A 72089-nucleotide genomic window follows, 5' to 3' on the forward strand; every position below is an offset into this window, starting at 1 on the left:
ATTTTTCCTACTCAAATTTCAATTTAATTACATAATCATATACAAATAAGTTTTGAATAAATATTCTTTTATATTAGAGATTGAATAAAGACTATCAGTTATTTCTTTATCTCTTTATACTTGCCCCCTTTGTCTCTCTTCGTCTCTCTACTCTCCTTCTCTGTTTTTTTTAATTGTCGATTAATAAATTTTGAAGGTATTTGACTCTCTACCATTGACATCCATTAAAAAGCTTTGAAGCTTTGAAATCGAATTTGGGTTTTCAAAAATCACTATTTGTTTGGATTGGGTGTTGTTGTAAACAATTGAGAATATTGTTTGGAGATTATATCTCAATTTTGAGGGTGTTTTGGTGAAGATTAAACTTGATTTTGGCTGAATTTCAAATTGAAACTCGAAGAAGAAGAAGAAGAAGAAGAAGAAGAAGAAGAAGAAGAACACATGACATACAATATGCATACAAAATTATATTAAAGTTGTATAATAGTTGTATGAAATTTGTATAAAAACTGTATTTGATTGTATTTTATTTGTAATTGTATTTTTTTATTTGAATGTTGTATAAAAGTTAAAAATTAGTTATATAATGTATGAGTCGTTGTATGAAATTTGTATGTAAGTTATAAATACTATCTTTTTACATAAAATTTATATTTAAGTTATCAATACTATCTTTTTACATAAAGTTGTTGATATGTATCAAAATTGTATTAAGAGAGTAAGTTTTGATTGGAATTTTAGAGAGGACGAAGCACACACCACAGACAAAATATATTTAAATCAGATACAAAATATATACAAAAGAGATATTGTATAAAAATTGTATTTAAGTTGTATGATATTATAGTTATATTTAACTGAGTAGAAATAATGTATGAAAGTTGTAGATAAGTTGTATAATATATAATTAGTTGTATGAAATTTATTTTTACTATGTATGTTGTTGTAGATATTTAAATTTGCATTAAATTTGTATGAAATTTATTTTTAATTTGTATGTTGATGTACCATATATTGTTCTTAGAGATAGAAATTTTATGTGTTTAGTTTGAATATAAATATGCAATGAAATTTAGATTCAATAGTGTCACGACCCAAACTAACCATTGTCGTGATGGCGCCTATCGTGGAAATAGGCAAGCCAACTCATTTCCAAAACAAACTGATATTTTCATTTCAAAGATAATTTCAACGTTATTTAACATAAAAACCTTCGTAAAGGAGTTCAAATCAAAATAAAAGTAAGGAAGGAAAAGCCCGACATCGGGGTGTCACTAGTCATGAGCATCTACTACAATCTGTCTAACAATATCAAGGCCAACTCAGCTTGAAAAATAGCTAAATACAACTAGAGGAAGATAAGAGGGAGAAGAGCAGGGGCTGCGATCGCCAAACAGCTACCTTACTATCTCCAAGAAAATCTGCAACCAGAACACTCAATAACCGCTACTGTGTCCAGCTACACCTGAATCTGCACACAAGGTGCAGGGAGTAAGGTGAGTACGCCAACTCAGTAAGTAACAACAATAAATAAAGACTGAGCAGTAGTGACGAGCAATAAAGCATATAACATTCATATCATGAAAACTCAGTAAAGTACAACATGCTTTAAAAATCAGTGTTTGATTCAAATCAACTCGTTTAAACCCGGTTCCAGTAAAAATTATTTAAAGATAATTTTCCAACAGTTTTTCAAATAAAGGCTCAATGCAAAAGTGAGCAAAAAATGATGAAATCATAAACAGCCCCTCGGGCAAAACATCACTCATATACAACCCCTCGGGCAAACCTCACAGTCACTTGTGCCACTCGAGCATACCTCACAATCACTCTTGCCACCCAGCCACTCAACACTCGCACTCAGTAGGTACCTGCGCTCACTCGGGGTGTGTACAGACTCCGGAGGGGCTCCTTCAGTCCAAGCGCTATAATCTGCACGGACAACTCACGTGCTATAATAATAAAGTATGCTGCAGGCGGGAAGCCCCGATCCACACTCATCCTCACAAATCAGGCCCTCGGCCTCACTAAGTCATAAACCTCTCAAGCCACTCGGGCATTTCAGTAAAACACGACATTCGGCCTAAAATATTTATATGCATCAAAATAGAGTCATAAAACTGAGTTATGCGGTAAACAAATATAACATGACTGAGTATAGATTTTCAATCAAAAACAAGGAGAAGATGGTAAGAAGCAGCCCCTAAGGGTCCAAACAGCATTGGCGCAAGACCCAAACGTGGCATTCAGTCCAATTTACAGAAATTCTTTCTAAAACATATAAGTATCATATGGTTTCAACAAAATATGCAACTTTACAGTTGCTACGGGACAGACCAAGTCATAAATCCCCAACGATGCACGCCCATACGCCCGTCACCTAGCATGTACGTCACCTCAAAATAGTAGAATGATATAAAATTCGGGGTTTCGTACCCTCAGGACTAGATTTACAATCGTTACTTACCTCAAACCGGTCAAATCTCTACCCCGCAATGCTCTTGCCTCTGGACTCGCCTCCAAATACTCCAAATCTATTCACAATTAGTACAATACCATCAAATATACGCTAATGGAATGAATTCCACAAGAAAAGCTTCAAAATAGACCAAAACCCGAAATTGGCTCAAACCCGGCCCCCGAGCCCACGTCTCGAAATCCAACAAAATTCACAAAACTAGAAAGCTCATTCACTCATGAGTCTAACCATACCAAATTCATCAAAATCCGACATCGTTCCTTCAAATCCTTAAATTACTCTCCAAAAATTCAAGCCATAACCCCTCATTTTCACTAATTACAATGATTAAACAATGGAAAAATCACCATATATATACGAGTATTAGGCTCAAGTAACTTACCTCAATGAAATCCCCTTGATTCCCTCTTCAAAACCCTCCAAAAGCTCCAAAAACTGAGTTGAAATTGTGAAGAATGACCAAAAATTCGCGAAGGGTTCAATTTATGCCTTTTTGCCCAGCAAAACCGCATATGCAGTCCAGATAGTGCACTTGCGGCCTCCGCTTCTGCGCCCAAAAGCCTGCATCTTCAGAAGTCACTTAAGGTCCTAAAACCCGCACCTGCAATCACCTCTTCGCACTTGCGGTCTCGCAGGTGCGACCCCTCATCCGCTTCTGTGATAAAACCCCAGGCTTCCAGACCCCGCACCTGCGACTAAATTTCGCACATGCGAAACGCGCACCTGCGGTTCCCAACCCGCAGGTGCGGCCACACCAGAACAGCAGCACCAGCTGTATTTTTTCAACTTCAAACTTCCCGTTAACCTTCCAAAATCATCCCGAGACCCTCGAGACCTCAACCAAAAATACCAACAAGTCCTATATCAACATACAAACTTAGTCGAACCATCGAATCACTCAAAACAACATCCAAACACCAAATTACCCTCGGATTCAAGCCTAAGAACTTATAAATTTTCAAATTCGGCAATCGATGCCGAAACCAACCAAACCATGTCCGAAAGACCTCAAATTTTGCACACACATCACAAATGACACTACGAACCTACTCCAACTTCCGGAATTTCATTCCGACCCCGATATCAAATTTCCCCTGCCGACCGAAATCGCTAAATTTTCAATTTCGCCAATTCAAGCCTAATTCTACCACGGACCTCCAAATCACAATCTGGACGCACTCTTAAGTCCAAAATCACCTAACGGAGCTAGCGGAACCATCAAAATTCCAATCCGAGGTCAAATGCTAAAGAGTCATTTTGGTCAACTCTCCCAATTTAAAGCTTCAACAATAAAATTCCTTCTTCCAATTCGATTCCGAAATACCTGCGACCCAAAATCGACGATTCACACAAATCAAAGTACATCATACGGAGCTACTCATGCCCTCAAACAACAGAGCGAAGTGCAAATGTTCAAAACGACCGATCGGGTCGTTACATCCTCCCCCACTTAAACATACGTTCGTCCTCGAACGTGCTCAGAGTTGTTCCAAAAGCCATCAAATTGTTGTGTAGCTTTCAAATGCACATGCCCGGGGGTGATCCCACGTCACCCATCCCATACAGGTCCGATAGCATAGCATAACTGAAATTTCTCAATTCAACCTAGCCCACAAGCCTTCGAATAAAATTTCCAACATCCGAAATTTCCTATAAGATGAGAAGTTTGCATCTACATACCGTATAAGTCTAAACAATCTGTATCAAAAGCTGTAACCATAACTCAAATACTCAAATTCAAATACCGCATAGCTCGAATGCTTGAAGCAATGATTTAAAATCACAGTATCGACTCAAATTAATCTAGTGCCAGTAGTAAACCTCATACCAGGCAAACCCTCGTTCTAAAACCTTCGTACAATGCCGATGATGAAAGAAACATACCGAATTCATAACCATTCATTAGACCATCAGGTCATGGAGCTCTCGTTCCTTCTACAAGAACTATAGCCAATTTCAAAGCTGACTTCCGATATTATCCTCCTAATTATACCACAATCAAATCTGATAGCATCCATTCTAGTCATAATGACCTCGTCTCCTTCAACACGACCACTCTAGTGACATGACACATCAATACAATTTAAAGCCACAACCCGTACAATCCGTGCACCAGATAGCAATATTCCAAATATACCCAATCGTAACAATGACCCAAACAGGAGAACCGCTCCACAAGCTCGATGAGTATCACCCCGACGCAATGCTAAGAACCCATCACACACCGCAAAACCATAACATACGAATCTTACATAAGGGAACATATTTCCACATAACTCTGCTGTAATACGCGACCCTATCCAAATACTGGTCCATATGAAACACCTCAAGCCACCCTGCTAAAATCAATAACCATGCGCAATTCGACATCAAGTACCCAAAGTGCATTACCATAACCACAGAGAAGCAAACGACACCATGCCACATAAAACCCGAAAGAACATGACCAATATGTCATCAACCAAGCAATATCCAATATTATTCTCGCTCAAATTCTGCTATAAGGCCACAATAGAACCGCACCATATATGCATATAACCACGAATCATAACTCCTCGTAGCATAGAAGAGTAACTCACCGATCATTTCAGAGCACGAATAAGCTTCACATCAACCGAATGGCATATCCTTCAACAATAGCAATATGGAGCCAATCAATCCGGCTCGGTGTAGAATACACATCCTAATTGGGCCTACCAATGGGCCCCGAATCAACTATGGTCAGCCACCAATAGATAAACAACCTCCGATAGTCCACAATGACGGAATCATAACACCTTCTATCATCTGGCTAGCTCCGGCCACAACTTCACAGTCCACCACCATGAAACAATCTGCTCATGAGAACTCCCAATCTTCAATTCCATAGAACACATGAATCACCCTATTTGATTTCACCTCCACCGCCCGAATGCCTAACACCTCTCTCATACACAATCCTCCCATGAGAAATACTTTGAAACTTCTCCCGTGCCACCTAGCAAAAATTTGAATATCAACAGTCAATCAACCAAGAGAGTGCCGCAATTCCAGCGAAGTACCCATAAATTAAAACACACTGCCCCTTCTGAAATGTACACTCTCATCAAGCTATACCAGATAGTAATATCATTTACCTAGTCATCAGAAACTGTTCATGCTGCCTAAGAATTTATGTCCTTCCCTTCAAAACTGAATTGTGACCTGGTACATGTAAATCCTATTCGTGCACAACACACCACATCTATTATGCCATCATGTGTCAAGCATAAGAATTCTATTATCAACTCTGAGTCACTAGCAAATTACATACCTTATTAGTCAGAAACCTCTTTCTTGCTTCTTTCTTGGAGGAAATCATAACACACAACACGCTCCGTACATCAGTAGAAATTATCCGGTTTAAACCATGGTAGAACCCATCATGAACACTTTTAAATCCATTTGCACATAACCAAGCTATCTGAACCGAATTCCTCTAACTTCACCAAGCCACACAGGTTGCCAAATACGGGAGCATTGCCACGAAACACATGTAGATACTAGCCACATCATAAGTACATAAATAACCGATCATACCCATTACTGTGCTACCCCAACCTACTTCCAAACTGTCCTATTTTCCCAAGTCCTTTCCAAATTGCCTTCAAATTGCTATTTTATTTCCTTGTTAGAACACTACTATCCTTAACTAAAACTTTCTCCACGAACTCTAGCATAGAATCACACCGCCCTAAGGCTTATAAGCCTTCGAATTCCCTTTTTATGTATTCCAAAGGTTCCACAACCAAAAATGCTTACTCCGAAGAGACTTTATGTGAATCTAAAACTGTTTCCTTCACCTTCTTGATACTGAAATGCATAATTCACAATGATATAAGATGCAATGAGTCTTAACACCGTTCAATGCAACTCCCAGTTTTCTAGCCATATTTATAAATCTTGTATCCATTGTAACCATTCTCGAATTAACCGACCAAACGGACCGAAACGACATGTTCCCCATTAGCACACCAACACCCAAGGGAATAAAGAGTAACCCTCACTCCTACGCAACCGAGCAAATTCCCGCTCCATGTACACTACATTCTCTGTGAATAACCACTCAATTATTTTTATGGTCCTCCTATAACCATAGAGTGTAATACAACTTGTGTCCAGAAATTCCTTTACCCGAGTCATCCTCGATCTCGACCTTTGCAAATCATAACTGATTCACTGGTATACCCCGAACTGAAACTAATATGACCCATAACCGTGCAATCAACTTGTCGATAGCAGACTCCCCCACTTAGCCTTAAGCTGCAATTATATAAAATTAGAACCCGTAAGGATTTCTCCTTCTCAATTATCAAGGTCTCGCACCGTTAACCTGCCAGACTTCTCGAAGTCTTTTATTTAGCCTTTCATGAACATTCTGAATCTCCAGCCAAAATTACATACGCGACCTCCTACTGGGTAGCTAGTAATATTCCTCGCAAAAGCTTCATCAACATCACGCTACCGTTAGCTGTACACAGGAGATAACCTACCTGTGAAATTCCTTACCGACATCTCCCAATGACACTGCACTGAGTGTAACGACCACGAAATTCGTAAATTCTCCTGAGTTCATGCTCACCCACTATTTATATAAGTCTGCACTTTCCCTATTGACATCAACTATATGTCAACAATACCTTCCGAACTCAAGTCATATTGCACCTGACACGATAATCAGATCTTCACGCCTCTATTCATTTCAAACACACCCCTTTCTGCCATATTCAATTTTTCCTTTGTACACTAGCCATCACTCTAAATAGAGTCTGCAGGCCGATTCATATATTAACACGTTTCCAAACCATTCTACACTTTCTCCAGGCGCACGACTACCCTACTAGTGAATTCATATGCTAATCTGCCACTCTTACTTCGGTTAAATTATCCCCTTTAAGAAACTTCTCAACCTCTACTTCTCCTACTTGACCTACTAGAACTTCAACTACCGCGAAACACTTCCCGCCATGTCTTCCCTCAAACTTTGCTACCCAACTGCTGCATCAAATTGAAATGTATTTCTGTCGCACCTGAACCAATAAAATGTTACCGACTCTAAGTCTCTTCAAAGATTATCTTTCCCGAGCCATCAACATCAAAATACCCCATTCGCAACCACCATTACTACACAACCACTTACTCTTCTTGAGTTCAAACTCATTGACATGAGAATTTAATTTGCCCCAAAATTTAACAACGTGAAAGATCCTTCAAAACATTCACACTCGAGACTGTACGTCGCATCAAAATAAAAATCAAGCACCCAATGGCCTTCCTTTACATTTCAAGAAAACACTTCTCGTCACATTCGCATAGTCTTAACACTTCCCGCAGTTACATCATACTCACCACAGAACCATTCCATTGCTCATCGAGCCACAATTCCACTTGTATGGACATTCTCGGACATATGAGTCCAAATGTATAGGTTACAACTGAAGCTACCGAGCCAAAACTACGGTTTAAACCTGGCCTCAAGTCCTCCAGACTAGCCCATCACCAAAACACATAATACACATCTCGAACCTCGTTCATAGAATCACAAACCAGCGATGCACAATTGATACCGAGCGCTCATGTGCGCATACGAGATGCGTGGAAGAAATTCAAAGAGTTATGTCTCAAGCTGAATCAATTTCACACGATAAAATACAAGAAAGTAAAATTTTTCTAAGGGTTCTACAACCTCTCGAAGATAAGTACAGACGTCACCGCACCGATCCGCAAGACTCTACTAAACCCGCTCATGAGACCTATAAAACCTAGGCTCTGATACCAATCTGTCACGACCCAAACTAACCCCTATCGTGATGGCGCCTATCGTGAAACTAGGCAAGCTGACTCATTTCCAAAACAAACCGATATTTTCATTTAAAAGATAATTTCAATGTTATTTAATATAAAAATATTCGTAAAGAAGTTCAAATCAAAATAAAAGTGCAGAAGGAAAAGCCCGACATCGGGGTGTCACTAGTCATGAGCATCTACTACAATCTGTCTAACAATATCAAGGCTAACTCAGCTTGGAAAATAGCTAAATACAACTAGAGGAAGATAAGCGGGAGAAGAGCAGGGGCTGGGATCGCCAACAACTACCTTGCTATCTCCGAAAAAATCTGTAACCAGAAAAAAAATCAACAACCGCTACCGTGTCCAGCTACACCTGGATCTGCACACAAGGTGCAGGGAGTAACGTGAGTACGCTAACTCAGTAAGTAACAACAACAAATAAAGACTGAGCAGTAGTGACGAGCAATAAAACATATAACATTCATATCATGAAAACTCAGTAAAGTACAACATACTTTAAAAATCAGTGCTTGATTCAAATCATCTCGTTTAAACCTGGTTCCAGTAAAAATCATTTAAAGATATTTTTCCAACAGTTTTTCAAACAAAGGCTCAATGCAAAGGTGAGCAAAAAATGATGAAATCATAAACAGTCCCTCGGGCAAAACATCACTCATATACAGCCCCTCGGGTAAACCTCACAGTCACTCGTGCCACTCGGGCATACCTCACAATCACTCTTGCCACTCGGGCATACCTCACAATCACTCATGCCTTCCAGTCACTCAGCACTCGGCACTCTCACTCAGTAGGTACCTGCGCTCACTAGGGGTGTGTACAAACTCCGGAGGGGCTCCTTCAGCCCAAGCGCTATAATCTACATGGATAACTCACGTGCTATAATAATAAAGTATGCTGCAGGCGGGCAGCCTCGATCCACACTCATCCTCACAAATCAGGCCCTCGGCCTCACTCAGTCATAAATCTCTCAAGCCACTCGGGCATTTCAGTAAAACAGGGCATTCAACCCAAAATATTTATATGCATCAAAATAGAGTCATAAAACTAAGTTATGCGGTAAACAAGTATAATATGACTGAGTATAGATTTTCAATCGAAAACAATGAGAGGATGGTAAGAAATAACCCCTAAGGGTCCAAACAGCATTGGCGCAAGGCCCAAATGTGGCTGAAATTCTTTCTAAAACAGAAATTCTTTACAGAAATTCTGCCACATGTGGCCCAAATCTGCCACATTTACAGAAATTCTTTCTAAAACATATAAGTATCATATGGTTTCAACAAAATATGCAACTTTACAATTGCTACGGGGAGGACCAAGTCACAAATCTCCAACGGTGCACGCCCACACGCCCGTCACCTAGCATGTGCGTCACCTCAAAATAGTAAAATGATATAAAATTCGGGGTTTCGTACCCTCAGGACTAGATTTACAATCGTTACTTACCTCAAACCGGTCAAATCTCTACCCCGCAATGCTCTTGCCTCTGGACTCTCCTCCAAATGCTCCAAATCTATTCACAATCAGTACAATACCATCAAATATACGCTAATGGAATGAATTCTACAAGAAAAGCTTCAAAATAGACCAAAACCCGAAATTGGCTCAAACCCGGCCCCCGAGCCCACGTCTCGAAATCCAACAAAATTCACAAAACTAGAAAGCTCATTCACTCATGAGTCTAATCATACCAAATTCATCAAAATCCGACATCGTTCCTTCAAATCCTTAAATTACTCTCCAAAAATCCAAGCCCTAACCCCTCATTTTCACTAATTACAATGATTAAATAACTGGAAAATCACTATATATACGAGTATTAGGCTCAAGTAACTTACCTCAATGAAATCCCCTTGATTCCCTCTTCAAAACCCTCCAAAAGCTCCAAAAACCGAGTTGAAATTGTGAAGAATGACCAAAAATTCGCGAAGGGTTCAATTTATGCCTTTTTGCCCAGCAAAACCGCATATGCAGTCCAGATAGCGCACTTGCGGCCTCCGCTTCTGCGCCCAAAAGCCTGCATCTGCAGAAGTCACTTAAGGTCCTAAAACCCGCACCTGCAATCACCTCTTCACACTTGCGGTCTCGCAGGTGCGACCCCTCATCCGCTTCTGCGATAAAACCCCAGGCTTCCAGACCCCGCACCTGCGACTAAATTTTGCACATGCGAAACGCGCACCTGCAGTTCCCAACCCGCAGGTGCGGCCACACCAGAACAGCAACACCAGCTGCATTTTTTCAACTTCAAACTTCCCGTTAACCTTCCGAAATCATCCCGAGACCCTCGAGACCTCAACCAAAAATACCAACAAGTCCTATATCAACATACAAACTTAGTCGAACCTTCGAATTACTCAAAACAACATCCAAACACCAAATTACCCTCGGATTCAAGCCTAAAAATTTCTAAAATTCCAAATTCGGCAACCGATGCCGAAACCAACCAAACCACGTCCGAATGACCTCAAATTTTGCACACACGTCACAAATGACACTACAAACCTACTCCAACTTCCGGAATTCCATTCCGACCCCGATATCAAATTTTTCACTGCCGACTGAAATCGCCAAATTTTCAATTTTGCCAATTCAAGCCTAATTCTACCACGAACCTCCAAATCACATTCCGGACGCACTCCTAAGTCTAAAATCACCTAACGGAGCTAACGGAACCATCAAAATTCCAATCCGAGGTCAAATGCTAAAGAGTCAAATTTTGGTCAACTCTCCCAATTTAAAGCTTCAACAATGAAATTCCTTCTTCCAATTCGATTCCGAAATACCTGCGACCCAAAACCGACGATTCACACAAGTCAAAGTACATCATACGGAGCTATTCATGCCCTCAAACAACCGAGCGAAGTGCAAATGTTCAAAACGACCGGTCGGGTCGTTACAAGTAGAAGTTTTCTTTTAGATCTTGCTAAAATCCGTCCCAAATTCTCCTTAACTTTCTATATAAAACAGTTCACACTATGCAATATGCTGTTCAAAAAATAAAAGCAAAATGTGAAACTTTTTTTAATAAAAAAAATTAAAATAAATAAATAAACTTGCAAGCTTTATTAATTTGCATGTGATTCTTCTTCAACAATATCTATGAAATAATAAGCAAAAATTATTTCGATGGTAATGTAAGATACTATATGCGTTGTTAACAGTGAGCTTTTTTCTTTGGGATAAGTTACAATAAAAAAAATTTATACTCTCTGCATCCTATTCGTTTTTACTCCTTTCTGTTAAAATCCGTCCCAAAATATGCAATTACTTGATTTGTTTTATGAAAAATGTTGATTGTTGGGAGTATTTTTGGTCCCAATATTCTGGAGAGAAAGGGGAGAGAGGAGAGAAAAAAGGAAAAGGTGTAACTAAATTCCTTGATTGAAGGCATTAATAATGGATTGTGAGTCTTTTAAGGTGGAATGTATATAATTTATAAGTAATCCTTATTTAGAGCGGGTAATATACAAAATTAGAATGATTTTGATAAATAAGTTTCAAATATTGTATAGAAACGAAAAAAATCCTAAAATAAATGAAAATTGTTTGATATGCTTTACTCATGTCATACATCACCAATCTTAACTATGTCAATATTTCATTAAGTAGACCTAAAATCACATAAGAAAAAATTAATTTTGACACACAAGCCTCTTGAAATTTATGTAAATTTAGCAAAAATAGGACAATTATTTTTACATAAACGATGTCAAGTAATTGAAATTTTTAGTCGTATTAGCACGTATACTCCAATTTTGCTAGAAATCTTTTTAGTATTGTTAGAGAACTACGTACCAATAAAAAATATTGAAAATTATGAGTGTTAGAGAAGTTAATTTTTAAAATACCATATTATAAAAAAAAAAGCTTAAATTATATAATATAATGATATAGACAATAATGATTCATATAGCAGTTTCTAACTAACTCAAAACTGAGTGATAATTGTTATGTTATAGGATTATTCAGCGTATTTTAACCTTTTAGCAATCTCTCTAAATATTGATTATTCATTATCATTTAGTTATTTAAAAAACAACAAAAATGAGCAAAGAAGAACAAACTTTGGGGGCATAGAACTAAACCAAGAATTCAAGGAAAATTATGTTCACAGTTAGCTGGGAAATGATTCTCAAAATACATGAAAAAAACACAAAACTTTAGGTCACATAAACACAACAGTAATACATCAGACTTCACCAGATGAGCATGCAAACGCAGACAACTGAGAGACAGACATATATAAGGTATATGTTCAGTTTCCAGATTGGGTTTGCGACCTTTAACGATAATTCCAATACTAAGTTATCTTAATTACATAATGTTTATCCGAAATTTACTTTGATGCTACAAAATGCAAGTACTTTCCATATCAAAACCCAAAATGTGCTGATTTGTCCATTCAGATGCGTTTTGGAGGATTATATGGGATACGTTCATCTTGACATAGATTCTGCAGAAACAAATATAAGTAAATAACTACGCAAAGCAAATAAACAACTTAATATGGAGCAATATGCGACCTAAAACGAAAATCACTTCCACAAACCAATATGCGACATAGACAAAAGTTGTAACTCTCCAACCGTAAAGATAACTTTTTGCAACAGGGAATTGGAAAAGATAATAGAATTCAGTTAGTTTTATCAATTGCCTACACCCACAAGGTATCAACACACTGCCCCTGTAGCTATCACACACTTAGACAATGTAAAATCCAAGCAGGAAAAGAGAAACTAAGATTTGACAAGTCTAAGTAGGCGTTTGGACATCAAAATTGTGATTTTTGAAAAAAAGTAGCATTTGGAGTTAAGTTGAAAAATGGTATTTGGAATTTGAAATTATATTTGGATATGCATTTCACTTGAAAAAATATTGCAGTTTTGTGAGTGGGGAAAAAACTTTTTTCCGAAAAACTTGAAAAAGTGGTTTCATTTTCGAAAAATCTCCAAAAACTTATAAATTTTCATGGACAAACAAGTTTTTGAGAAAAAAAATCGGAAATTCGGAAAAAACAATCTATCGACAAACGGGTCCTTAACCCAACACAGAGAGGGATAATCCTCACCAACCTAAAAGGAAAGACAAAAGGACTTTGGAGTAGCAAAGATCTGGCATCACTTACCTGCAAATCTTCCGGAAGTGCCTCAGACACAGCAAGCGTGTAACAACCAGGGACAGATCGTGCTGCAAATGTTAAAAAAAAAAAAAGAGAGAGAATTCAGGTCAATAATATACCCTGTTATGCAATAGGAAGCAAACAAAATTTTGGCTAAAGATGAAAGGATATTTACCAGCATACGATATTCAGACAGAAAACATTAGCAACCAGTCACTAGCAATAACAACAACCCAGTAAAATCCACAAGTGGGGTCTGGGAAGGGTAGTGTGTACGCAAACAAAATGTGCGTTGTAATCTTTGGGTAGTGTGTACGCAAACAAAATGTGCGTTGTAATCTTTCTCTATTTTCTTTCCCTTTCTGGAGACTTTCATTGAATGGACTAGAAAAGAGAAATAGTTACAAAGCATCGACGCTTAGGTTTTTACTATTGCACTTTCACCTACCCATGCAACTTGCAATCTAATGCTTCAATGTTTTTTTACTTTTTTTATTTTGTAAAAGCTTGATTTCATTAGTTTTATAGAATTAGGCTAAAATAAAGGGAAAAACTTGACTTCTGCACCTCTGTAAAGTGGTCCAGAACCTTCACTTTTTTTCATGCTTTCTAATGGCTGGGAACAATGGAATATTTAAGACATCAAAAAGGATAGGTAAAATAAGTTTTCAGCCTCTCATTCTCCAAATAGTAACACCTTATTCCTTCATCTACACAGCGCGTGTCCATTCTTCATTGCTGGGAGCCAAGGACATGTGAAACATCTACCCAGTACAGGTTAATACCTTAGTCCTTCAACTAAATGGGACATCCTACTTGTGAAAGCATACCGTGGAAGATAGAATACAACTCACTACATCTTATTATAATTATAAACTGCAGTCAGGTTGCAAAATTACAATCATCACTAACAACCTACCATTGCTCTACAGAAGCTAATAAAGGTGAAACAACTTGGCTAAACTTTGCAGTATTGTCTGGTATTGACTACCTTATGAGGAGAGCTCCGTAGCTTGAGAAATCCTCTCATTATTTGTGGTAAGGACACAAATCTTTTGATTTATTTCAGAAAATCAGACCTTTTCTAATGCTCCCTCCTATTTTTGAGTATTTCCTCTACCTAGAGCCCTATATATCTAGCAGGTATTCACCGTCTCCGACTAAAACTTTCTAGCTGTTTTCCAAGCAAATATGATAGGAATTTGAGCATAATATCATCAATATTTGCATTTTGAAGGTCTTAAGTGCTCTACTGATTCAAGCCGTAAACTTGCATTGAAGATCTTTGTAGTCTAATTAAGACTGCTGCTTTCTTAAGGCCTAGTGTATTGAAAAGCTACCATCCATGGTTCCCAAATGTGATATTATGTTAACAGTCTCACTAATGTTTCTCATAGTGATGCACCACGGAGTAGTCAGGATCAGAAAACTATTAGCCATACTAGGAAGATGTGTCCTTTTTTTAGGGGGGGGGGGGGATACTAGGAAATATGTCACTAAACAATTGGAAAGAAACGAAGGAAAATTATGGTGGTACAAGGCCCTATTACTCACTTATGGGCCAAATAGAAAAAGGTTATGAACAAGAAGACATCTGAATAAGCACTTCCCTGATGGAATATTTTCTTCTGACAAACACCAAACGCAACAAATTGAGATGAACCTATTGATCTAAGTAAAAATAGACTAGCAGAGTAACAGGCCATCACAGTTAGCATCATGAAACCACTATCTAAAATGCGTCTACTATGGTCCCCTTCACAGAATTTCCAATCATTTTGCACAGGCTTGTGTCAGAGATATTTGAATTCAAAATGGCCTTTAACGTTCAACCACCATGCTGCTAACTATTAAGGCAAAAATGAAGAAAGTAGCAAAAGAAAGAATCCCTCAAACATGCCACTTAGCCTCAGTTTACTACTTTCTACCATGGGCCTCTAAATATGTTCCACACATTTACAGAAAAGCTAATGTCCAAAAAAAGCTTGAAATCAAACTTTTTCATTTGAAGCTCAGAGTATCAGGCAGTGCTATCAAAGGCGAAAAGCGCAGAAAAGCTCCAAGGCCGGTTGGGGCTTTAAGCGCAAATAAAGCGTGGGCTTTAATGAAAAAAGGCGCAATTGGAGAAAAAGCAAAAATATTTATATGTAGTCCAAGACCAATAATTATAAGCATGAATAACAAATATATGGACAAAATAATTGAGAAAACATTACGGAGTGAAATATCAATTGTTCAGTGTCGCCTTTTCAGGATTACACTCATTAGCAAAGAAAAGTATGCCTTAGAGTCTTGATGGGACACTGAAGCGCCCGCAAAGCGAGACGAAGCGCTCAACATGTTTTGAGCCTCGCTTTGGTGCTTAAGCGCGCTTTAAACGCGCCTTTGACAACACTAGTACCAGGCTGATAAGTATTAAGGCAATATGCGCACATTAACCAATTTTTAGAAAAATCATCAAAACGCAAAGAATAGCAACATATTGCAAAGTCTGACAACGTCTCTTAAGTTGGCAGGCTTTATTTAGCTAGTTAAGAAGTTTATCCTTTGAGGATACATAAAAATTTATAGCTACCAAAATAGTGATCCAATACATCTAAAAATGTATATCAAGGACCAGAATTTATATTATCAAATGCCTGAAGAACTTTCACAAGATGCCATGTACAGCAAACCTGAGAAAAAAATCATTTTTTTTGGAAAAAATCATAAATAAACACCGACACTTGCACCAAGGGACGTCACCCTTACAAAAAACTATACAAGTCTACTCAAAGGTTAATGAACATTAAGAACCCTTGACGTAGTTAATAGCAGTAAGCAATTCTAATTTCTAGGCATGAGAACCTTTTTTCCCGCCTAGGAATAACAACTTCGGCTCATGTCATATTTTGTGAATAAATGGAAAAACGATATCTCATAATCACTACTAATACTATGAAGCACTTTTGCTTATACCAAAAAATAACTATAAAGCACTTACATACACAATCTCAAGCATGCAAAATATACCAAATAAATGAACAAATCTCATCAAAGTTATAAGAATGCACTTATAAGAATTGGTTGTAGATACCAATTCGAAGCCACCGGGCTGCCCAGCTCCTAGTTGGATCCATGACGGAGATCAAACTGTTAAATTGTAGCTCCAAAGTTAATAACTAAAACTAACTAGGCCCATAAAACATAACAAAGAAAAAAGAAAAGGATAAATTCACCATACCCTGTAAAATTAGAAGTAGTGCAGTCCCCTACACGTTCATAATCTTCATCCATCTTGAAAAAGGGACAGTTCTCACATCCTGATTCCCTAAACTGCAATTTACCAAATAATCACCCATCAAAAAACATAAACGCCACTACAGTTTTTTTAATTTATTTTTTTGATGGTGGTGCTCGGGCCATCATGCGCGCATCTCGACTATTCCATCAGGTACCTATTATCTCTCACCAACACAGGTACCGGGTAATTCTGCCCACCAAGACTTAGACAGATGGGAAAAAATCACATTGAACCCGAGACCTCATAATTCTCTTCGCTTCGTTGACTATTAGGCCATACCCTTGGTTGCACCTCACTACAAGTATATCCACCAAAAAAACTAATTTATTCATTTTTTCCCTTAAAAATGTTAAAGACTCCGACTTTTTGAGGGAAAATCATAGCCTATTCCAGACCCAGATACAAAAACATAAAAATAATCTTCTTTTTCTTGTTTCTCACGCAGTATCCACCACCAGCATTGGAGCCCGACTAATCTGGATTCTCGTCGTGAAATGTCCATTAAAGGGGGAAGTGCTCCATTCCAGGAATTTTCCATTTCCAGGGCTCAAATCTCAAACCTCTGATTAAAGGTGGAAAAATCCAATATCTCTCGCTACAACCTTGGTGGTAAATTAATCTAACTATAATTATACATCAAATTATTCATATAGCTCCCAAGATTGATACATAGTTAAAATTGATTAACTAATTGATGAATAAAAAGTTGAAAGATTAAAAGCAAATTGATGGGTATTGAAGAAATAGAAAAAAGGGAACCTGGTCGTAGGTTTTGACAAGGCGGCAACGGAGACAAGCCCTCAGTTCATGCCCAAAACTGGTCGGAATTTGTGCTGCTTGTTGGCTTCCCATTCTTCCTCGTACTTTTTCGCTACCACTGTGTTTGCTTCGCTTGCTTTGGTGTTGCTAATAAACGGCTAATCAATTTGTGTGTGAGGGACTACAAATAGATTTTTGGAGTTCGATGTTTTTCCCCTAGAGTTTACTGGAATTCTATTAAACCCCACCAAGATAATTTATATATTAAGGTTTCAATCCTAGTTTGGGGTCTATTTGGTTTGCCTTTAAAATTAAAATAGGGTGTATTCGTAATTGAATAAGATTAAGGAGAAAATGGTCAAATTTGTTATTGAGCTTTACAAAATATTTCAAATTCACATTTCGTTAATAGTTAGGTCAGATATGACATAAATTTGCTCTTGAATTATGCAAAATGATCTCCATTCAAAACCTCCAACAATTTGGTCTCTTCCGCTAACCTAATCACCCTTCGGCCTCAAATCAACCTAAATAAAACTCATACTACGATCAATCACACCGTCAAATTGTATTTTGATCTTTGTCACAACTTCATCTAGACAACTTCTTCTAAAATCACTAATAGCAATGTCAGTCGTAAGAGCTCCATATCGTTCTCCTAATGTAAACGGTCAAAAATACATATTTTTGGGTGTACTTTCATCTCATAACTTGTGTGAGTGTGAAAGGTTACATGAGTTTTTGTACTGAATTATGCTCATTACGTGCATTCTTATGTGTAGGAATAAGTCGGACGAAAAGTAAGCAGAAGAAGTTGATTCGGGACCAAAAAAGACAAAAGAAAAATTTTGCTTGTTCATTCTCGCGCGCACACGAGAGAGTGAACGAGCTAGCTGAGGAAAGCTTGAAAAAAAAAACAGTGAACTAAGCTAAAAAGGCGTGGAATTGCACAAGAGATTTAGGAGGCAAAGAGAAAGAGAAGTACTTCGCTCGTTCACTCTCGCGTGTGCACGAGAGAGTGAACGAGCTAACCTGAAAAATTTGTTCCAAAGTTGGCTTGTATTATTTCGCCCCATGCTAACCCTATCCCGTATAAATAGTCTTTCACTTTTGAAGGGAGATTCGACCTAAGGAGGCTAGAATAACACACAAGGAGCAAGGTGGAGAATTTTTCTACGAGTTTTTCATTTTCTTCTTCTTATTTTCATTATTGGTTATGAATTTTAGTATTGTAGTTTTACATACTTTTATGAGTAGCTAATTCTGTTATCTAGGGTTTTGATGGAACCTTTTGTAGGATGAATTCTTGATGTGTTTTGATATAATTGAATCTTTGATTTTTTTCTACTTGTTCAACTACGTGCTTATTTTAGTTAATTGAAGAGCTCTCAATTAACTGTGTCTATTTATTATGTATTGCTTGAAAGAGAGTACTTATTTAGGTGGTTGTTGAACAATATCACTCTTAACGTATATGACAGATCAATACGATGGGTTTAAAAGCGGGATTAGAGATAACAAAATTTAGACGTGATCATAGTAAGCGGTGAAAAAGTGCGAGCTAGCATAATTCGAGAGAATATGATTAGTATATTATTATAGTTGCTCGAAAGAGAATTACGATAAGCCGAGTGCTCATGGTCAGTAAAGAATAATTAGGCGAATTTATAGAAGACGTAGCGAGAAGGATTCCTACAATTGAAAAAATCATAACTCTAGACCTCCTTAATCTCTTCTCCAATCCTTAATATCTTTAGTTGTCAATTTACTCCTTTAATTTATTAGTTAATTAGCTAGACATAAGAATCTTTATATTTATAACTTAGGAATTGTTTGAGCATGTCTTTTTAGTGATAGCAAACATTTGTAGTTAAACCTTAGTTCTCTCTGGGATTCGACTCCGGACTCTTAGACCGGATTACATTTGCAACAATCACTTATCTTTTTAGGACTAGAGTTGGGCGTGATCAAATTTTGGCGTCGTTGTCGGGGAACTAACGGTGTAGTTGTAGTGTATATATTTCTAGGTTTCAAGTTTGAATTTTTTTATTATTATATTTTTTAAATTTTACTTGTCGATTTGAGAAACATGACATCTTGGAATTATGAGAGGTTCGGAGTTGGTCATTCTACTTTTGATCCTCATACATATTGTGAAGGAAATCACCCGTATCAAAATATTCCCGAGAGCGAGTTATGTGCACCAACACAATCTTATTTGTGGAATGTGTGTGATGTGTGTGGTAGTAAAAATATTCACTTTAATGGTTGTGCTTATATTTCTTATCTTCCCCCAACCCTTACTTTGATGGTTCTACCTTTTCTTGTGAAGTTAATAGGAACAAAGAACCCGGGAATGATGACTTGAAAGAGATCAAGGATATACTAAGGTACCTTGTGAGAAATAATAATGATACACAACTACAGATAGACAGACAAGAGGCAACTATTTACAACTTGGAGGCTCAAGTGAGTCAACTACTTAAAGCTTTTAATTCTCAGCATGTTAATATTATGGATAGTAGCCAGGAGCAATGTGCATTGGAGATAGAAATTGAGGTGCCAATGGAGGGGTCCATAGTAGAATACCAATACTCTAACCAGCTAAAATTTGATAATGTCAATGTTGAAGAAATGATACTAGAGTCATGCAAGGACATTGAGGATACAAATTTAGCTGACTCTATTATAATTTGTGTCGAGGAGGCTGAATATCTTGAAGTTCAGGTATTTGAGCGTGTCATACCTCAGTCCAAACACTTCTCTACATTATGTTCGGATGAAAAAATAAGAATTGATCCTTATGAGCATAAAAGGGAGTTAAGGGAAGAGGTAGATAAACCTTATATTTTGAAATATTCAAGGTCGTCTAGGCAAGGTGACACTCCTCGGTCAAGAGCCAAAAAGGTGCATGAGAATTTACTTTATTGTTGGCTCGCAAGAATTTGTACCACCCCAGGAGCATAATCATAAGCTTGAATCAAAACTCGGGGTCCAATTCATAAGTTCGAGATGGAGGCAAAAAGTGATTCACGTCGTGCCGCGATATTAAATCAGGCACTTGTTGGGAGGCAACCCAACTTTACTGCTTTCATTGATTTTTATTTTTTATTTTTTAAAAATATTTTTATTGTGTTAATTTTTTAGTACAGGTTTTGATTTTCTAGGAGCATGATAAGCAAAGCCATTGGAAGGAAGCAACAGAAAGCAAGATGGCTGGAACTAAGTGTGGGGTGCCCGCATAAAAGACCAATGCCCGGAAGAAGTCTGAATACCACATGAGGTGCTAATGCTTCGGCCTTTGGTCTATCCGAGAATTTCTTTTACCCATTTTGTTAGTTATGGCGTGCATTATGGACAATGCACAATTTTAAGTGTGGGGTGGGAGAAAACTGTCCGGGTGATTTCTTGTGTTATGTTATGTATGTTAAAAGATATATACAAAAAAAATAATTAGGTAGAAATAATCCCTCTTGGTTTTTCTTATGGCCTCAGTTCTTTTCCAAGGGATGACACTTTGATTCGGGTAGTAGTTTTTTAGGTAAAATTTTAAAAAAAATTGGACTTTTTCCGACGATGGATTTCTTAGTCAGTTTTCTTGAGGGAATAAAGTCTAAAGAAAAAAATATAAAATAGATTTTTCTTTTCTTTTAAGAAACGATAATGGAATGGAATAACTTAGAGTATATATGCTTTTTGACATATTTTATGCTGGGACTTAGAGCTGTAACATTTGAACTGATTATCTTCTTCATGTTCTATGTGCCCATATGCCTTGAGAATATATGTGATTATCCTTTGACTCTTAAGTTCATTTGTTGACTCCTGTGATTACTTTCATACGATGATTGTGCTTAGTTGTTTAACTAGAGTGTCGGGTCTGAGCCATTCAGAGTGAATCATGTGCGTTGTATGATGTGAGGTCTTAAGTACATTCTGTGTTATCATGTGTTAGTCTAGAACTTTCCCGTGTATTAGTCGAAGCGAAATAAGTAAGCTTTGTGAGTTTAGGAGATGATGTAGGCATTTCTTTGATAGTCCATTGAGCTAGTATGCCACCATAAATAAGATTATCCTTAGATAGCCCATTTGAGCCCAAAACCCTTTTCTTTGGCACCCACATTACAATCAGATTCCCTTTTAGTTTTTAATTAAATCTTTTTGAACATTTACCTCCGAAAACACTCAAGTCGCTAGAAGAGTAAGGTGAGAGTTTTGGTAGCTTTTGAGTGGAACCACAGAAAGGTCAAAAGGTGCACGTATGTTTTGAAAGATCATTAGCCGGGTAACCCAAGTTTGGAGAGTGTTGAAAAAAAGAGAGACAAAAAGAAACAAAATCAAAGAAAATACAAAAAGAAAAGAAGAATGAAAAAAATAAATAGAAAATACACCTCCTATTCCTCTTAATCCGGGTTAGTGAATGCATAGTTATGCTTAAAGAAGAAGGGACAAATTATATATAAATTTTGTGGCATTGCTGCCATGAAGAGCGTGTATTTGAAAGTTAAGTGTAGTGTATTAAAGTGATTAGGAGGGTTAGTCACCGTACCTAAATATATCCTACCCATCACTTAGCCTACATTACAATCTAGAAAGACCTAATTGATCATTTCACAAGCTTAGCTTAGTAGAGACATACACTACAAGCAAGCCTATGGTACGACCTCGGGATGCACATGAATTTCTTTATGAGAGAGAGCGAATTCTTTCGATTTGTAAGTCCTTAAATTATACTTAAATGCATATTTGAGTGTGTGGACTAATTTCTCTCTTTGATTGTGGTGAGAGCACATGATTTATAAAGGATTGGTAAAGTCTAGGCATTTTGAGTTGACACAAGAAGTGAGTCATAGTAAGGAATGTATTGGAGTCATTTCTTGAGGTTAGGATGTTAGAAGAAGTCACACAAATATTTTAAATAGTCTTGGTATGTGTCTACTTTTGAAGAAAAATGTCAATATTTCTTATGTTAGGTTCTAAGTGTTGGTATAAACCATTGTCATTGGTAGGATGCTTGAGTATATTTTGAAAGGTGTTTCTTACCATTGTGCTTAATTTTGAAGTTGCTCGAGGTCGAACAAGAGTTTAAAGTGTAGGGTGTTGATAAACGGTGAAAAATACATATTTTTTGGTGTACTTTCATCTCATAACTTGTGTGAATGTGGGAGGTTACATGAGTTTTTGTAGTGAATTATTCTCATTGCATGCATTCTTATGTGTAGGAGCAAGTTGGACGAAAGGTGAGCAGAATAAGTTGATTCGGAACCAAAAAAGACAAAAGAAGAACTTTGCTCGTTCATTCTCGCGTGCACACGAGAGAGTAAACGAGCTAACTAGGGAAAGCTTGAAAAAAAAATAGCGAACTAAGCTGAAAAGGCGTGAAAGTGCACAAGAGATTTGGGAGACAAAGAAAAAGAGGAGTGTAATGACCCGACTTGTCGTTTTGAGAATTTACGATCCGTTCAGTGACTTAAGGTCACGAGAAGCTTCGTAATGTGCATTGTGACTTGTACACGGTCGAGTTTGGTTTTCGGATGATACATGATTAAGTTGAAAGAACAATTCTTATTTTTTAAGTTTAAGTTGAAATAGTGACCGGATATCGACTTATGTGTAAACGATCCCGGAATAGAGTTTTGATGATTTCAATAGCTCTGTATGGTGATTTTGGAATTAGGAGCATGTCCAAAAAATTATTTAGAAGTCCGTAGCTAAATTAGGCTTGAAATGGCTAAAATAAGAATTTAAGTTTGGAAGTTTGACCGGAGAGTTGACTTTTTGATATCGGGATCGAAATCTAGTTCTGAAAATTTTCATAGCTCCGTTATATTATTTATGACTTGTGTGCAAAATTTGAGGTCAATCGGACTTGATTTGATAGGTTTCGGCATCGAATGTAGAAGTTGGAAATTCTTAAGTTCCTTAAGCTTGAATTTGGGTATGATTCATGGTTTTAGCGTTGTTTTATGTGATTTGAGGTTTTGACTAAATTTGTATGATATTTTAGGACTTGTTGGTGTATTTGGTTGAGGTCCCGAGGGCCTCGGGTGAGTTTCGGATGGTTAACGGATTAAAATTTGGACTTAAACAGCTGCTAGAATTTTACTGCTGGAAATTTCTGCTAAAAATCGGGGCTGGAAATCGGGGGTAGGAAATCGAGGGCAGGAAATTGAGGGCAGAATCGAGGGCAGCGCCTAGACAGAAACTTTAAGTTATAAAAAGGGGCTTCGTCCTATTTTCCATTTTTGACAAATTGGAACTTGGGGAGAGACGATTTTTGAGAGATTTTCAAGGTAAAATATTGGGATAAGTGATTCTAACTCGGATTTGGTCAATATACACGAATATATCATTATTTTTATCATTTAATTAGTGTTTTAAGATGAAAATTTGGGAAAAATTGTAGAAATCTCATAAAATAAAATTTTGAGATTTCGATGTCGATTCGGAGTCAGATTTGAGTGAAACTAGTATGGTTGGATTCGTAATTGAATGGGTTATCGGATTTTTTGATTTTATTGGATTCTGAGATGTGAGCCCCACGAGCGATTTTTTAGTTAAATTTCAGATTTTTGTTGGAAAAATTAGTATTTTCATATGGAATTAATTCCAATGATTTGTATTGACTGAATCGAATTAATTATGACTAGATATGTGACTTTCGGAGGCTAATTCGTGAGGCAAAGGCATAGCAGCGTAAAGAATTACCCGGTTCGAGGTAAGTATCTTGCCTAACCTTGAGTGAGAGAAATTACCCCTTAGGCATTGAGTCTTATGTGAAAATTATGTAACTGAAAACCATGTACGCGAGGTGACGAATACATACTTGGTTTATATGTGCAAATTATATTGGTTTAAATTCGTAGACGCCCTTAGGTATTAAATTGGAAAAATAATTGTTGGAACATAGTAAATTCTTATTTGTTAAATTTATTTTAATATGATAATTTGGTGTGATTGCCACCTTGATTTTTATATGAATCCCGTGTTTCTGTTGAGTTGATGTTTCCTGGAGATAATTTCATTATAGATTTTTTTTTCATTTGCTAATAATTCATTAAATAATTTTAAAAGGAGGCAATAATCTAATTGCCAAAAAATTGGATTAAAGAAAGCGTTGTTCCTTGATGAATTTCTTTCCAGTTCATATTGTTGAAATTAGTATTGAGTTATAAAGGCCAAAAATCATATTGAGGCAAAACGTTAAATTGTGAAATATTATTTTGTTGAGTTGTTCACTCCCGGATATCTTGTTAAGATTTTTTTGCACCTTATGGTCGAGCCATGGACTTTTTATTGTGGAAAATAATGTATTGTTGATTTATGTGACAAGTTGTAATATTTGAGTACTTGATGTGCAATTTGTGATATGTTATAATATTTGAGCACTTGAGGTGCAATTTGTGATATGTGGTGATATTTAAGCACTTGATGTGCAATTTATGATATGTTGTAATATTTGAGTATTTGAGGTGCAGTTTGTGATATGTGGTGATATTTGAGCACTTGAGGTGTAAGTTGTATTATGCTGAGATAATCGGGCACTTGAGATGCGAATTGTGATATTGATACGCATGCAGTAGTATAAGATCTGGGTGTTGAAACGCATGCAGTGAGATGGGGGGCTTGATACGCGTGGCTAGTAGTGGAACTACTAGAAGCCATGCGGTGTGATAAGGGTGACTAAAACGCGGTGATATAAGGAAAGATTGTGAATTTATTTATAATTTGGAACTACGAGGCGGTACCTCGGGAGTACCCTTTTGTTGAAATTTATTTATGATTTGGGACTACGAAGCGTTACCTCGGGAGTGCCCTTTGTTAATATTTCTCTAAGGATGCACTTGCCTTTGGTTATTTTATTTTTCCATAATATTTTAATTTTTATGTTCTCAGTGATGTATTATTTGACTTAATATTAAGTGTTTTGTATTTCTTGTTGTATTGTGTTAGCTTTGGCCTTTTCGTACGAGATTCTGAGGATTTGTATTTCTGGTTTATATTGTTTTCAATGATTGAGTTATTTTAAATAAAAGAAAGTACTATTATATTTTAATTTAATAAGTTTTATATCCAACCAGTAGCTTATCTGATGTTTTATTTTAATTGAAATATCATTTTCTTCACTCAAACAATTTCTAAAATAAACTCATTTTTTTGTTGATTTCTTACTTGATTTAAAGATTTTAACCTTACTTTATTGAAAATAAATTGATCCTACAGTTTTTATATATTGATATTTTGGGCACGTGAGTTATCTGTGCAGTGTGATATAGACATGGGCATGAGGTGCCGTGGAATATGAACGTGGGTTGAGACCCGTATTTTATGACTATAAGATGAGGTATCACAGAGTGATTTTATTATGAAAAAATTTGTATTTGAATGACTTGTTTAATTGGCTATATTGGTATTCCTTATTTGGTAGGACAATAATTATGGTATTCTTATTGCCTTGCTGTTGATACTACCGGTCGATTCTTGTTCCAATTACTGCTATTTGTTTTTCATTATTATCGTATACTGCTATATTGCAAAGGTTATTTGACTAGTGAGTGTCTTGACTGTACCTCGTCACTACTCCACCGAGGTTAGTCTTGATACTTATCGGGTACCGACTGTGGTGTACTCATACTACACTTTTGCACATTTTTATGCAGAGCCAGGTATTGGAGATATCGGATTCGGACAGAGATTAGAGTGTGATCGCAAGGATTCAAGGTAGGGCTGCTTGGCGTCGCAGTCCCTTGGAGTCTTTCTATTTTTATTGTACTGTCCACTCTTATTCGCACAATATTGTATATTCGATCCTTGGGATCACTACATGTACTCAGTTAGAGTTCGTGACTCTGTATTACCAGTCTTGGGAGGTTTTTATATTTATTCCGTTGTTAGTAATGACACTAGTATTTAATTATATGTTTTCAATTTTTATTTAAAAAAAGGCTTGAATTGTAATTGTTATCGGCTTACCTAGTCTTAGAGACTAAGTGCCATCACAACATCTGCGGTGGGATTTTGGGTCGTGACAAGAAGTATTTCGCTCGTTCACTCTCACGTGCGCACGAGAGAGTGAACGAGCTAACCTGAAAAGTCTGTTCCAAAACTGGCTTGTATTATTTCGCCCCATGCTAACCCTATCCCATATAAATAGTCTTTAAACTCACTTTTGATTGGAGATTCGACCTAAGGAGGCTAGAACACACAAGGAGCAAGGCGAAGAATGTTTCAACGAGTTTTTCACTTTCTTCTTCCTATTTCCATTATTGGTTATGTATTTTAGTATTGTGGTTTTGCATACTTTTATGAGTAGCTAATTCTGTTATCTAGGGTTTTGATGGAACCTTTTGTAGGATGAATTCTTGATACGTTTTGATATAATTAAGTCTTTGAATTTTTCTACTTGTTCAACTACGTGCTTATTTTAGTTAATTGAAGAACTCTCAAGTAACGATGCCTATTTATTATGTATTGCTTTTAAAAGGAGTACATATTTAGGTGGTTGTTGAACAACGTCACTCCTAACGTATATGAGATATCAATACGGCAGGTTTAAAAGCGGGATTAGAGATAACGAAGCTTTGACGTGATCATAATGAGCGGTGAAAAAGTGCGAGCTAGCGTAATTCGAGAGAATATGGCTAGTATATTATTGTAGTTGCTCGAGAGAGAATTACGATAAGTCGAGTGCTCGTGATCAGTAGAGAATAATTAGGCGAATTTATAGAAGACGTAGCGGGAAGGATTCCCACAATTGGAAAAATCATAACTCTAGACCTTCTTAATCTTGTCTCCAACCCTTAGTATCTTTAGTTGTCAATTTACTCCTTTAATTTGTTAGTTAACTAGTTAGACTTAAGAATCTTTATATTTATAACTTAGGAATTCTTCGAGCTTATCTTCTTAGCGATAGCAAACAGTTGTAATTAAACCTTAGTTCTCTGTGGGATTCCACTCCAGACTCTTAGATCGGATTACATTTGCAGCGACCACTTATCATTTTTAGGACTAAAGCTGGGCGTGATTATTAAGACGAACTCATATACATATATTGCAAGTCCTAAATCAATTGCAACACTAGTGTTTTGGTCAAGGTAGGATTATACTGATTAATGGCTGATGATATTCTGGCGATGTTAAAATAATGACCGAAAAAAATAGTAATGAAGGTGAGAGATGTCGTCTATATGGGACGATTATTGTGCACATTTTTTAGGGATAATACATAAAATTCCCCCTGAACTATAACAAAATTTTCAGTTACACACTCAAACTTTCCGGGAGACCTATTACCCCCGAGTATGTAACTGAAAATTCCGTTATAATTCTAAGGGGAATTTTATGTATTATCCCATTTTTTAATGTACTCTGTTTGTAAGTATAGTGATAGTGAAAGGTGATGGTGAAGTAACAATGGTAGTATTTTTGAAAGTGAATATATTCAGTTGTTATAATAGTAATTGGTTTAGAGAGATGAGAAATAATGACTGAAAAAATTAATGGTCAAATCTGAACTATTTCGAATTACGGGACTATCTCTTCAAATATAAATTCTTGATTAGTAATTATCATTAAGTTAGTTGGTAGCGTAATAAGAGTTATCACGTTACCCACCCTATACTAGAACACCTTTGCCTGCCCTTCCATGTCGTATATGGTATTTAATTTTTTTTTCTCTCTTTTAAGATAGGGTTTTAATTTTGGCGTCCTATTTACATGCACATCTTCTCAAATTTATCCTCTACATACATATTTTTATTTTTATAAAAAAAGTAAATCTAACCCAATATCAATTTAAGAGGAATTTCATACTTTCAACTTTAGGTTGTATTTTTTATTTTTCTCACAATAAATTCACTGAAAACGTTGATTTTTTAAAATTATATAGCACACTTCCCATGTTCGACATCTAAAAGTATTTGATAATTATTTGAGTAATCATATTATTAGTATAAAATTGGTGTAATGTTTAAGAATGCAAATTCATTTAACTGTTTAAATTTATATCTAGAATTTATGTGACAAGATCTTTAGATTGAAACATTTCAAAATATTTGATATTATTTTAAATTTTGTACGTAGTTGCAATTTTATTTACACTTTGTTTTTATACATTTTTACTCTTTATTTTATTTAATTAGCTACACTTTAGTTTTAATATACTCCAATTTGGTCTCTTTTCAACACTCATCTTAATATCTAACATCTCCAAAAATTAATATTTTTCACCTCCTTCATATCTTTTGAGTGCGCCATAGAGGTGTAAAACCCTGTTTTCCATTTGTTTTCTTCTGCCCCCTCAACTCTCTCAACTCTCAACTATCACATCAATGGCTGCTACATGCTATCAATCTCCCATTAAACTCAGCTTCACCACCTCCAATGCCTTCTCCAATCCCATCCCTAATAATCCTCCTTCTCTTTACTCCATCAAAACCCGATTCTCTTCTGGATTCAATCTCTCAGCAGTCCCCTCCAAAACCCAAACAACCCATATTACCATACCCGAGCCGGAACCTATTTTCTCCTCCGTCAAGTCATTCGCTCCAGCCACAGTCGCCAACCTCGGCCCCGGATTCGATTTCCTCGGCTGCGCCGTTGACGGGATCGGCGATTTCATCACTCTCCGGGTTGACTCAAAAGTCAAACCCGGCGAAGTTTCAATCTCCGACATCTCCGGCGCCGGCGAAAAGTTGAGCAAAGACCCTTTATCGAACTGTGCAGGTATAGCTGCTATCTCCGTCATGAAAATGCTTAATATACAGTCCGTAGGTCTTTCGATTTCCCTAGAAAAAGGGCTGCCTTTAGGTAGTGGACTCGGGTCTAGCGCCGCCAGTGCTGCGGCGGCAGCAGTGGCGGTTAACGAGCTTTTTGGCGGGAAATTAGGTGTATCTGATCTTGTTCTTGCTGGGTTAGAATCTGAAACAAAAGTCTCTGGTTATCATGCTGATAATATAGCACCTGCTATAATGGGCGGCTTTGTGTTAATAAGAAGCTATGATCCGTTAGAATTGATTGAATTGAAGTTTCCACTTGAAAAAGATTTGTTCTTTGTGCTTGTGAATCCTGAATTTGAAGCTCCAACGAAGAAGATGAGAGCAGCATTGCCGAACGAGGTGACAATGTCCCATCATATTTGGAATAGTAGTCAGGCGGGGGCGTTGGTGGCGGCAATATTGCAAGGGGATTCGAGGGGTTTAGGAAAGGCATTGTCGTCGGATAAAATAGTGGAGCCTAAGAGAGGGCCGTTGATTCCGGGGATGGAGGGAGTGAAGAAGGCAGCCTTGGAAGCTGGGGCATTTGGTTGCACTATTAGCGGGGCGGGACCGACTCTGGTTGCAGTGACGGATGTGGAGGAGAGAGGGAGGGAGATTGGTGAGAGAATGGTGGAGGCGTTTATGAAAGAGGGGGAGTTGAAGGCTTTGGCTATGGTCAAGAAGCTTGACCGGGTTGGTGCTCGGTTGGTGAGTAGCAATCCCAGATGATCCATCAATCAATCAACTATGCCTCAATTGTAGACTAAACTAGTGTGGTGGAGGTTGTATGAATCCTTTATATCTTTTCGCTGTGTGAATTCATCATGATATGTGAGATGATATGTTAGGAATTTATATGCAATTGTCAATGTATCATGTATTGGTTATTAAGAAGTCAGCTGAGCAATAATAAAAAGTTAGAAGGTGCCATTTGAAATGATTTGCTTGTCAATTGATAAGCATTCTTGATTTGTCTTTCTGGGAAACATTTTGTTCAATATTTTATCTTGCAATATGTTGAACGTCACTTGCATTTTCTGATTTTTTTTCCTGGACTTGCCTATTCTTCCTTCATGTTTGGACTTTGCACGAGTTAGTTTGCTCTCGTTTCATAAGTTCATTGTGATCTTGCAATACTGTTTATGTCAGGAGGAACGATCTTCTATGGCTCATTACTTACCATAGTTTTTTAATTCTTCGACTTGCTGGTTATAGCAGGCAGAACGGATGCTATATTGATATAATTAAGCACTGTATTGCAGAGCTGTGCAGTAAATCTGCAGCAGAACAACAAATTATGTTTAAGTTTTCCTCTGTTGTTACTGTTACTGCCTTATTGCTGCTGCTTTCTTTTCATCTTTCCTTGAGACGTGGTCTATCGGGAACAGATTCTCTTCTATCCTCCCAAGACCCCACTTGTGGGATTATACATGTTTTTTTTTTTGTGTTGTTTTCAAATGTCCTTCCAAAAAACATATCCAAACAACTGTCAAAATAGAAGTTGTTTTTGGCCTATGGGCATGATGTTGTATATTAATTCTCTATATTCGATTTTCACTAGTTTGTTCTGCAAAACTGAAAATAAAGAATCTGGATTTCCTTTTCTTTACCATTTCGGCATTTCATGCAAAGTACCCTTATGTATTTTTTTGCAACAGCTGAATTCAGCATGCTTTTAAAATAGTTTTTCCATTCCGAATGCTTATCCCAACACCAGTGGCGGATGCACGTGGTGGCAAGCGCGCTTCATCAAAAAATAATACTGTGTATACGTATAAATTAGGATTAAAGCTGCATAAATTTTGTATAAATATTTTAGTTGAACCCACTTGACAACTACTATTTTACGACGAAAGTTATGTACTTCTAAGATTGAACTCGCTTGCACAAAATTCTGGGCCTGCCACTGCCCAACACCATCTAAATTGGTATTAGGTTGTACACCTAATTTTTCTCAGATGGTAGTTCAATCGGTCAGAGCACCACCTTGTCAAGACGAAAGCTGCGAGAGTCGATAAACAAAACCTCACTCTAATTATGTCGCGAGGCTGACTGAATCCAATCCATTAACCCAAAAATGAAACAAAGTTCATTCCTTTTCGTGTTAGCTAGCGGGGGCAGCTTTCCTATACATGGTAGTCCCGCCGGCTGCTGTGGCCTAAACAGCTGTCCCATCTCTTCTTGATTTGGCTATACTTGTATGTAGCCAGCCATGTTAGCTCCACATCAGACCCGCCCTTTGGGATAGCCGGAATACTGAAGATCGTGGCATGGTATCTCTCAGTTCCTTTAGTGCAAACTATTACTTAACAACATTTTGTTTTGCATTTGGGTTCAGGTAGCAAAGAGTTGGATCGTCATGCTCACGTTGAAACATTCTTTCTTGGCTCGAGTATTTGAACACTGAAGGCTAAAATGAATGGCGTTAATTAATTTTGCAACTTCATTTAATTAGGAAAGGCCAATGGTCCTTCAAGTGTTGCTTTCAATCAGAAGGAAAGAAAATTTGGCCATCAAAATGTCGATTTAAACAAGTGGTAAGGGCTTTCAGGTGGGGTTTACTCTACTCCGCCTCTTTGATGGGTAGACAACAAATTAAATTCACCTCAAACAACACCAATAAGAAGTAGCTAATGTTGGAGCCAAAATGTTTATGGATTCAAACTCATGACTTATTGAATTCACAATTAAATATTCATACATATTTAACGAATTTTCTAGTACAAAAAAAATGTTTAAGCAAAAGTAATAGGGTTTGGTTGCACCTAATAGCCTAGTTGTGTCTTTGGAAGTGGCCCATGCATGTGTCGAACACGTGACCTTGCATTATTAGTATAATGCTCTAACCAACTAAGCTAATAGGCCATCTCACTTTGTCAATTAAACAAACCCGGAATTTTTACCTATATGTAATACATTAGAAACTTATTTACTTTTACTATTTAAGTTTTAACTTAATTACAAGTTGATATATAATTTATCAATTATATACAAAATAATATTAATGAGTATCCTTTTTATATCAGGACGTGAATAAGTAATATTTCCCCATCCCTTTATACTTGCTCTCTCTCCGTCACTCTATTTCTCTCTCTCATTCTGTGTTCTTTCCGCAATTTTCTTCCTTCAATGTTCTCTGTTTTTTATCCTTTCATGTTGTATAGAATTTTAATAGAATTAATCAATAGATTTCAATCGTTTTACTAGAGATTTAACTTAGCAATTTACTTTTGTTTCGTGATTGTGACAAAGGACAAAAAGAGGTATGGGTTGAGATTTAAAGGAAGGGATGGTTGTCATTTGTCCTTTGAACATGTGATAGCTGGTGGAGTGGTTGGAGTTGGCAGTTGCTTTTCAAAAGGGAAGACTTTGTGCAAACTAACTCTTCATTTTGTAGGTATCACGTTCAGCACTCTCCAAGATAAGTAAGAGCAAATACACAAAAGATTGAGAACATTCAAAGAGTAGATTTGCGAGCAAAAAATGTGCAGTTTTCTGAAGCTGGAACATGACCAAAGAACCGGATTGTGAACTTGTTCCTTACCAATGTTTTGTTTTCAAGTCTTAGTTCTTTGTAGTAAGGTGCTCTTGAGTTGTACCTATTTCTGCTTATCAAGAAGCTTTGTTTAGATATTTTCTTCTGAGAAATTTTTAGTTTCAAGCTAGAGTTAGCTTAAAGGGTTGTCACAGTCAGGTGGTTGTAGGGGTGGGGGTGGGGTAGCCTCTTAGGTTACATGAGCTTGTAATATTGATTTGGCTCCTGGTTAGTGAAGTTGAAGTTAAATACTACAGGGGTGTGGGTTGGGGTTTTTTATACCTTTTGAGTCGGGTGTTTTACATGTAAAAATCATGTGTTCTTACTTATTCCCAGGGGTGAAGCTATGTTGCCGAAACATTATACCACGTATAAGGTAAAGTATTACTTGTTATTGATTAAAAATATACTTTGAACATCCTTGCATAGCCCATGGCAAAGGGTGTTCAAAATTTGAACACTCTTATTGAATTTCTTGGTTTCGCCACTGCTTATTCCGCACTTTTATTTATGAAAACAGTAGAGTAAGAACCACGCAGAAGAACCATTTTTTTCACAGTTTGTCCAGTTCGTAAAAGGTTAGGCAATTCTTAGCTAGTCGTGAAAATTTGGTACGATCCAATTCACCCCCTCTTGTATCGCAGTGGTGTCTAAAACAGCATATAGGAAAAGTCAGCATCCTGATAATTATCCTCTGTTGCATGAGTCATTCTTGATTCATCATGAACAACTTCCTTTCGATAAATTTAGCGCGAGTCTCGCTAAAAATTGAGAGGCCCTTATTAGCGACTGAATCAGTACGCCTCGTGTTCAACGAGGAATAGTACCTCACTAAATCACAGTTTTCGACCAGTGAGAGTAGTACTAGTATCAAATATCACAATTCATAACTAATGGGTCAAAATGGATGGTAAGGATTGGGAATTGCGGCTTAATAATAGTTGTTTATGTGTTATTACAGAAAAACCTTGCATTAGCGTGCTTCTCACACCTTTAGTCACTTAACACACAAGCAGGGTCGAAGCTAGCTTTTCGGATACGGGTTCGACTGAACAGTAACTTTTATCCAAACTCTGTATTTGTCTTAAAAAATTATTGAATTATGCACAAATTATTAATTTAGAACCAAGTAAAACTTAAAAGAATTAGAATATTGAACCCCATAAATTTCAAATCCTGACCACCTTTACCCAAGCTTTGACACAATAAGCTCATCAACAAACATATAAGTTGCATGCATGGAGTTGTGAGGAAACAATACAATGGAGACATTCCAACAACGGAAAAGGGCCAAAAATACTCCTAACTTATTGAAAATGGTTAAAAAATGTCCTCCGTTAACCTTTTGGTCTAAAAATACCCTTAACGTTTTATTTTTGGCTCACATATACCCTTAACGTTTTATTTTTGGCTCACAGATACCCTTGAAACTAACAAAACATGGATGGTAAATTTTTGGCTCACCTTCCATCAATATACCATATATTTTTTATATATATTTTATACCACATTATAAATTATATATATACAACATATTTTCGTTTTTTATTATAGCTAATTTTACTTTTTCATTTATTTTTTTAATATATTTTTAAAACTTCAACTTGAAACTACTCCCCAATTTAAATGAGTAATTATTTTTTATTATTATTTTTTTATATTTTCATTTTTTTAATATAACTAATTATAATATATCTATATTTATTAATTATTAATTCAAATAGAGTAACCAATTAATTCAAAATTTAAAAAGTTTTTTTTTAGTTAAAAAGGTACTAGTTTGTTTTGTCTTAATAATGCCACTTGACTTTTTGTGGTTATGCCACTTGTCTTAATAATGTGCTTTTGCCTCTCCTTTTATTATATATAGATATGTGATAAATTATATAATAGTGGTATATATATAAGTATAAAATACACAACTTTAAAGAATATGTATGGTATATTTTGTTTGTTTATATGTATTATGATGTATATACATAATTTATATATGTGGTATAAAATACATATAAAAAATATATGGTATATTGATGGAAGGTGAGCCAAAAATTTATCATCCATGTTTTGTTAGTTTCAAGGGTATCTGTGAGCTAAAAATAAAATATTAAGGGTATATGTGAGCCAAAAATAAAACGTTAAGGGTATTTTTAGATCAAAAGGTTAACGAAGGGCATTTTAGAGTCATTTTCAATAATTTTTGGCCCTTTTCCGTTCCAACAATGACTACTTAACACCACCAGTGAAAGCTAGAACAGTCTGCATAGCTGTGAGTATGAGAAGTACGACAGCTGCCACAGTTGAAGCTCCAGCCCAAGGACTGCTAAAATAATTGCGCTTCAAACTTGCCTTCATTCGGTTCCATGGGTTTTCACAATGTTGAACTAACTTTATGCATTCTTCTTTGTAATAGAACTCATCTGAAAAGGAGACCCCTTTCCCGATTTTGTTGAAGAGGCTAGCCACTTCTTTGTCCTCTTGTTCCTGATGATTCTTTTTAGGCGAAGCAAACTTACATCTTTTTCAGAGTCAATAAGATAATCCATGAAAGTTGCGAAATCACTGAAATATGTTGGATGTACATCAGACGATTGTTGCTCGTATGCTATAAGATTTCGCAGGAAAGTCTCCGTATTATCATCGACTTCAAAACAAGGAATTTCCGTTAACCCATTCTCAAATTTGACATCAAATATACTTGTGCTATCTCTAAGGTCGTCTTCGTCTAACCTTCTATAAATATATCCGACTTTTACGAAGCTAACTCCAGCTTCCGAAAGCTCTATTGCATTTGGCATGACCTTTAGATGGTCCTTATCTCTTGGCATATCTTTCATCTTTGAAGGGTAGCACGACATGTGTACTATTTGAAGTAAATGTTTGATTTCTGCGGCGTTACCTTCACTCTCATTAAAGGATGCAGGGGTCATCTTCGGTAAGAAAGGAAGAAAGGTCTTCTTCACCATATTTATGAATGGTATTTGATGAAATTCATTTGTCGTCATGTCATAAAGTTTGGTCAGGACAAAGAAAGGAAGTTGGTTTTCTAGTAACAACAAATCTCGACGTACAATACCTCTCATGCAACCTGCCTTGATAATTATGTCTTCTCCTTTTGGCTTCATTCCACTTCGCTCTCGAATATACTCTACCACAAAACATCCATCAAGCAACAATATTTCTGAAAATTTCTCAACAATATCACTGCTAAGGTCGTCGCCCCCTATATCGTCGTAACACTTAAGTGCTTCATCTTTTAGTTTCTAAATTTCACTAATGCAACTTTCCACATCAATCTCCGTTTTCCGTTGGAGGTACAACAGTTTGTACTTTTCCATTGAGCGAAGTTCTTGATTTTTGTTATGGTAAGGACCAATGGAGATCATCTTAGGGGTATAAGCATCTGGATTTGATTCACGTAATCCCACATTTACTTTGAATATGGTACATGAGTTGGTAGACGAATTTTTCAAATCCTTAAATCTTTTGTCAAAGATATGTTTTGCGGATTTATTGGTATTCAACCCTTGACCATACGTAGTTTTCTTGATCTGAATTAAATGATCCACTTTCTTCCCTCCTCCTATCTGTAATTAGTGGAAATTAAGGAGTCGGTCACATTTTTTCTTCTTTCGCGTTTTCTTCACAAAACAAATTAAAACTACTAAAACTGAAAATTACCTCTATTTTATTCAGAAAAAGACAGATTTTTTTTCTAAATAAATAAATTTAGGGTCCGTAGAAAGGCCGCGAGTGTGATGTAGGCAGCCTAGTCTGGAAAGAAAAGATATGCAGAGAAGGATGTGCCATTTTCAGAGAAGTCTCTCTCATACTCTGTGCGTGCGTGATGTGTGTGTGAGTGAGAGAGAAAGAGAGACCTGATTTACAGAAGTTTGAACAAGTAGTGGAATTTGATGATCCATTTGGGTAATCTCAATATGATGTGCCATTCTTCTTGAAACTGCAATTCCTACAACAGAGAGATGGGTTAAGACTTTATTATATCAACCTCTTTTATTTTATTCAATTCATAGACGGCTAATACATATCTTTCAAACCAATTCATTGTAGAATTATGAAGGAAAAAAAAAACATGGGACAATGTTCGTTTTTAAAATTTTAATTAATTGAGAACATATATCCATGTCTCAGAATTTATAATTTAAATTTTTTATTTTAGATCAACCCAAAGGAAATACAATTTGGGGCTGTATTAACTTATATTCTTTTTCCCCCCAAAAAGAAAGAAAATACAGTACATTTCAAGAAATGGAAACACAAAGGATTGGCATGTAATAAAGTGAAAATAGTGACTATTTATATAGCTGATTTTAGTTATCTTGGGATTTCAGCGTACATAATTGTAGTTGTTCCTCTAAAAACTAACAAAAATTATCATTTCTAAAAAGTGTATATTGTATGAATTTTTTTAAAATCGTCATGGTACACAATTCCAAGAGTATAAAATATACTCTTAAAAGATCTTCTCATGTAAAATGGTAGCAAAGAATGAAAGAAAAAAAGGTAGCAAACGAATATAACTTATATTCTTGTGCAAGGCATAGAATAAGAAATGCAGGAGTACTAACCTCTTGCTTGTCCTGAATTAATTAGGATGAGAATCAAAGGGGCATCAGAATTAATTAGGATGAGAAGTGAGGCATCAGATTTATAAGAGAATGTGATTACTATGGTCAATTGGAAGTCTTTCTTTATATATTATTATATTATTATGTAACAATCAAACCTTTTCCTTTTTTGACTCGCTCTGTACCAGAAACTTCCCTGCCAATTGCCTAATGATAGGAAGTACTGTCATGGGCGGCTTTCCAGCCATGCCCCATGATCCCTTGGACGCGCTCTGTGGCGTCCTGGCCAGCCTCCCAACGCCCGTCGCCACGGTCGGCCCCGTGATCTCGGCAGCTCCAAGTGACAAGCGCGCATGTGCCTCTGTCGCCCCACCGATAGCCATCGCCAGCGCCCAGCCACAGGCAAAAGCCAACAGCGCCGCGCGCGCAGACAATGCCGCGTGCGCAGACCCTGATGCTAAAGACAAAGTTGCTGCCAACGGACTTGCTGCTGCTTTGTAGAAGACTAAGTCCTTTTCATTGTAAATATAGAGTAGTTTTGCTGCATTTTCTTTAAGTGTGATTTTCCAGCTTTCATAGGTCTAGTCATGTAACTTTGGTTTATTTTTTTTAAGCATTATTAAGAGGGACCAAGCAATCAAAACTTTCAAGCAAGCAAACAATTCTCTGTATTGGTGTCTCTCCCCCCCGACACCGTCTTGTTTTCTGTAATAGCTTTCATTCAATGCAATCAAGCTTTCTTTCATTCTCAATTCTCTTTTCTGCTCTCTTTCAATTGCTCATGACATTGGTTTTCCCGTACGGCTCTGACAATCTAGTCTAGCGTACGGAGGGGACCTCAGTTGGCGGGCAGCAACCGTACTGACATCGGTTGCCTAGCCTTACGTCACCCTTCCAAGGAACTTCAGGACGGCGCCGCGTAACAGTTGGTATCAGAGCCTAGGCTCGACATCGGACGAGGGATCACATTGCAATTACCACCATTTCTGACCATGGTAAATTATGGGGATCGCATCGCGACCCTTGAGGGAACGGTTGACGCATTACGGCCCATCGTGAAAATAGTGCCCGATCTAAAAACCAGCCTAGTGCAAAGGTTGGACGACCTGGACCGCAGACTCATCCATGCCGAAGTTGACATAGAAAACATCAGCCGCGACTCTGAAGGAGACCGGCAAACAGCAGCCACAGAGGCAGCTGAAATTTTTGGTAAATTTGAGGTCCTCCAGCAGGAGCGTGCCGAGGATTTAGCCAACAGGGAACAAGAGGCAGACAGGGTGACTGCCATGCAACAAACCATTGACAACTTGACAGGCCAGCTCAATGTTGTCAATGCTGCTTTACAAGGCCTACTTCGAGGAGGCGGAAACCAATTTGGGGGTGGTGTGAACCTCGCCCCCATAGCACAAAAGCTGAAAATTCCTGAGCCAAAGCCATACAGTGGAGCTCGGAATGCCAAAGAAGTGGAAAATTTTATTTTCGACATCGAGCAATACTTCGATGCCGTGGGAAGCCTGGAAGAAGATAAGAAGGTAGCAACTGCTGCCATGTATCTTCAGGGTGATGCCAAACTCTGGTGGCGGGTGAAGTACGAAGCCATCAAGGCAGGTGAAGATGCCCTCGACACATGGGCGGAACTGAAGGCAGCCATACGCCTACAGTTCTTCCCCGAAAATGTTGAGTACAATGCCAGGAGAAAGTTGTGGGAGCTCCGCCAGACCAAATCAGTGCGAGATTACGTGCGGGAATTCTCCGCGCTCATGCTGAACATCCGTGACATGGGGGACAAAGACAAACTCTTCACCTTCCGGGAAGGGTTGAAACCTTATGCCCGGATGGAGTTGCAGAGACAAAGGGTAGACACGTTGCCTAAGGCAATCCAAGCAGCAGAGTGCCTTGGGGATTACCAAGTGGAAGCCCGGAAGGATAGGCCTCAACAGCCTGTCCGAGGAGGATACAAAGGGGGCCAACCAAACACTAGTGGTCCTAGCAGAAGTGGAGGAGACCGGAGTGCACCCAAATCCAAGACTCCCTCTTCCGGCAGTACTAGTGCTGCATCTAACAACAATGATCGGGGGAGGAAGCCCCCCTCAGGATGTCGCCATTGCGGCGGACCACATTGGAATAATGAATGTCCACATGCACAGATGAATGCCCATCAAGCTTTTGAGGATGGGACGGATGACGACGCCGATGATGCGGACCAGACCGAGCCAGTAGGTGCATTCAATGCAATTGTTGGCTCCATTTCTGAGCCCTTAGCGGGTACCAGTGCCGGTATCCGCAAGAAGAAGGACCCCTGTCCAATTGCCAGGAAAGGAAATAAGAAGGCGAATTTGAGGACTCCTCCTCATCAAGAGAGGACCCTAATGTTCGTTGACATGAAGGTAAATGGCAAGCCCATTCGGGCAATGATAGACACGGGTGCCACCCACAACTACTTAGCCTCGACTCAGGTGGAGCGTCTTGGACTAGTTGTAGGAAAGGGCAAAGGTCGTGTGAAGGCTATCAACTCACCACCTCAACCAGTGGGTGGAATAGCCAAAGAAGTACCAGTGAAGCTTGGCCCTTATGAAGGAAAGTTCAACCTGCGCGTAGTGATCATAGATGACTTTGAGTTAATCGTGGGGTTGGAATTCCTGAGACAGACCAATACCATGCCCGCACCGTATGCAGACATGCTACTGATGATGGGGGCAAATGGGGCCAAGCCCTGCATTATTCCGTGCATTCCCATGAAGATGGAAGCCGAGAACATCTCGGCCTTGCAGTTGAAGAAGGGGGTAAAAAGACATGAACCCACGTTCCTGGCTACCCTCTGCATGGAAGATGTAGAACTCTCCTCGGGTCCCATTCCTGCACCCGTGAAGGAGTTACTTCTGGAATTTGAAGACATCATGCCACAAGACATGCCAAAGCGTCTTCCGCCTAGGCGAACTGTGGACCATGAGATTGAGTTGGTGCCGGGTGCGAAGCCACCTGCCCGGGCGCCATACAGAATGTCACAACCCGAACTCGCTGAGCTTCGGAGACAATTGACGGAAATGCTAGACACAGGGATCATTGTGCCCTCTAAGTCCCCATACGGGTCCCCTGTGCTATTCCAAAAGAAACATGATGGTAGTTTGCGACTCTGCGTGGATTACCGGGCTCTAAACAAAATCACCGTGAAAAACAAGTACCCTATTCCGCTAATGGCAGACTTGTTTGATAGACTGGGTGGTGCGACGGTATTCACCAAAATAGACCTGAGGACAGGTTATTGGCAAGTTCGGATTGCCGATGGTGATGAGCACAAGATGACCTGTGTGACAAGATATGGGTCGTACGACTTCCTGGTTATGCCCTTTGGCTTGACTAACGCACCAGCCACATTTTGCACCTTGATGAACCGAGTCTTCCGAGAATACATTGATGAATTCGTCGTGGTTTATTTGGATGACATTGTGGTATATAGCCAGACACTAGAAGAACACCTGGAGCATTTGCGGAAGGTCCTAGCCCGATTGCGGGAGCACGAACTATATGCGAAGCTATCCAAGTGCTCCTTTGCTCAGAAACAAATTGACTTCCTCGGACATGTCATCGAGGAAGGGAGGATCAAGATGGACCAGCAGAAGATTCAGGCCATAACAGAATAGCCGCCTCCTAAGGATATACATGCCTTGAGGTTGTTCCTTGGCCTATGCAACTTCTATCGGCGGTTTGTGAAAAGTTACTCCCTCATTGCAGTGCCGCTGACAGAACTTCTCAAGAAGGCCACCCCGTGGGATTGGGGCCCCAAGCGGGCAAAGGCCTTCGACGCATTGAAGATGGCTATGTCCAGTAGCCCAGTCTTGGCCCTCCCTGACTTGGCCAAGCCATTCGAAGTGCAAACGGATGCCTCCGACTATGCACTTGGTGGAGTATTGCTACAAGAAGGGCATCCCGTAGCGTACGAGAGCCGGAAACTGAAGGATGCAGAGCGACGCTATGCCGCCCATGAGAAAGAATTATTGGCTGTCGTTCATTGCTTACGCCTTTGGAGGCATTATCTACTGGGAGCCCCATTCGTGGTCAAGACAGACAACACAGCCGTTAGCCATTTCATGACCCAGCCAAAGCTGAATGGATGACAGGCTAGGTGGCAGGAACTCCTAGCGGAATTTCACTTCAACCTGGAGTACCGAAGTGGAAAGACCAATCATGTTGCTGATGCACTCAGTCGGAGAGCTGATCTAGCATCGATGTGTGTACTCGCCGCCCTAAAGGGAAGCAAAGTAACCACCACCATAAAAGACCAGATACAGGATCTACTCATCAAGGATCCTGCTGCACAGTATTTGGTTGATTTGGTAGGACAGGGCAAGACTCGCCAGTTCTACACCGAAGATGGGTTCCTGAAGGTGAAAGGGAACCGACTTTATGTTCCTAAAGGAGGAGATCTGCGACGGACTCTTCTTGCAGAATGCCACGATACTTTGTGGGCCGGTCATCCCGGCGAGGAACGCACCATGGCATTGCTTCGCCGTGCATATTATTGGCCTCAAATGGTCGATGATGTCGCTCAGTATGTGAAGACTTATCTAGTATGCCAGAAAGATAAGTCAGACCGCTTGACGCAGGCAGGGCTCTTGGAACCACTAGCTGTACCAAAAAGACCTTGGGAAAGCGTTTCCCTAGACTTCATCACCGGATTGCCCAAGGTCGGAGATCTCACAACTATCTTGGTTGTGGTGGATCGGTTTTCCAAGTATGCTACCTTTATAGCAGCCCCACAATATATATCAGCAGAAGATACAGCTCGACTATTCTTCTCTCATGTCGTCAAGTATTGGGGCTTACCTAAAGACATTGTTAGTGATCGCGACTCACGCTTCACTAGCAATTTTTGGACCCAACTCTTTAAGTGCCTCGGGACAAAATTGAGTCATAGCTCAAGTTTTCATCCACGATCTGATGGCCAGACGGAGCGATTCAATGGCATGCTAGAGGAATATCTCCGGCACTTTGTGACCGGATCGCAGAAGAATTGGGTGAAGCTTCTGGATGCTGCTCAACTGTGTTTCAATTCACAAAAGAGCTCAAGTACCAACAAAAACGCTTTTGAAATTGTTACCGGACAGCAACCGCTACTCCCACACACAGTGAACGCACCAAACATGTCAAAATCTCCTCGGGCTGCCAGCTTCTCAAAAGAATGGAAGCAAAATTTGGAGATAGTGCGGAGCTATCTTGTCAAAGCCCAAAAGCGGATGAAGAGGCATGCTGATCAGAATCGCTGCTTTGTGGAATACCAGGTGGGAGACAAAGTGATCGTCAATATCCCAAAGCGGTACTTGTTTGCAGGGGTCCATGACCCTCGCCTATTGCAAAAATATATTGGACCCTTGTCCATTGAAAGGCGCATTGGGAAAGTTGCATACCGGGTGGATACCCCAGCTTGGTGGAAAATCCATCCTGTTTTCCATGTCAGTCTCCTGAAACCTTTTCGGGAAGATATGGAGGATCCTTCACGAAGCCAACTCACAATACCAAGTATTCGAGGCCCCAATTCAACCGGGAAAAGGCGTGCTGAAGCTATTCTTGATGATCGAGTGATTCACGCCTCAAGAAAAGATCACCAGGAGTTCTTGGTGAAATGGCAGGGATGTGATGCAGAGGAGAATACTTGGGAGAGGGGAACAAACCTCAAAGCCTACAAGAGCCTGATTGATGATTACCTTGCAAGGAAGGCGCCGAGGACGTCGCCAACTCAGGTGGGGGAGAATGTCATGGGCGGCTTTCCAGCCATGCCCCATGATCCCTTGGACGCGCCCCGTGGCGTCCTGGCCAGCCTCCCAACGCCCGTCGCCACGGTCGGCCCCGTGGTCTCGGCAGCTCCAAGTGACAAGCGCGCATGTGCCTCTGTCGCCCCACCGATAGCCATCGCCAGCGCCCAGCCACAGGTAAAAGCCAACAGCACCGCGCGCGCAGACAATGCCGCGCGCGCAGACCCTGATGCTAAAGACAAAGTTGCTGCCAATGGACTTGCTGCTGCTTTGTAGAAGACTAAGTCCTTTTCATTGTAAATATAGAGTAGTTTTGCTGCATTTTCTTTAAGTGTGATTTTCCAGCTTTCATAGGTCTAGTTATGTAACTTTGGTTTATTTTTTTAAGCATTATTAAGGGGGACCAAGCAATCAAAACTTTCAAACAAGCAAACAATTCTCTGTACTGGTGTCTCTCCCCCCCGACACCGTCTTGTTTTCTGTAATAGCTTTCATTCAATGCAATCAAGCTTTCTTTCATTCTCAATTCTCTTTTCTGCTCTCTTTCAATTGCTCATGACATTGGTTTTCCCGTACGGCACTGACAATCTAGTCTAGCATACGGAGGCGACCTCAGTTGGCGGACAACAACCGTACTGACATCGGTTGCCTAGCCTTACGTCGCCCTTCCAAGGAACTTCAGGAAGGCGCCGCGTAACAGTACTCATAAAATAATTGCAAAAATGTGAGATAACATGTGTAAAGAATGTAACGACGTCCAACCACTAGTTTTGAGTCTGTTCCCACTTTATGTTTTGAGCATGTTTATGATATTAATTACTATTTGTAACTTGTTGGGATGATTTTGGTTGAGACGCGAGGTGCTCGGAACACTTGAAAGCTAAAACAAATTGCTGGTTTTGTTATTGTGTGGTGTGTTAAGTTTAGAATTTTAATAATGATTAATAATCTAAAAGAAGCCTTAATTAATGACATATCTTTGTATGCAGATTTGGAAAGAAGATCCTACTCAACGACTATATATTCTGAACTTTGCTTTACATGAAAAATGAATCAATCAGTCAAAGAACAAAGAAGGAAAGTCAATCCGTTAGCCTTGTCAAAGATTCTCAAGCACGCAAGAATGGGAAGAGATCTAATCAAGGCCAAAGATCAAATCCAGAAGATTCTGCAGAAGCTCAAATCAAGGAGGAATGAAGGAAGCAACTGTTGATACCCAATTTTTCCCTCATATTTTCTAAAAATGCATATATACTTTTAAAATGGCATATTTGCATCATCATTTAGTTTACAAACCTATACAAGCATTTTCTATGATATTTCATAATTTTTAAAGCTCTAAATCAATTTCTTTCTACATTTTTATTATATAAATATTTAATAATTATCCTTTAAATTATTTTGTGATGACTTAATCATCCAAACTTATTATTTACACCAATATGTATGGTTTATAATATTTTACTTCATTTTTTCTATAATTGCATTTGCATTTTTAGGTTAATTTCACAATTTTTGCAATAATAGCCTATATTCATGTTTAATTACATTATTTGTGCCAAAATAGCTTTTATTTTTATTTTTATAATGTTAAGTTATTATTTTCAATCATTTTAGTGCACAAATAATATTTTTTATTATTTACTAATTACTTTTATAAATTATTTTTGATAAAGTTTGGGTATTTAAACAACAACCCAATTTTTAAACCAATTTCGGACCAAATGAATGGCCCAAACACTCAAATACCCAACCCAATTACCCCAGCCCAAAGCCAAACAACCCCTTAACCCAAAACCCAATCGGTACCCGTTAATCGACCCGCCCAGTTAAAATTTTTAATCCTGGCCGTTGATCTTTCAAGATCAACGACCCTCATTCATCCTCTCCTTTTAAATTAATCTCACCCCAACCCTAACCCTTATTTCGCTCGTCCGCCCCCCCAAATCCTCTTGAACCTTCTCCTCTCTCCACAGAAACCCTAACCGCCCCCTCAAATCTCTCCAAATCCGTCTCAACCATAGATTCTCTCAATGATTTCATTACCTTCTGTGTGTTATCTCGTTACTTTCTACAAAACTATGGTATCACCTAGTACTTGCCTAAACATGGCAAGTACTATCTCTCAGAATCCGTCCATTCGACTTCAATCGCTTGAATCTGGACATTATTTAGTCCGTATACATCATGACCATTGCTATATGGGTCCGATTAGCCAAGATATTTGGTCAATCTTTGACTTATGTCAATTAGGGTTTATCTATTTCTTCCCTAATCTGATTTTTATTGATTCTGTATGTTAATACTTCCTTATTTATATTTGATTTTACAGTTTTCCTTGTTTACTGGTTCGATTTCTGTCACTATATAAACCCCTCCCCATCCCACTTTGAAGCGGGATGAAATCGATATGCTTTCACTAAAAATTGGAGCGTTGTTCAATGATTCCCTCATTCTCTTGCTCTATACTTCATTTTGGCCGGCTGAAAGCCAAGGCCACTGAGATTTGGTTATTCGAACTTTCCCTTGGTGCGAGCATTGCCCGGAGTTCTGTTGAAGCTCTTGGGAACTTTGATGCATTGAGATTCTGGGTTCTTGTGAAATTTTTGTTCTTTGTTGTTGTCCGTTTAACTGGTAAGTCGCTTGATCTTTTGCAATTTCTTTTTTTATGAGTCTTTGATTTGCATGTGCTCTCGCTTTTGAAATCTATGGCTTAATGTGTTTCTAGGCTACTTTTATGCACAACTCCGTTAGCTTTACTCTCGTTTTAAATCTCTCTAGCATTTAACTCCTCCTAATGCTGCTAGTTCTGAGATTGTCTATGTCAAACTTGGATAATATGAACCCTCCTAAGCTCGTTTAGCTAGTGTATTGGTGTCTGAATGTTCATGAATATGCTTACCTGCTTTGTCCTGAATCACTGTAATGAATGCCTCACATCTGTAATAACCTGTGTTAAGACCTTCACTGTTAACTATGACTTGTTTCTCTGCTATTGTGTCACTCAGCATGCTCACTTGATCTCATACCCCTTTAATGATGGCTTTAAATTATAGAACAGTTATCTCAACTTGTTTTCCTTACCATGTTTGAACTGTTTTAAGATGAATCCCTAGCATAACTTAGACCTTCCGTAGTTAATTAGTCTACTGGTCAATACTTGAATGCCTACGTTTGCCATTTGACGTGAGGTTATTTTCACTCTATTTTGAACCTCTGCAATGATTTTCTTGCATATGTAATGTGTTCTAATCTGTGTTAAGATTCTTTCTTTCTATCAACTATGACCTTGCTTCCCTGCTAATATGTCCCCCAGCATGTCTTTCGCTCACTTAATTCCTTGTTCCTTCAGTGATTACTTGACTTGTCACAATGTGTGTTCCCCTATCATGTCTGAATGCTATCTTGTTCCCTGATGAGAGTTAACATGTCTGTCTTATGACACTAGGATGTATACTTAGCATGATTTGGACCTTTTAGGTTTCAATTTGTTAGTATTATGCACTTGTGCATGATAATCTTTGTCAATCATGCAAACTTATTTTTCCCCTAACTCTTTCAATATGTGGCCGTCTATGTGTTATTTTACTAAGTGTTGAACCTATTTCTAATTCCCTGCTGAACCTACATTTAATTTTTGTGACCTTTTTGATTAGTTGCTTTGTGTTCTCATCCTTGCTATGTCTACTTTAAGTTATAAGTGTATTCCCTCAATTCTTGTCCCTCAACTATTGTCCTCTCCCTCATTTGTTATCTATCCTATCTTTAACCTCTCATTCATAGCCAGCTGAAAGCCAAGGCTACCAAGGCTCTTACTACTGACCTCCCTAGTGTAAGCACTGCTGGGGGTCCATTGAGGCCCTTGTGAACTATGACACACTAGGGCTTGGTCCTAGTCATTCTTTCAACCTCCAAAACTGCCCCTAGTACTCTAGTTCCTGTCATGTACTGTATATCTATATTGGTTGTTCCAAGTGGTGCAACACTTGTGCTGTGGCTCATTGAATTGGTATGGACTCCTCTATGGATCCCTGAGTCGTGTATTGAATATGGCTCTTTGTTGAAGGCATGGGTATGCTATGTGAGCGATATTGAAGGCCAAGTAAAGCTGGGTATTTAGTTATTTTATTTGGGCATGCTGTGGGCCTATTGTTACTGTTATGTAACATTTTTACTTTTACTCATTGTTGGGCCTGTAATAATCTTTGTATAAACGATTTGGGTTGTTAGTAAAAGGGAATGGGGTGATTTTCATCCAATGGGTAGATAACATGCCTATAGGATTTGGTAATATGTTTGCTATTTGTTCGATTACATGAGCATCGTAGGGATTATGACATTAGGGGAGCTCGCACACACATTACTTATTTACTATTAATCATGAGTCCAAATGCCATGTCTACTGCTACGTGTTTATAGACAACATGCTTATAGGGAGCAGGCACCCCTTCAACTGGCATGATTACTTTCAAATATTTTAGAAACCTGCCTATAGGAACAAAAATGAACTTTCCTTCAATTCACTTCAGTTACTTACTAGAAATCATGCCTACAAGATTTTGATCATTTCATTTGTTATTGTATCACATCGTTCACTAGAAATATTGTTCATATGACTAAGCATAAATAAAACAAGCTCTAAAGTACTATGCGTTAGAGATTCTGCCTATAGGAAATAATTGCTCGCTATAATTGGTTAATGCTAGACCATTCAAACAATGCTTCATGCACGTCGTATGAATAATTCTGGGACTCTTTCCCTAGCAGATTCTATTGTACCCAACTGCGTAAATCACTTAGGCATTGCACATATAGGATTGGTAACTTAAAACTCTCAACAATTAGCTTATTGATACCCGCATGATTCTGTCTATAAGCTATATCCTGCATCTGAAATCACTTGCATACTTTGATCGCCTAGAAAGCATGTCTATATGATTCTGTATATTTATGATCGGCATATGTGTTTGCGTGCATTTGTTGCTTAAGTGTGGAGGTAAACTTGAGCCTTGACTGCCTATATTTGAAGTCCAATATGTTTTGTATGTCGCCTAGTTTTATCATTTTTGAGCAGCCTAAGTTTAAGTCTAGAACCACCCTAAATAGAGGTCCAATACCTTATGGACCATAGGTATGGGACGGGTAATGCACGCATAGGGTACGACCTATAATTGAATTAGAACACTTTTAGATAACAACTTTAACATAGTAATCGGGTAGCAGGAGATGATAGTCTGTGCCCACTGAATAATATGAGTAACACCCTATCTTGAGGGAGTTACGAAGTATTATTTATGTTGCACGGGGTGATCCTTTAGGCTAAAAAACTTAGGACCCCCTCCTCTTTATATGCTGTTATTAGATCTAAATAGTTGTATCCCTATATTCGCACTAAGATCTGTATTAATCATGTTGTAATAAAGTTCTGTGACTTTTGAACTCCTTTGTTTATTTGATCACCTAGGCTAGTCATAATCCACATAATCTTAAGTTTAGCCGGGACCCACAATTGTGGACCTCGAGGAGTGCCTAACACCTTTTCTTTGAGGTAACTTGAGCCCTTACCCAATCTTTGGTGACGTAGACTAGTTAAAACAGAGTTATCTGCATAATAGGTGCCCTAAATAACCTTAAAAACCGTTAGGTGGCGACTCTTCTCTTTTAATACCTCCTTTAAAAGAGTTGTCACACGTCGAAGCCCGCATTTCCCGAGAGAAAATGGGGCGCGACAGCATGGCGACTCTGTTAGGGATTTACACTTAGGCTCTTACCATAATGAACTTGGCTTATGTGGATTAGTTTTCTTTGTTATAAAACGCACATTCCTTTTTCATATTTATTTGTTAGATTTGTTATAATACGCACATCCCTTTCCCGTTCACCTTTACTTGTCTAAAAATGTTATAACATGTACGTCCCATCCATTTTCTGCCTTTATTTTCTTAAATTTGTTACGACATGCACGCCTCTTTCCTTATTCGCCCTTATTTGCTCTAACTGCTCTTCATTTGTTTAAAAACTACTATATTGTTTGCTTTATTACATTCTCGCATATATTCCACGGACTAACTTCTTCCTTTGTCTCTCTTTTATGTTTTACCTTAATACTGTATTTACCGCTTTTTACATATTTATCATGCAAATACTTGGCAATGTGTTATTATCTTTGCATAAAACATACTCCACATCATATTCCACTCGTGCTCAACTAATACCATAGCGGCACTTGATGAGTGTCCGCGCTCTTCCGAAATCACCTTTTAAATTTGGAAAGGCTTATTTGCGGTAAAACTAGTCGATCAGCGGTGCAATCGAGGATTCTGTGACTTTCCCTCTCAAGTTGTCCACTTGAGGGTACCTGTCTAAACTTTTCTAGAAACCCTACTTTAATATTAACTGTGCATGCATCATGTCCAAACCTAGTATGGGTTAGAACGCTGTCCGCGTGATAACCCGCTAAGGCAAGCCTTTTCCAAATTTCGCCGGGATTTCCGTAATCCCAATGGATACCATTACGATATGTGCATTACTTGGAGAAAATACGCTGGTATGTTGATCATTAATGTGTAAATAGTCAGACTCGGAGGGGGAAAGGGCTAACTCTATTTGTTTTGCAGGAAATGAGGCACGAAGTTCCCAGGTTCGGCGTGGTTCAAAATATCCCACATGTGTTGCTTGATTGGTGGAAGAACCTTTCACCTAGTGACCAAAATCATGTGAAAAGGGTCCTCAGAAATTTTACCTTAAATATTGGACATTCGGCCAAATAACACATTGATTGAGGCTGCCACTATGTTTTGGGATGAGAAAAGAGTTGTCTTTCGCTTTGGTAATGTAGAGATGATCCCTCTTTTAGAGGAAATAAGAGGCTTCGCTAGGCTGCCATGGGATAGTCCGGGTTTATTAGTGCCAGAAAATCGCACTCCCCGCAGGTTTTTGAAAATGATGGGTTTCAAGAAAAATGATGAATTACTCTATCTGAAGGAGTCATACATACCATTTGAATTTCTTTATGAACGTTATGGGCATAGCAAGTCATATCGCCTGCACCGTGATGAACTTGCTATTACTTCTTTGGGTTGGACACACCGCCAAGTTTTTGTGTTCATTGTCTGTTTCTTGGGGTTGCTGATATTTCCGATGAAAGAGGGGGAGGATCCATACTCGCTTAGCCATGGTCGCTAGGACTCTAATGGAAGCAATTGAGGGATAAACACACACTATCGTCCCCATGATCTTGGCCGATGCAAGCATAGGCATGGGCACTTCGAGGGCTGTAATTTGTTACTGCAGGTTTGGTTATTAGAACATTTACCAAGAGCTTCTGCGATGACCATTGAATGACTACATAGCCTACCATCATCCAAAAATAATGACATTTATCCCAGATAGGTTTGCACAACCTGGAAGTGCTGTGAGCTGGGTGCAAATTTGACTGACGAAAAGGTACATTGGATGTTCGAATGGCTCCCTAGCAGCGAGTTCATCATCAGGTCAAGAGAAACCACTCATCTAGTGTTGATCGAGTTAAGAGGAATCTATCCTTATGCTCCTATAAGGGTAATAAGGAAAGCGGGAAAAAAGCAGGTTATGCCTCGGGTTTCCAACATGGTCCAGTACAAAGCAGACTTTAAAGGGAACGTCGTTCCGTTCAAATTCGAGGCGCAACATATGTGGAATCAAAAGGTCATTGTGGAGAAAGATACTATCAGTCCAGACAGGTATTATGCCGGCCATGTGTACTTTTACCCATCATGGTAGGTAGATGATATAGCGGGAGATGTCAAGCCAGGGATCAGTCTAAAAAATAGGGTTATAGACGACGCTGCTGAAGCACAAGTGAAGTATAGGATGTTGCGCAAGAGGGTTTTCGAGTCTGAAGCTAGACATTTGGAACAACACAAAGTAGATATGGAAGCCATCAGCAAATGGAAAGAAATTGCTACTAAATCATAAGAAAGATTGGAATATTTGGAACAAGGGTTAATGGAACTTGAGGGGGAGATGAGGAAGAGGCTCTCAGACTGTCAGAATACGGAAGGAAATGAGGGAGGGCACCTAGCAATGGCTTACCTACTATTGGACATGCGCGACCTAGGGAACCTGATTGATGGATCCAAGAAGGCCAAGTATGGAGAAGGTCTTTCTGAGACCAAGTAGATTAGGAAATGATGTTCTTTACTGCTTTTAGCTTAGTTTTAGATTTTGAATGTAATAAGGCAAATGCCATTAGTAATTTTCTTATTATTGTCGTCTTAGTATGGATCTGATTCATCTTCGCATTAATGAAATGACACAATTATTGGCATCAATTTTCTTCAAGTCTATGTGTCGTTTAGGCCTACCTCGGGCACAATAAGGTCCCCCAAATTAGGACGCAAATTTATTTACTGATTCTGCAACACATGTTCAATATTGCAAGCATTCTTTCAATATCCCTTACTGACCTGGTTACCTTTTTGTTTTCTTTTCTTTTATTTATTCTCATTCCCCAAAGGTTGGTTCGTGCATACTGACATCATCCGCATATCATACTAGATCCAGAGGTCCTCCACCTATTTCCCCACCAAGTGATCCTAAAGGCAAAAGCAAAGGGAAAGAAAAAATGGACAATTTAAGCAGTATCAGAAAGGACAATGCAGAGAATGTTGAAACCTCGGACGGTCGGAATACTCCAGCACAGAACGAATTGGTCCTACGTTTGGAACAGAAAATATTGGAGCAACAAGGGGAACTTGAGCAGGTCCGGAACTTGGAAAACCTTTCCCTCACCCTAAATGTCCCCGACCTTAACCAACAAAACATAAACGGCCAAAACCCGATACCTCGCCAAAACACACAAAATCTGCCAAATCCTCCTGCACCACATCAATATGCCACACCTCCTTAGAACCACAACCCTCCGCCGATACCTACTCCTTAAACACACCATCACCACCCAACTCAACACCCACAAATAACCACATACCCCACCCCTCAGAATGCACCACAACCTACTCCTGACCCACAAAACTCAACCAATGACCACCATTACGCCCAGATTCTCGGAGTCCACCAAAACAATCCCATATATGTGAAAACCTTACCCCACAACAGACCCTATACAAATCCGAATCCGCCGAGAAGGACCTGCTCATCAAGAACATGGCGGAGGAACTCAAGAAACTTACTGGCAGAGTTCAAATTGTTGAAGAGGGCAAAGGCATTGATTGTTTGATATTATGAAGATTTGTGTATTTAGCCAGATGTAGAATTGGCAGAGGGTTACAAACCTCCTAAGTTCGAAATGTTCGACGGAACTGATGATCCGAAGGTGCACTTGAGAATGTATTGTGACAAGCTTGCAGGAGTTAGCAGGGATGAATGAATCTGCATGAAGCTGTTCATAAGAAGCCTCACCGGAGACGCCTTGTCTTGGTACATCAGTTAGAACCCAAAGAAATGGGTTAATTGGGTGAGCATGGCATCAGACTTCATGGATCGGTTCAGGTTTAACACAGAAAACGCACTAGACATTTTCTACATTTAAAATCTCAAGAAGAGGCCAACGAAAACTTTCTGCGAGTATGCTATTCGGTGGAGGTCTGAAGCTGCAAAAGTAAGGCCATCACTGGAAGAAGAACAAATGAATAAGTTCTTCGTCAGAGCTCATGATCCGCAATACTACAAAATACTGATGGTTATTGAAAACCATAAGTTTTCGGACATCATCAAATTGAGAGAAAGAATAGAAGAATGGATCAAAAGCGGAATGGTGACAAATTTTGAAGCACTCCAAGCCACAAATAAAGCCTTACAGTCAGGAGGTATCTCCAAGAAGAAAGAAGTAGGTGCGGTGATGGTAGCCCAAGGTCCAAAATCTCCTCTTACATACCAAACACTCCCACCCACATATCAGCCTTTACCTCCCAGATACCACCAACCTACCGCCACTTACCATACTTATAACATCCGGCCAACATACTACCATTCACAACCATCCCGCCAAAACAACCAAAAACCTAGATCAAATTTCGACCACAGACCACCCAGACAATACACCCCAATTGCTGAACCTATAGACTAGCTGTACGAGAGACTGAAGGTTGCCGGTTATATCACTCCCATTCCCATTGTTGCTATGGAAAACGCTTCCCAGTGGATTAATTCAAACAAGACATGTGCCTATCACTCAGGCATGAAAGGTCATATTGTTGATGAGTGTCGTACTTTGAAGGATAAGATTTAGACATTAATTGACACTAAAGTCATACAGGCAAAGGAGGCTGTACCCAATGTCCATAAAAATCCTCTCCCAGATCACATGAGTGGAGGAGTAAACGTGATAGAGACCGATGAAGAATGGGACTCAGAGGGGTCAATTGGACTCAATCGAGAAGGGGATAATTCTTAAACATCTCCAGTCACTCTCACACCTATCATGGTACAGACTCAGGCACCAATTGAAGTTGAGGTAGCTGCACCAACTCCGTTTGAGGTTGAAGTAACAACGCCCTTCACCATGATGGTAGCACCTACGCTATCTTATAAGTCTAATGCTATACCATGTGATTATGTTGCAGAAGCAAGTAGGAAAGGAAAGGCAAAAATGGAAGAAACAGGTGCAACGCAAGGTATGACCAGAACTGGTAGGATTTATACACCCGAGTATTTGGGAGGAACAAGAAAAGAAGCTGCCTCTAAACCGCCTGTCATTGAGACTGGCCCAGATGATCTTTGGAGAAGGGTGCAGGCAAGAGAGTATTCTATGGTTGATCATATGAACAAAACCCCTGCTCAAATATCTATTTTATCACTGCTGCAAAACTCCGAGGCACATAGGAATGCCCTGATGAAGGTGTTGAATGAAGCCTATGTACCCAACAACATCACTAGTGGAGAGATGGACAATATGGTAGGGTAAGTATTGGAAAGCCACAAGATCACTTTTCATGAAGATGAGCTGCCACCAGAAGGATTAAGCCACAACAGGGCACTACATATCACAGTGCAGTTTGAAGACAAGTTCATAGCCAGAGTTCTGATAGATGGGCGTTCGAGTCTCAACATATGTCCACTATCTACTCTGAAAAGATTGGTAAAGGCCTGCATGAGATACGAGCAGGAAGTATGAATGTGAAAGAATTTTATGGGTCTCAAAGGGCTACAATTGGGGAAACCAACCTCAGCCCACAGATGGGCCCAACTTGGTTTGATGTTGAGTTTCAAGTATTGGACATATCTTCCACCTACAACCTATTATTAGGACGACCTTGGATACATGCCGCTGGGGCCGTAACTTCTACTCTACATTAGGTCGTGAAGTTTGAGTGGAACCATTAGGAAGTGATCATCCATGGGGACGAAAGTAATCCCATTTACACCAATAAAACTGTTCCGATCATAGAGAATAGAAGGAAGTTGGGTGGAGAAACATACCATTGCATCGATCGCGCCAACGCAATTGAAAAGGACAAATGGTGGAGCAGTAAGATAGAAGGCATATTGGCATGGACAGGGTATGAGCCTAGCAAGGGTCTCGGTAAGAATATCCAGGGGATCACCAAACCGATACAGATAAAGTGTCACGACATAACGTTTGGGATTTGGTATGAATACACCTGGCACGAGTATCAGAATTGGTCGCCACCATGGCGTGGTCCTTATTACCCTCTAGAGCAACCAGCACCACATTTGAGCCAGTCATTTCATCAAGCTGACATGATGTGGGAGTTCGAAGAAGATGAAGTTCTAGTTGGCATAAGGAATTTGTTTCTAGATGATGAAGACATGGATTGCGGTGCGATAGTTGAGGAGGAGGAGGAGAAAGACCTTATTATTCAGACCGTGGAGAAGGGAGCTATTCTAAAAAACTGGACTGCTGCACCATCAAGGGTCCGTCGAGTTCCTGGGTAGCCTGGCAATTAACATCATTTATTTTGAAAGCAATTTTATGAGCATCTAAGACATTTTCAGTATTTTGTTTTAAGCATATTTTGTTTTGAAATAATTGCTCGAGTCATCAAGCCGTACTTGTTTGACGTTTTCAAGATTTATCTAATGCATTGTTATTTTTAGTATTTATTATTATTCTTTACATTTTTTCTCTACAACATTATTATTACATATCCCGATGAACCTACGACGGTGACATGTAATGAGACAACGCAACATAAGGATAATGATTCAGAGGATCTAAAAGAGGATATAATACCCAAGGAAATTGTCAGAGAAGTGGAAAACTTAGAAAACAAGCCTAAGTCCAATTTGGATGAGACCCAAACAGTTAATTTGGGAGACTCCAAAACAGTCAAGGAAATGCGTGTAAGCATTCACCTATCACCGTCAGATAAGGAAGAGTACATCCGGTTCTTGAAGGAGTATGAGGATATTTTTGCATGGTCCTATGATGATATGACCGGTTTGAGCACGTCTATAGTGGCTCATAAACTACCTACCAACCCTATGTGTCCGTCTGTAAAGTAGAAGCTCAGAAAGTTCAAGCCGGATAAGAGTCTAAAAATAAAGGAGGAGGTCACCAAGCAAATTAAAGCCAAGGTTCTCAGAGTGGTTGAATATCCAACCTGGTTGGCTAACATTGTGCCAGTTCCAAAGAAAGATGGGAAAGTCAGAGTGTGTGTCGACTATCGGGACTTAAACAAAGCAAGTCCCAAAGATGATTTCCCGTTGCCCAATATACACATACTGATCGACAACTGTGCCAAGCATGAACTCCAATCTTTTGTAGATTGCTTCGCGAGATATCATTAGACCTGGATGGATGAAGAGGATGCCAAAAAGATAGCCTTTATTACACCATGGGGAGTGTATTGTTACAAAATGAGGTTGTTCGGCCTAAAGAATGCTGGAGCCACCTATATGAGGGCCATGACAACCATTTTTCACGACATGATACATAAAGAGATAGAGGTGTACGTGGATGACGTCATCATAAAATCCAAGGGAAGCACATATCATATAGCAGATTTGAGGAAAATCTTCCATCGACTTCGAAGATACAACCTGAAACTAAATCTCACAAAATGTGCCTTCGAAGTTCCTGCCGGAAAGTTGTTAGGGTTCATCGTCAGCCACCGAGGAATTGAGCTAGATCCGTCAAAGGTCAAGGCTATCCAAGACTTTCCACCTCCGAAGAACAAGAAAGATGTGATTACTTTCTTGGGGCGTCTCAATTACATCAGTCATTTCATAGCATAATCAACTGTGATATGTGAACTGATTTTCAAAATGTTAAAGAAAGACACTGCAACAAGTTGGACTGAAGAATGCCAGAAAGCCTTTGACAAGATCAAGGAATATTTATCCAAACCACATGTTCTGGTCCCACCAGAACCTGGGAGACCTCTGCTACTCTATTTATCTGTACTGGATGGGGCTTTCGGCTGTGTCTTGGGACAACACGATGAGACGGGAAGAAAAAAACAGGCTATATACTATCTAAGTAAGAAGTTCACACCCTACGAGGCACGATATTCTTTTCTACAACGCACATGTTGTGCCCTGATATGGATAGCTCAAAAGTTGAGGCACTACTTCTGTGCCTATACCACGTATCTCATATCAAGGATGGATCCTCTGAAATACATTTTTCAGAAACCCATGCCTACAAGGAAGCTAGAAAAATGGCAGATACTATTGAGTGAATTCGACATCTTCTTCATAACTCAGAAAGCGATCAAGGGACAGGCATTGGCAGATCACTTGGCAGAAAATCCTGTGGGTGGAGAATACGAACCACTGAAAATGTATTTTCCCGATGAAGAGTATCATTCGTAGGAGAAGATATCACCGAAACCTATGACGGTTGGAGAATATTTTTTGATAGAGCCGCAAACTTCAAAAGAGTAGGTATTGGAGCTGTTTTGGTATCAGAGATAGGTCAACACTATCCGGTATCCGCAGAACTTAGATTTTCGTATACCAATAATATGGCAGAATACGGGGCTTGCATCTTGGGGCTCAAGTTGGCCATTGACATGAATGTTCAGGAATTGCTGGTAATCGGAGATTCAGACCTTTTGGTACATCAGGTTTTAGGAGAATGGGCTACAAAGAATACCAAAATATTGCCATATTTGTACTACGTACAAGAGTTGATGAAGAGGTTCACAAAAATAGAGTTCAAACATGTTCCGAGAATCCAGATTGAGTTCGCAGATGCGTTGGCCACTCTATCTTCCATGATACAACACCCAGACAAGAATTTCATTGATTCCAGTTGGGATCCATAATTAGCCAGCTTATTGTGCTCATGTTGAAGAAGAAACTGATGGGAATCTGTGGTTCCATAACATCAAAGAATACTTGGCAAAAAGAGAGTACCTGAAGCACGCAAATCATACTCAGAAATGCACACTCAGAAGATCGTCCAACCATTTCTTCCAAAGTTGAGGAATTCTGTATAGAAGGACTCCAAATCTAGGATTATTACGATGTGTCGACACCGAGGAAGCATCCAAATTGCTCGAAGAGATGCATGCCGGAACTTGCGGACCACACATGAATGGTTTTGTTTTAGCCAAGAAGATATTAAGATTAGGATATTTCTGGATGACTATGGAAACAGACTACCTCAAGTATGTCCAAAAGTGTCATCAATGCCAAGTACATGCGGATATGATACGAGTGCCACCCAATGAACTCAATGTAACAAGTGCACCCTGGCCTTTCTCCGCTTGGGGGATGGATGTCATCGGTCCAATCAAACCCTCCACTTCAGATAAGCACATGTTCATTCTAGTGGCCATAGATTATTTCACAAAATAGGTTGAAGCCGCATCTTACAAGGCTGTAACTAAAAAGGTCGTCGTAGATTTCATTAGGGATCGTATTGTCTGTTGATTCGGGGCACCGGAATCAATCATCACCGCCAATGCCGCCAACCTTAACAGTGATTTGATGAAATCCATGTGTGAAACCTTCAGGATAAAGCATAAGAATTTCGCAGCATACATACCATAAATGAATGGAGCTGTGGAAGTCGCCAATAATAACATCAAGAAGATATTAAGGAAGATGGTAGATAATCACAAACAATGGCACAAGAAGTTACCATTTGCCCTACTTGGATATCGTACCACAGTTCGCACATCAACTGGGGAAACTCCTTACTTGCTGGTCTATGGCACTGAAGTTGTCATTCCTGCCGAAGTAGAAATTCCTTCTTTGAGAATCATACAAAAGGCTGAACTGAGTGATGTAGAATGGATATGAAGTTGTTATGAGCAACTGGCTCTCATTGATGGAAAAAGAATAAACACAGTATGTCACAGTCAACTTTACCAGAACAGAATGTCCAGAGCTTTCAACAAATAGGCCAGGCCCAGACAATTCAAATCAGGGTAGTTGGTGCTAAAGCGGATCTTCCCGCATCAAGATGAAGCCAAAGGAAAATTTTCACCCAATTTGCAAGGGCCCTACATGGTTCACAGAGTACTAACAGAAGGAGCGCTCATACTCGCAGAGATGGAAGGATAAGTTTGGCCAAAACCTATCAACTCAAATGCAGTCAAGAGATATTATATTTAGATTATTTACATTTCTTCATCTGATGTAACTGAACTATACTTGAACTGATTTCCATTTAAGAGGTATTTATGGTTGCCTTCACCAATTGCGGAATGTTCTTCTCTAACTCTGCATCTCTTGAGAGTTATGTAATCCCTCTATTTATAGTTGTAGAGGATGGATAGTCCAATTACGTAGGAACTCTCTTGCTTGATTCTGATTGGCTAAGACATGTCATTTTAGCCACTTGGTGACCTGTGGTTGGTTCTTGCTTTTTTTGACTTGGATTGCTACATCATTTAACACGCGACGTCATCATTTTGGCTTGCAGTTTGACCGGATATGCCATGTCACTTGACACATGGCATGAGTTTGGGCCTTAAGATAAAATGGGTCTTGGGCTTGAAAATAATAAAATAGACTAATTTAATTTGTAAAGTCAAAATTAATTATTTATCCCAATTGAATTTAATCCAAATTTTGTATGGATCAGACCCAATAAGTTTTATATGTCCACAGATGCCTCCTACTTCAAGGTTTGTCCTAACGTGGTTTACCGAGACTTGAAGACGAGGCTTCAAGTACCATATTTATTTTAACAAAAGCTTCTTTTGGACTTAATTGCACATATCTCCTTCGAAGTGAAGAACGGAAATATCAAAACTGAAATTTCTTCCATGTAAAATAGGCAGCCCTGTGATTTCGGTCACATCTCAATAAAATCTTCATTTTTTCCATGGTCAGAAACTGGGGCAGACCCTCAAAATTCTAAAGCAAGTCCAGCCAACTTCGTCATACACAGAACAATCAAAGAATTTCTTTTAAACTGGGGCAGAATTTTGAGGAGGACCCTCAAACTTCTAGAGCAAGGAAGCCGCAATGTCTCTAAAATATGTCATAGTCATTGGTTCATCTAACTTAGTCAATGTTGCATACTACTATATTTTAAATAACTACATTCATCAAATGCACGCATTTCTTTCGAAAAACTTTATTTCTATAAACAACTAGATGTTACCCAGGGTGACTCAAACAGGATCTCAAGACAGGAGCACAGGCAAAGCAAAAGACAAAAGTGTGAACCAACCTTTCCCCTACAAAACTCATAATTTTTCTTTGGATGCAGGCCCACTAAGACAATAATATATGCAGACACTTCAAGTCACTACCTTCAAGATAGCAGATTATCTATCCCAAGCATCTCCAGTTAAGAAACACTCTACTATCACTCATCATTTTCTTTGCATAAGGCTAAGCCCTGCCTCCCTAATTGCATGAGACTAAGCATTGTCCCCTTTCTTTGCATGAGACTAAGCATTGTATCCTATTTTGCATGAGGCTAAGCTCTGCCTCTGTAATTGCATAAGGCTAAGCACTGCCTTTCCTTGCATGAGACTAAGCATTGTCTCCTTTTTTTGCATGAGACTAGGCATTGTCTCATATTTGCACGAGGCTAAGCATTGCCTCCTTAAATGCATAAGGCTAAGCATTGCCTTCTTAATTGCACAAGGCTAAGCACTGCCTTCTTTGCATGAGACTAAGGATTGTCTCCTATTTTACATTAGGCTAAACCCTGCCTCCTTAACTGCATAAGGCTAAGAACTGCCTTTCCTTACATCGAGACTAAGCATCGTCTCCTATTTTGCATGAGGCAAAGCTCTGCCTCCCTAATTGTGTAAGGCTAAGCACATCATTTCCTTGCATGAGACTAAGCATTGTATCCTATTTGCACGAGGCTAAGCATCGCCTCCTTAACTGCATAAGGCTAAGCATTGCCTCCTTAACTGCACAAGGCTAAGCACTGCTTTCTTTGCATGAGACTAAGCATTGTCTCCTATTTTACATGAAGCTAAGCACCGCTTCCCCTCCTTTGCATGAGAATAAGCACTGTCTCCTATTTTGCATGAGGCTAAGCCCTGCCTCCCCTTCTTGCATACGGCTAAGCACTGCCTTTTCCTCAAGATTAAATATTATCTCCACTATGCCATCTAAGACCTAGCACTATCTTTTGTTCACCTAGGGCTAAGCACCGCCCTCATCTTACACAAGACTAAGCCTTGTCTTGTCTTATCTTCGCATGTGACCAAGCGTCACATCTTTGCACTTCATAGGCTGAAATATCGCCATTTTGTCCAAAGGCATCATAGTCCGAAGGCATCATCCTCATAGCCGAAAGACACCATTCCATGGCATGAGGATCTCTCAGTATTGCACATCATTATTCAAAGGCGTCATGGTTCAGAGGCACCATTTTCATGGCTCGTGGACATTATTTCATGGCCTGTGAATCCTTTATCACAGGGCTCAGGATGGTCATGGTCTAAGGACATCATCCTCATCGTCCAAAGACAACTTTCATGGTCCAAAGGGACTTTTCATCATGTTTAAATTCTCGCAATAATTCATATATACTTGCGTGCATATTGTTTTAAGTTTTGCAGTTAATCCAGGAAGTAACCGTTCTCCTAATGGGAGCAATCTTCGCTCCGATTTCCGTTCAACGTTCATATCCTGCAATTATTTTAAACGCAACCAACCACCATCAGTTACCCACTTTTACCTGATAACTGTTCAGATACCCGTTCTAAGATACACCCGTTCACGATTTCGTCCTATCTAAAAGAGCATTTCCTAAGCATACAACTATTCCTATAACAATTTTATCAGTTCAGTTCACCGTTGGATCCAGAACTACACACGGCCTGATTCTCGTAATACCAAAGATATGTAGGCAACTCAGAAACCAGAGTTCGACCTCCATTTTTTCAAATAATCCCATTCGGTCAAAATCGGTCATTATTTCTTTACCCGACAATTCTTTCATCATTTTCGGGTAAAGAGAGGCAGCTGTTGATACCCAAAGTTTCTCTCATATTTTCTAAAAATGCATATATACTTTCAAAATGGCATATTTGCATCATCATTTAGTTTACAAACCTATACAAGCATTTTCTATTATTTTCCATAATTTTTAAAGCTCTAAATCAATTTTTTCCTACATTTTTATTATATAAATATCTAATAATTATCCTTTAAATTATTTTTTGATGACTTAATCATCCAAACTTATTATTTACACCAACATGTATGTTTTATAATATTTTACTTCATTTTTTCTATAATTGCATTTGCATTTTTAGGCTAATTTGACAATATTTGCAATAATAACCTATATTCATGTTTAATTACATTATTTGTGCCAAAATAGTTTTTATTTTTATTTTTATGATTTTAAGTTATTATTTTCAATCATTTTAGTGCACAAATAATATTTTTTGTTATTTATTAATTACTTTTATAAATTTGTTTTGATAAAGTTTGGGTATTTAAACAACAGCCCAAATTTTAAAATAATTTCGGACCAAATGAATGGCCCAAATACTCAAATACCCAACCCAATAACCCTAGCCCAAAGCCAAACAACCCCTTAACCCAAAACCCGGTCGGTACCCGTTAATCGACCCGCCCCGTTCAAAATTTTAATCATGGCCGTTGATCTTTCAAGATCAACGACCATCATTCATCCTCTCCTTTTAAATTAACCTTACCCAAACCCTAACCCTTATTTCTCCCATCCGCCTCCCCCAAAGCCACTCGAACCTTCTCCTCTCTTCAAAGAAACCCTAACTGCCCCCTCAAATCTCTCCAAATCCGTCTCAACCATGGATTCTCTCCATGATTTCCTTACTTTCTGTGTGTTATCTCGTTACTTTCTACAAAACTATGGTATCACCTAGTACTTGCCTAAACATGGCAAGTACTATCTCTCAGAATCCGTTTATTCGACTTCAATCGCTTGAATCTGGACATTATTTAGTCCATATACATCATGACTATGGCTATATGGGTCTGATTAACCAAGATATTTGGCCAATCTTTGACTTCTGTCAATTAGGGTTTACCTATTTCTTCCCTAATCCGATTTTTATTGATTATGTATGTTAATACTTCCTTATTTATATTTGATTTTACAGTTTTCCTTATTTACTGGTTCGATTTCTGTCACTATATAAACCCCTCCCCATCCCACTTTGAAGCGGGATGAAATCGATATGCTTTCACTAAAAATTAGAGCTTTGTTCTGTGATTCACCCATTCTCTTGTTCTGTACTTCATTTTGGCCGGCTGAAAGCCAAGGCCACTGAGATTCGGTTATTCGAACTTTCCCTTGGTGCAAGCATTGCCCGGAGTTCTTTTGAAGCTCTTGGGAACTTTGTTGTATTGAGATTCTGGGTTCTTGTGGAATTTTTGTTCTTTGTTGTTGTCCGTTTAACTGGTAAGTCGCTTGATCTTTTGCAATTTCATTTTTTATGAGTCTTTGATTTGCATGTGCTCTTGATTTTGAAATCTATGACTTAATGTGTTTCTGGGCTACTTTTATGCACAACTCCGTTAGCTTTACACTCGTTTTAAATCTCTCTAGCATTTAACTTCTCCTAATGCTGCTAGTTCTGAGATTGTCTATGGCTAACTTGGATAATCTGAACCCTCCTAAGCTCGTTTAGCTAGTGTATTGGTGTCTGAATGTTCATGAATATGCTTACTTGCTTTGTCCTGAATCTCTGTAATGAATGCCTCACATCTGTAATAACCTGTGTTAGGACCTTCACTGTTACCTATGACTTGTTTCTCTGCTATTGTGTCACTTAGCATGATCACTTGATCTCATACCCCTTTAATGATGGCTTTAAATTATAGAATAGTTATCTCAACTTGTTTTCCCTACCATGTTTGAACTGTTTTAAGATGAATCCCTAGCATAACTTAGACCTTCCCTAGTTAATTAGTCTACTAGTCAATACTTGAATGCATATGTTTTCCATTTGACGTGAGGTTATTTTCACTCTATTTTGAACCTCTGCAATGATTTTCTTGCATATGTAATGTGTTCTAATCTGTGTTAAGATTCTTTCTTTCTATCAACTATGACCTTTCTTCCCTGCTAATATGTCCCCCAGCATGTCTTTCGCTCACTTAATTCCTTGTTTCTTTAGTGATTACTTGACTTGTCACAATGTGTGTTCCCCTATCATGTCTGAATGCTGTCTTGTTCCCTGATTAGAGTTAACATGTCTGTCTTATGACACTAGGATGTATACTTAGCATGATTTGGACTTTTTAGGTTTTAATTTGTTAGTATTATGTACTTGTGCATGATAATCTTTGCCAATCTTGCAAACTTGTTTTTCCCCTAACTCTTTCAATATGTGGCCGTCTATGTGTTATTTTACTAAGTGTTAAACCTGTTTCTAATTCCCTACTGAACCTACATTTAATTTTTGTGACATCTTTGATTATTTGCTTTGTGTTCTCATCCTTGCTATGTCTACTTTAAGTTATAAGAGTATTCCCTCAATTCCTGTCCCTCAACCATTGTCCACTCTCCCTCATTTGTTATCTATGCTATCTTTAACCTCTCATTCATAGCCGGCTGAAAACCAAGGCTACCAAGGCTCTTACTACTGACCTCCCTAGTGTGAGCCCTGCTCGGGGTCCATTGAGGCCCATGTGAACTCTGACATACTAGGGCTTGGTCCTAGTCATTCTTTCAACCTCCAAAACTGCCCCTAGTACTCTAGTTCCTGTCATGTACTGTATATCTATATTGGTTGTTCCAATTGGTGCAACACTTGTGTTGTGGCTCATTGAATTGGTATGGACGCCTCTATGGATCCCTGAGTCGTGTATTGAATATGGATCTTTGTTGAAGGCCTGGGTATGCTATGTGAGAGATATTGAAGGCCAAGTAAAGCTGGGTATTTAGTTATTTTATTTGGGCTTGCTGTGGGCCTATTGTTCCTGTTATGTAATATTGTTACTTTTACTCATTATTGGGCCTGTAATAATCTTTGTATAAACGATTGGGGTTGTTAGTAAAAGGGAATGGGGTAGATTTTAATATTTGCATGCAATGGGTAGATAACATGCCTATAGGATTTGGTAATATGTTTCCTATTTGTTCGATTACATGAGCATCGCAGGGATCATGACATTATGGGAGCACACACACATATTACTTGTTTACTATTAATCATAAGTCCAAATGCTATGTCTACTGCTACGTGTTTATAGACAACATGCTTATAGGGAGCAGGCACCCCTTCAACTGGCATGATTACTTTCAAATATATTAGAAACCTGTCTATAGGAACAAAAATTAACTTTCCTTCAATTCACTTCAGTTACTCACTAGAAATCATGCTTACAGGATTTTGATCATTTAATTTATTATTGTATCACATCGTTCACTATAAATCTTGTTCATAGGACTAAGCATAAATAAAACAAGCTCTAAAGTACTATGCGTTAGAGATCCTGCCTATAGAAAATAATTACTCGCTATAATTGGTTAATGATTGACCATTCAAACACTGCTTCATGCACATCGTATGAATAATTCTGGGACTCTTTCCCTAGCAGATTCTGTTGTACCCAACTACGTAGATCACTTAGGCATTGCACATATAGGATTGGTAACTTAAAACTCTCAACAATTAGCTTATGATATCCGTATGATTCTGTCTATAAGCTATATCCTACATCTGAAATCACTTGCATACTTTGATCGCATAGAAAGAATGTCTATAGGATTCTACATATTTTTGATCAACATATGTGTTTGAGTGCATTTGTTGCTTAAGTATGGAGGTAAACATGAGCCTTGACTGCCTATATTTGAAGTCCAATGTGTTTTGTATGTCACCTAGTTTTATCATTTTTGAGCAGCCTAAGTTTAAGTCAAGAACAACCCTAAATAGAGGTGCAATACCTCCTGGACCATAGGTATGGGACGGGTAATGCACGCATAGGGTACGACCTACAATTGAATTAGAACGCTTTTAGGTAACAATTTTAACATAGTAATCGGGTAGCAGGAGATGATAGTCTGTGCCCGTTGAATAATATGAGTAACACCCCATCTTGAGGTAGTTATGAAGTATTATTTATGTTGTACGAGGTGATCCTTTAAGCTAAAAAACTTAGGACCCCCTCCTCTTTATATGCTGTTATTAGATCTAAATAGTTGTATCCCTATATTCGCACTAAGATCAGTATTAATCATGTTGTAATAAAGTTCTGTGACTTTTGAACTCCTTTATTTATTTGATAACCTAGCCTAGTCATAATCCATATAATCGTAAGTTCAGCCGGGACCCATAATTGTCGACCTCTAGGAGTGCCTAACACCTTCTCTTTGAGGTAACTTGATCCCTTACCCAATCTTTGGTGACGTAGACTAGTTAAAACAGAGTTATCTACATAATAGGTGCCCTAACGCACCTTAAAAACTATTAGGTGATGACTCTACTCTTTTAATACCTCCTTAAAAAGAGTTGTCACACGTCGAAGCCTGCATTTCGCGAGAGAAAATGGGGCGCGACAGCAACTCGTCAGGATTAAGGATGAATCTAGCTACCATTTCAAGCTAGATTTATGAGGTGACCCTTGGGTCGTTCTCTTAGATGTATATGCCTCACAAGGAAAGGACTCTTAGAATTGCTGCAATACAATTCCATAAGACAAGGAAACATAAAACTCATCAAGCTATAAAGGAAGAAACAGAAGAACATTCAATGTATGCAACTACATCATCTGTTTCTAAGCCTTTCTAGTTCTTAGTACAAACATCGTATTCTTGAGTCTACAAGTGTCACAAAAGATAGGAAGAGTTAGCACACAAAACGAGAGTTGTGTCAACATTGAAAAGAAACACTATCATTGTATATCGTTGGTGGTGAACGTATTAAAACCATCACTGCTGTAAATATTCATCAAAGATCTAAGAGAACATTTGTAACCCAAGAGAACTGGACGTATGTACCACACTGGTACTGAACAAGTATAAAAATTATTGTGTCTTCTTTACCTTTCTGTTCATTTATTTTATCTCTACTGAAATAAATCACTGCGCAAAGTCTAGTCGACTAAATTCATACTTAGTCAACTAAGATTTTTTAATCGGGTACAATTCACTTCCCCCCTCCCTTGTAATTTCAATTGGTATCAGAGCAGAACTCATGAATATTGCCTAACAGCAAGTGAGGAAAAGATCATGACATCAAATACAATCATTGGAGCACTATTTCAAGAAGAAACATCTCAAATACGACCCTCGTACTTCAATGGCCAGCACTTCTCTCATTGGAAAGTGCACGTGGAGACCTACACTATGGCTTATGCCATTAAGGTTTGACATGTGATCAAAAAGGAATTCCGCCAAAGAAGGATGCAAACGGTCAAATCATAGTATCATCTGATCCTCTTGATTTAGATGATTATACTGAAGAACAATCAGTCGTTATTAAAGTGAATGCCAAGGCAAAAAATCTATTGTACAATGCTATCAGCGGGGAAGAATACAAAAAAATATCAAATTGTGAAACTGCAAAGGAAATGTGGGATAAGTTAGAAGTCACATATGAAGGAACCAATAAAGTAAAAGAAATAAAGATAAATCTCCTAGTTTGAGACTATGAATTTGTTTCAAATGAAGGATGGAGAATCAGTGGAGGAAATATTTTCTAGGTTCATCAAAATCATTGGAGATTTAAAATCATTTGGTTGACTAATCAAGAGTAGGGAACAAGTAAGAAAAATTTTGAGAAGTCTTCCCACAATCTGGCAAACCAAAGTTATTGTACTGGAATGTCAGGATCTTGACAAAATGTCCTATGATGAACTTAGAGGTGATCTAATTGTGTTTGAGAAAATACACTTAGACATCCAGGTTCAACAAGAAAATAAGAAGATAGTTGCATTCAAAGCAACTATGGCTGAATCAGAAAATGAAGAAGAAGATGAAGGAGGAGAACAAGATGAAAACATAGCTATGCTATCCAAAGTTGTAACAAGCATGATGAGGAAAAACAAAAATAGCAGGAAAGGTAAATAAAACTTTAGAAAAGGGAAGATGAACAATGATAATGATAAAAATGATGGAAAATGCTACGAGTGTGGAAAACATGGACATATTCAAGCCGATTTCCCTGAACTGAAAAAGAAACTAAGCAGAAATTTTTAAAAAGAATAAGTCCTTTAGAGCTTAGAGTGATGAAGAAGAATCCGATCACGAAGAAATTACCAACATGTGTTTCATGTCCATGAAAGAAGATATCAATGAGGACTCAGGTGAATTTGGTCTCATGGTAGACGAAGGAACTAGTTAGGTACATCTTCCTACATGTCCTAACTATTTTGAACTCCAAGAATTTATTGATATTGATCTTGCAAATATTGAGAGAGTTCTAAATAAACTTAGAAAAATCAAAAGAGAAAAGAAAGACTGGGCTTTAAAATTAGAAGTGTGTGAAATTGGGCGAGATATGCTTCAAGATGAAGTTAATGAACTTTAACTTTAACTGAATGGATTGCGAAAATCCATCAGCCATAGTTCTAATAGATCAAATCAGATTGCTCCTCATACATCTTCGACTAGAACTAAAAATATTTCTGCATGTACTTATTGTGGCAAAAATATGGTCACAACACTAACCAATGCAGGATTAAAATCAGAGGAGAAAAAGGCTATGAAAATCCCAATAATCCCTCTTGTTTTTATTGAGGAAAACTTGGTCATACTTCTAACCATTGCAGGTTCAAGAATAACAAGAGAAGGGTTTGGCGACCCAAGTCTTCTAGTCAAGCTAATACTCAGAGCTCTAACCATTCAGGACCCAAGAAGGCTTGGGTACCTAATAACAAGTAATCGTTTTTTGCAGGAACACTGTAGGGAGAATCAAAAAGAAAAATGGTACCTTGATAGCACGTGTTCCGGACATATGACTGGTGATAAATCATTATTCAAAATGGTCACCAAACTAGATAGAGGAACAATCACCTTTGGAGATAAATCAAAAGAAAATGTAATTGGAGTTGGAAGAGTTCCCCTCAGCTCAACATGTGATATAGACGAAGTGTACCTGGTTGATGAAGTTGGTTATAATATTCTCAGTATCAGTCAACTATGTGACAATAACTACGAGGTTCATTTTAAAAAACATGGTTGGTTTATTGAAGATGAATCAGGTAAAATTATACTCTCCGGAAATAGGGACAAAAATGTCTATACTATGAGTAACCTAGATTGTCTTGGTAATCAAATCTGTCTAGCTTCTATGATTGATAATCCTTGGGTATGGTATAGAAAACTTGGTCATGCCAGCATGCATAATATTCATAAACTTTCCAAAAATGATCTTTTCATTGGTCTTCCAAAACTAGATTTTTCAAAAGATCAAATTTGTGATGCATGTCAACTAGGAAAACAAACCAAGTCCTCTTTTAAAGTTAAAGATATTGTATCTACTACAAAGCCTCTTCAACTCCTGCATATGGACCTTTTTGGTCCCACTAGAACTGCTAGCATAGGTGGTAGAAAATATGCCGTTGTTATAGTAGATGATTTTTCTCGATTCACCTGGGTTATCTTTCTAATTCATAAAATGAGGCATTAAGGAATTTTGAAGTCTTTTGCAAGAAGGTGCAACGGGAAAAAGGTTACTACATATCCTTCATAAGAAGTGATCATGGAGAAGAATTTGAAAGCAAAATATTACATAACTTCTGCAATAATCAAGGGATCTCTCACAATTTTTTATCTCCAAGATCACCGCAATAAAATGGAGTGGTAGAATATAAAAATAAAACCTTGCAAGATATGTCAAGAACCATGATTGTAAAAAATTCTCTCCCACACCACTTCTGGGCAGAAGCTGTAAGAACATCATGTCACATCATCAATATATTCCTAATTCAACCTATTCTCAAGAAGACTCCATATGAACTATGGAGAGGAAAAAGACCCAACATTAGTTATTTTCATCCTTTTGGCTGCAAATGCTTCATACATAACAATTAAAAAGACAATCTTGGTAAGTTTGATCCCAAAAGTGATGAAGGTATTTTTTTTTTGGATACTCTCCCTCTAGTAAAGCATATAGGATTTTTAATAAGCGTACTTAATCTATTGAAGAATCTATACATGTTGTTTTGTGGACACTAACCCTCGCTTAAGGAATGAACAACTTCCTGAAGATGAGAAAATTTTCATAGTTCCAAAGTCTTTCAATACATGTGAGAATACTCTTGATGAAGTAACTGATCAGCAAGATCAGTCGATTAACAGTCCTAAAGAAAATCAGGGATCTTCTACAACTGATCTAACAAATTCTATTGAAAAGAAGCCAATATTAGTTGTTCCAAATGAATGAAAAAGTGAGCCTAGATATCCACATAAGTACATCATTGGAGACCCTCAGGAGGGAATGAAAACTAGAAGATCACTAAAGCAGACATCGAACGTTGCTCTCATATCCCAGTTCGAACAAAAAAAGGTGGATGAGGCACTTGGGGACAAAAGTTGGATAACTGCAATGATGTAAGAGCTTGATCAATTTGAGAAAAATAAGGTATGTGAACTCATTCCTAAACCACAAAATTCATCCATTGTTGGAACAAAATGGGTGTACAGAAATAAGTTGAATGAATCTGGATAAGTTGTACGAAATAAAGCTAGACTGGACGCACAAGGTTATTCAAAACAATAGGGAATTGATTATGAAGAGACCTTTGCCCCTGTTGCCAGGTTAGAATCAATTCACATTCTATTAGCCTATGCTGCTTACAAATATTTTAGACTATTTCAGATGGATGTGAAAAGTACTTTCTTAAATGGGTCATCTCTGAGGAAGTATTTGTTAAGCAACCTCCAGGATTTGTAAATGAATCCTTTCCAAATCATGTTTACAAATTATCCAAAGCATTGTACGGTCTAAAGCAAGCTCCTAGAGCTTGGTATGAAAGGTTGAGCTCATTTTTAGTCGAACATGGGTGTGACAGAGATAATATTGATACTACTCTTTTTATCAAACGATCATCTCTAAGTAATTTAATTGTACAAATCTACATAGATGATATTATTTTTGGCAGCGCTAACCCCGTCTTGTGCAAAGACTTTTCAAACATCATGAAAGGGAAATTTGAAATGAGTATGATGGGGGAACTAACTTTCTTCCTTGGGATTAAAATCAAACAAGTACATAAATGGATCTTTATTAGTCAAATAAAATACACAAAGGAACACATAAAAAAATTTGGCATGTCCAACGCGAAGGCCATAGGAACACCTATGAGTCCATCAACTACCTTGGATGAAGATAAAGACGGTAAGAGTGTTGATGAAATAATGTATCGAGGTATGATTGACTCCCTACTCTATCTTACAGCTAGTCGACCAAATATTATGTTCTGCATTTACAAATATGCAAGATATCAGTCAGCTCCTAAAGAATTCCACTTGACTGCTGTTAAACGTATTATCAGATATTTGATAGGGACAGTCGACTATGGATTATGGTACGAAAGTTTAGATAATTTTGATCTCAAAGGGTTTTTAGATGCAGATTTTGCAGGAGATAAAATTGACAGGAAAAGCACAAGTGGAATGTGACAGTTACTCGGAAAATCTCTTATATCCTGGCACAACAAGAAATAAAATTGTGTAACCCTATCTACTACTGAAGCGGAATATTTGGCAGTAGGTAGCTGCTGCACACAAGTACTATGGATTATGCATCAACTATTAAATTATGATTTACGTCATAACTGTGTTCCTATTATGTGTGATAATACTAGTGCTATCTGTCTATCAAAAAATTATGTGCATCATTCTAGGGCTAAGAATATTGAGATTAAGCATCATTTTATATGTGATCATGTTGCTAAAGGTAATATTGTATTAGAATTTGTAAATACTGAAAATCAGTTAGCAGATATTTATACAAAATCTTTGCTTGAAGAAAGATTTTGTTTCCTTCGTAAAAAAATTAATATTTGTACAATTCCCGTATAACTGTATTTAATGTTTTTCATAATTGTCTTAGTCTAATTTTTGTCCATCCCCAAAAATCTATTAAGTACTTGATTAGTCGGTACGTATATTAATTGTGAACTGACGACGGGTTCACAAAAGGCAACTTTTTAGTTGTCCTTCACACGTCTCTCCGAGAATTAAGGCGTCCTATCAAACCCTTCTTAACCCCTTCTCCCTCGATCATATCTCTCATTCTCTCAAAGAAACTCAATCCCTATCTCTCTATTTTCTTTTACTCATGGCCAAAACCAAACCCTCTTCTTCTTGCTCCATACCTAGAAGAAGCCATCGCTTCAAGAAGACCAAAGATGATCCTGTTGATGTAGAATCCTCAGAAAGAATAAACCATCTACTAATCGAGGAAGATTCCAGTGACTCTCAAGAAGACATTCTCATATCCCAAAAGAAGGCGGGAAAACGACCAATGGAGTCCTTCCCTAAACAATCTTCTCAGAAAAAGGAAAAAACTGAAAGTGTAGAGTTTGGCCCTGAAGATAAGATGAAATTCTATGGCCCTGAAGAGAAGGCTAGGTTTGTTGCCTTCAAAGGAAAGTCGATTGTTTTTGGTCGCACTGTAAGTTGAAGTCTATGCAAAACTATCATTGTCTGTTTTCA

The 72089-nt window shown here is 38.5% G+C and overlaps 2 protein-coding genes and 2 pseudogenes across 2 annotated transcripts; 2 read left to right on the forward strand and 2 right to left on the reverse strand.

Annotated features, from left to right (window-relative positions):
- Positions 1-12446: 12446 nt before the first annotated feature.
- On the reverse strand, positions 12447-17664 carry LOC107773283 (transcription elongation factor SPT4 homolog 2). Its single transcript, XM_016592724.2, has 5 exons — positions 17470-17664; positions 16651-16742; positions 16504-16559; positions 13434-13495; positions 12447-12761 (listed from the first exon to the last, which is right to left on the reverse strand). The coding sequence occupies exons 1-5, from the start codon at positions 17560-17562 to the stop codon at positions 12711-12713; spliced, it is 354 nt and encodes a 117-aa protein (XP_016448210.1). The 5' UTR covers positions 17563-17664; the 3' UTR covers positions 12447-12710.
- An 11021-nt stretch (positions 17665-28685) lies between these two features.
- Positions 28686-30141, forward strand: LOC107773282 (homoserine kinase). Its single transcript, XM_016592723.2, has one exon. It carries the CDS (start codon positions 28800-28802, stop codon positions 29952-29954), a length of 1155 nt encoding a protein of 384 aa, XP_016448209.1. The 5' UTR covers positions 28686-28799; the 3' UTR covers positions 29955-30141.
- Positions 30142-34823: 4682 nt separating this feature from the next.
- Positions 34824-36723, reverse strand: LOC107773285 (UPF0481 protein At3g47200-like; annotated as a pseudogene).
- A 34007-nt stretch (positions 36724-70730) lies between these two features.
- LOC142167354 (secreted RxLR effector protein 161-like) lies at positions 70731-71453 on the forward strand (annotated as a pseudogene).
- The last annotated feature ends 636 nt before the right edge of the window (positions 71454-72089 follow it).

Source organism: Nicotiana tabacum, chromosome 12 (assembly GCF_000715075.1).
Source record: "Nicotiana tabacum cultivar K326 chromosome 12, ASM71507v2, whole genome shotgun sequence".
NCBI lineage: Eukaryota > Viridiplantae > Streptophyta > Magnoliopsida > Solanales > Solanaceae > Nicotiana > Nicotiana tabacum.

Coding starts and splice junctions, on each gene's coding strand:
- LOC107773283 (XM_016592724.2), bottom strand. CDS start 17,562: ATGGGAAGCCAACAAGCAGCACAAATTCCGACCAGTTTTGGGCATGAA. Junction 16,743..17,469: donor TTGTCAAAACCTACGACCAG/GTTCCCTTTTTT, acceptor GGTAAATTGCAG/TTTAGGGAATCAGGATGTGA. Junction 16,560..16,650: donor ACTACTTCTAATTTTACAGG/GTATGGTGAATT, acceptor ACAATTTAACAG/TTTGATCTCCGTCATGGATC.
- LOC107773282 (XM_016592723.2), top strand. CDS start 28,800: ATGGCTGCTACATGCTATCAATCTCCCATTAAACTCAGCTTCACCACC.